Source organism: Dermacentor albipictus, chromosome 5 (assembly GCF_038994185.2).
Source record: "Dermacentor albipictus isolate Rhodes 1998 colony chromosome 5, USDA_Dalb.pri_finalv2, whole genome shotgun sequence".
Lineage (NCBI taxonomy): Eukaryota > Metazoa > Arthropoda > Arachnida > Ixodida > Ixodidae > Dermacentor > Dermacentor albipictus.
In genome coordinates, this window is record NC_091825.1 from 60448019 (window position 1) to 60520107 (window position 72089).

Sequence of the window (72089 nt, forward strand, 5' to 3'; positions counted from 1 at the left end):
GTTTTCTTTCGGAAGGATGTGCACCCTGTGTCGACCATAGGCGGAAAGTTGTTTTTCCTACGCGCGGGGAGGTCTGGGACTCGACCAGCCTTTAGAACCTGGTATATATACATATATATATATATATATATATATATATATATATATATATATATATATACATATATATATATATATATATATATATATATATATATATATATATATATATATACATGTGACCTCGAAGAGTTTTCTAAAGTGACGGCTTTATACGAGTATATGAAAGGCCTTACAGTAGGAGGCAGTTCAACTTCGCAGCCTGAGTCCTCTTTCACTACCAAGCAACTATCGTCTCTCGGCGGTGCAACCTTCCTTCGTAAATTGTTTCATACTTCGCTATCACCTATAGTGCTTGGCCTTTCTAGAGAAACTGCATCACCGTTCTCTCTCTCTCTCTGTCTTTCTCTCTTTCTCTTTTCTTTGAGTCCGATTGTAAGCGCTGCTGCGCATGACTTCTGTTGATTCTAACTTCAAGTGAACATGTTTTGGCCTCATTTTCGTCACTGAGTGAATTACACACGATATGCACGAAATATAAAAAAATACCCCATGACTGCGCTCCCACCTGCAATTTAAAGCAGCGCCCTCGAATAAGCTGACTGAAAGCAACAGCTTTGCCTGTCGCAAACCCCAAGTTCTCAGACGTCAACCGAGTCGGATATCGAGACTATTCAAGATGTTCTGGATCTCTGCCGCAAAGCGCACGTGGACATGCTGGAGGCCGATAAAGTTGGACACGTCTTGAAGGGCATCGAAGATGATGCGTTCAACGTCCTGCTTTGCAGGAACTGCTTAACGGTCTGCTCCATCATTTAGGCAGGCCGGAATTTTTATCAAGCACAGAGCAAACCCATCGTACAACGCTTCGACCAGCTTCCCAATAAGGCTGCCACTTCCTCCAGCAATGACCCTTCGGCGTCACATCACGACCCTCTGGCCTCACGTCCAGCTACGACGCCAAGCTTAACACAGGTCATCCGTCGCGAACCACAGTTCGCGACGGATGACCTGTGTTAAGCTTGACGTCAAACAGGATGCCAAATAGGATCAGATCTTCATTGCCGTCTCCGTGAAATCCTGACACCTGCACTGTCACCTACCATTCGCGTAGCTAATGGCAGTAGAACAGCCGTGATGGGAATGTGTGGCGCCCGTGTTACTATTGCCGGCCGTCCAGTGTTAGTCCAGTTCAGTGTACTGGCCGAGTGTCCCCATGATGTGATCCTTGGAATCGAATTTTGACTGCCCTTTCAGCACTTATTTACTGTGCAATCGCCACCCTTCGCCTTGAATCGCCTCATTACTTGGCCGACCTGACCGACGACCACCAGACCAGACTGCAACTTGATGCTGCGGCTTGTGTTCTGAAGTCGCCTTCACCACCCCTTCGAGATGGTCCCTACGTGGTGCTCCCACTCTGCTCCTACCTCCTGGCCCATCAAACAGCACTACGAAGCTAAATTATAATTCTTGTCAGCAGTCAAGCGTAGCTTCCTCTCCTGAACTTTTGTTTGCGTCGGCAAGTACTTCCTTATGGTGTATCTCTCGCTGTGCTGCCCCCTTTGAAATACTCTGGAGTAGCTGCTCTTACGCCCGAGCCAAGATTCGACACTCCTGGAGCTTCTGGCATTCCTGCCTTAGGCAACGACAAGTTTACACATATGATAGCTACTGATTGACGACCTCCTAAGGCCGATGCCTTTTGCCGCGTTCTGATGTCCTATATAACATCTTTGATGCTAGTAATCACCCGCTAGGATGAACCCGTGTCGTCACCCATCCAGTCCACACTGGTGACGCTCCTCTTATACCCTGGCGGGTCTACAGCGTGTCTGCGGCTGAATGCCAGGTGATCCAAATGGAGGTGGACAAAATGCTCTCCAAAGATATTATCGAGCCTTCCTGCAGTCCGTGGGCGTCACCTGTCGTTTTCGACAGCTGATCTCTGTATTCAGAAACCACTAGAGCCGTCGTGCCAACTTCGTCTTCTTTCAAAGGCAGCCTGGTTGCTGTCCGTGCCCCTCAGTTCGTTTCATTCTCTTCTTTTACTAGCCTTTAATCGTGACATTCGCCTCTGTTCTTGAAAGCACCGTCGCGATGCTTTTTCGTCACGGCAACACGACTAGCACCCACTCACAGTTCAGTGAATTCACAGGGACAAATAAGGCTTTATCCGGACCACGTGCACAATCTCAGGCAGATCCCTTCGAAACCTTGAACAATGCGGACTATCGGGAGCAACCTCATAGATGACAGCTGTGAGCTGCCGAAGAACTTGATACGGTCGCGAAATAGCCCCCTAACAGTTCCCCCGAAAGGCTGCGACAGCGAATGCCCAAACTATCTCTCCGGGATCATAGGAGACTGGTCATTAACGAAGATTATAGCGCCGCGAGTCGTAATTCTGCTGCCACTGAATGCGTATCCGAGCCAGTTATCGGGATTCTTCAGCACACCGAATGAAGTTTTCATTATCCGTTTCGGTGCCATGGCATTCGTGTGGCTGCATCGCATCTAGCATCGTTGTGATTTCAGACCGTGTAGGACCGTGCAGACCGTGCAAAGGCGTCATTCGTGTTGTCTCTTGCTTAGCCGTGCTGTATGCAAAGGTGAGGTATGGCAAGATTTCTTCCCAGTTCTTGTGCTCCACATCCACGTACGTGGAGAGCACATCCGCAAGCGTCTTATTCAGGCGTTCTGTCAGTCCGTTCGTTTGTGGTTGGTATGCCTTTTTTCGCCGGTGAACTGTTCCGCTATGTCTTAATACTGTTTCGAATAGCTCGGTTGTAAATGCACTTCTCCTGTGAGTTATTACTACCGCTGGAGCACCGTGCCTCTGTACAGCATTCTCTGTAAAAAATCGGTCTGCTTCACTTGCCGTGCTCCACTCCAGAGCCTTGCATACACCACTCAGCAGTTGTAGGTGTGGCTGCCAACTCCTTCACTCTACATGCAATTTCCCAGGGTAGTCATCGCGAGTCAAATTTTCTTTTGCGATAGTTCTATGCTTACCCGTTTATTGGACCATGGAATTTGTAGCGATGTAAATATATGCGCTAGAGTAATCGTTTGGAAGATGTGTTAGAGATTATAACGTCTTGTACATTGAATTCGTTAGAGTGATTTATTTTGCAACGAAGAAAAAGATCAGTCTCTGCAAACTCTCTACTGTTGGCCATTAAATTAAATCGAGTAGTTTTTAATAAATAAAGAAATAGGAAAAACTCGATATATTTTTGTTCATATTCGTTAGACCGGTAAAGTACAGCGTAACAAGTTCGTTGATACTTGTCATGCCGTCTACTTATAGTTCGAGTACTATTTAATTTTGTGTGAACAACTGAAGGAAGTAAAAAATACGCTGCCTCGTTATAACATCCGGTTCCTTTCTTTGAGAAAAGTGTCATCAAATGCGCTTCTTTTTAATTTCACTTGGACAGAAGATTTCTCCATTTCTATCTTACGGTCACTGCAGTCACTTACGTCGCTGAACAACCTGCTTATTTCTTTGAGTAAAGAAAGCGGAAATCTTTCAATGGTCTGTGCTTTGCGCAGATAGGTCACGTGAAGGTAGTGTTAAGAAAGGGAGATTATTCTGAGAAAACCATAAACCTTCTATGCGTATATTGCGCAACAACAGCAACAAATGTCGAAAGGGTAATCCATTTTCAAATGAAATCCGTCAATGCTAAAAAAGTAAAATAATTTTTCAGCTAACGGAACAACAAAATTTTAATGACATCAAGAGAACCTACTAGAGCTAGAAAAATTGTGTAAACTAATCTGAAATGGTATACTTCTAAGGAAAAATATTTAAAAACGCGAAACACTTTTAGATTAGCACATCTCAAACGAAAAATAAAGTAAACAAAAACAGTTTGCTTTATGACCATTTAGCTCAGAATGCAACCGATTGGTCGAAATTGTGGCCTGTGAACATAACCCTGTGGAAACCACGCCTTCCTAGCTGCACTAAAAATTTAAAAAAATATTGGTGATGTACATCCACGGAGATATTGAAATGTGTTATGAAGACGACTCGTCTGTGTAGGGTAATTTAAAGATATTTATTACAGCTATTTTTGCGTATCTTTAGTGCATATTTCAAATAGTTGCTTCCAGCATTACAAAACAATGTCTTCGGTAATATAGTCGGCTATCTTGCTCAGTGTTATTTGGTCACTTCTGTGTAACGCACATTTTGAACAAGGTTCGGGGAATGGGTCAGATGCAACGAGCCGCGTTTGTTGTTTTCATGTAAAAAGTGAAAGCAGGAATTATTATGAATAAACATACCAGGCAAGGGGGGGGGGGGGAGGGGGCGAGCAGTGATGAGCAAATTCGTTGCATTTTTTCGAGTGTTTTTTCTCATTTCGTTGCTGTCATCTGTTGTTGCTGTTCTACCAAGGACTTTCAATTAATTTCGAAAGCGGTTGAATGGCGGATGCATGTAGAGTGCAAAGCGCAATATAAATTTGAGGGACAGGAAGTACCGACGCTGTGATGGAGTCGTTGCTTCGTGGAAGCTGCTCTAACCTCAATTTCATTTGAGAAATTAAAAATACCAGGCAAGCACGTGGGCACGTATCAATCATGTGCTCTCCAGCCGTCTAACAGGGTAAACAAAAAATTACCGGAGGTTCGGAGCAATATTGCAAGTTTTCTGTTGGCAATTTCTTGTACTTTCATATTTGACTACATTTCATTTTGTACGTTATTGTACATATCATTAGTGAGCTTGTTTTTTTCAATCTCTTGTACAATTTTTATCGAGCCATCGCTTTTCTATCAGTAATATAATAAATTTGTCACAATGGCATCGCGCAAAATGCTGTTTTGTTATTTTAACCCATGTTAATCGCCACAAGTGGTAAAACGAAGAAGCCCAAGTACTTTTTGCAACATATAAGCGAGGCCTGCACCTTTGAAAGATTACCCGTCCACCTAGCGACGTTTCAGACGCTGGCTTCTACAGAGCCACCTGTGAGAACAGCCCTTTTGGCTGCTTGATTACGATCAATATTATATTGCGCGCTTTTACGACACCTAACTTGCGCCCACAGTGCATGACCTAGGTATAGTGGTTTACTGAAGAACGTACTTCTAAAAGCAGAAAAAATACCGTCATATTGTGTTTCTCAATACACAATATCAGACTTTCACAGTTGAAATATAAAGTTTACATATGACAGGCGTTCTACCTAAAAAAAATTCCATGTAAAAAACACAGGACCACCTCTATGTGCCATTTCATACATCGTCTATGCAAAAAGGGCTGCATTATCAAGAATTGAACTCGAAAGCACGTGAAGCCGTTATAGTTCTTTTTTAAAGAATAAAGACACTTAAGAGTGAAACTAATGTGCGCTATATTAGGAAACCAGATTTTTTTGGATTTGGTGGAATTTTAAAGGAATCATATGCAATGTGATACACTGTCTTATGGAAAGGCTAACGTGGTACACAGTTTTATTAATGTAAATAAAGCGCAGTGAACTGAAAGAGTCCATTCAAGAAGAATACAAAATATATTTGAACATATAAGGCAGAACTTATTAGTATGTCTGAAAATAGAAATTCAAATATAGGCGCGATTTTTCTATTATGAATGACGAAAATGGGTGAAACTCTACGCTGCATGCATGGTCGTGGAACATTATTCTTAATTTACTAATTTGGGAAGTTGGGTGTCAGAGGTAGGGGCTTGAATTCTCTATCAAAAAAATGTAAAACAACTATATACTGAGTTTCTTTGCTGCATTTTAAAGATTCAAATACGATAGCCTTCTCACCGTTTAACTACAAGCGTTCTCAAAGCAGAAATTAATGTAGTTAAACTGCTGAACTCATACGGTGGCCGAATATATATTTCTGCAGTGCAAAGCGTCATGAAACTTCTATTTGGAGTGGATCTTCTGGTGGTCGCCGCAATCGTTATTGGTAAAAACAATCTATACATTTCAATAATTTAATATTTTCCCCTTTGTGGCGGTGGAAAATCATGCACTACATTACGAAGCAGCAACATGTTCCTATCATAATATGAAGACCAAGGAAGTGTACAAATTTTTGAGACCCAGCTGCTGGTCATCAATCAAGCAGTGAAAGAAAAAAACAGTTAACCATTTTCCGTTCTGGTATCCTGGACTCGCGTCATTCGGGTACCGATCGCACAAAATGACACGGAACCTTTTATATGAATCTCGAGTACTGCAAAAATAATAAGAAGCTGCTCTCCAATCGTTCATGGAAAGAGATTCAAATGCTTCGCTCGGGTGTTTGAAGAGGCGTTTCTTAAAGTAAACGTTGTACTTTCTGACCAATTCAAACTTATGATCGAAATCAATGCCAATCAGCATTAAAGCGAACCTAGTCTGCAATGTCATAGCAGCAAATCCTTACTTTTCCTATATTTTCTTCCGGACATATACAAAACATTTTTCCAGCAATCTCGCATATTGTTCAACTAAAGTTAGCCCAACGTCATTGATCAACCTTGTTTGTAAATAGATCCCGTACGCGAAAAATATCGCCAGAAAAACTGGTAAATAAGTTGCCAAAAAATTACTTACCATCACTGAACTGACGCTTTTGCAGGCTAGACAAACAAATGTGTATGTAACATATATGGTAGAGTTTAGAATATTATTTGTCAAGTTCAGTATGATTATTGGATAGCTTATGATACTAAACAATCTATGTTCAACAAAAATACGTTGAGTACTTTGATGCTTGCTAAACAGGTAATACGACAGGAGGCTTTATTGATGTTAGCCAAGAACTCTGAATCGTGTTGCATCAACCTCCACTTTGTTATTGAATTTATTGCGCATGATTTCAGCTATGCATTATGTAAAATTACATTTAAGAAAATTCGAAACACCAGGGAGATTGGAGCTACATAGTGAATTTGCCTAGTGCTGTTGGTGCTGGCGATGTCTTTTTGCACATACCTAGTCTAATGAAACCGTTTGCGGCTAGCAGACTGCGAGTGCTATCAGAGGAGATCAAGCTCTCTCTATGGTACACACCAAACAGCCAGACCAACCGGAGCAACCGTCAATACCACCCTATGAGCAGGCCAGATTGACAATGGGCGTTCTAGCTGCCAAAAATTCATTGGGTGCTTCTCGGAGTGGGTGATACCAGAGAGCGAAAGTTAAAAATATACAGCTGCCGGGACCATGATGATATGGAAATAGAGTCGAGCATGATGCAGCGGCACTTTCTTTTTTCGTAATTTACTCCATACCTGACGGGCAGAAAGGGTTAAAAGACATTTTGGATCACAGATGAAGAAATAAAAACCCTTTCTGCGCGTCAGGTATGGAGTAAATTACGAAAAAAGAAAGTGCCGCTGCATCATGCTCAACTCTATTTCCATATCATCATGGTCCCGGCAGCTGTGTGTTTTTTAACTTTCGCTGTCTTGTATCACCCACTCCGAGAAGCACCCAATGAATTTTTGGCAGCTATGAACGCCCATTATCAATCTGGCCTGCTCGTAGGGTGCCCCGCCGCAAGGAAGGAAGGAAGGAAGGAAAAAGTGGAGAAGGAAAGGCAGGGAGGTTAACCTGTTTAGCTTAACCGGTTTGCTACCCTACACATGGGAGAGCGACGGGGGCGATGAAAGATGGGGAAGGGGGAGAGAGAGAGCGCGCACATAGCACAGCACAAACACATCGTCCGTTAGAGTCCATCAATCTGGCGTGGTACGTGAAATCCCTGTCACAGCCGCATGTCCAATCCCGTCTCTTTCAAAAACCGAAGTAGACGCTTCGTCGCCTTCACTTGCGATGTCTTCTGTCGGCGGAATGTGAAAATCGTATCGCGGGACAATGGTCTATCGTCAAGGTGCGCTAGAATGGATGCTAGGGACTGTCGCTGAACATTATAGTCAGGACAGTCGCACAGAATGTGTTCCAGCGTCTCCTCGCAAAGATAGGCATTGCAGAGAGCGTTGTTGGCCATTCCAAAGCGAAATGTGTAAGATTCCGTGAAAGCCACCCTGCATCATGCTTAAGCGATAAAGCAGAGTCGCCTCTCTTCGGCGGAGTCCAGTTGGCATATAGAGATTCATCAAAGAGGGTGGGTGGTTCCATTAGACTAGGTATGTGCAAAAAGACATCGCCAGCACCAACAGCGCTAGGCAAATTCACTATGTAGCTCCGATCTCCCCGGTGTTTCGAATTTTCCTAAATTTAATTGTACATAATGCATAGCTGACAGCATGCGCAATAAATTCAATAACAAACTGGAGGTTGATGCAACACGATTCAGAGTTCTTGGCTAACATCAGTACAGTCTGCTGTTGTATTACCTGTTTAGCAAGCATGAAAGTACTCAACGCATTTTGTTGAACATAGATTGTTTTGTATCATAAGCTATTCAATAATCATACTGAACTTGACAAATAATATTCTAAACTCTACCATATATGTTACATACACATTTGTTTGTCTAGCCTGCAAAAGCGTCAGTTCAGTGATGGTAGGTAATATTTTGGCAGCCTATTTACCAGTTTTTCTGGCGATATTTTTCGCCTATGGGATCTATTTACAAACAAGGTTGATCAATGACGTTGGGCTAACTTTAGCTGAACTATATTCGAGATTGCTGGAGAAATCTTTTGAATATGTTGGGAAGAAAATATAGAAAAACTAAGGATTTGCTGCTATGACATTGCAGACTAGCTTCGCTTTAATGCTTATTAGGATTGAGTTGGATCATAAGTTTGAAATAAGTTTGAATTAATCAGGAAGTACAGTGTTTACTTAAAAAAAAGCCTCTTCAAACGCCCGAGCGAAGCATTTGAATCTCCTTCCATGAACGATTGGAGAGTAGCTTCTTATTATTTTTGAAGTAGTCGAGATTCATATAAAAGGTTCCGTGTCATTTTGTGCGATCGCTACCCGAATGATGCGAGTCCAGGATACCAGAACGGAAAATGGTTAACTGTTTTTTTTCTTTCTCTGCTTGATTGATGACCAGCAACTGGGTCTCAAAATTTTTTACACTTCCTTGGTGTTCATATTATGATAGGAATATGTTGCTGCTTGGTAATTTAGTGCATGATTTTCCTCCGCCACAAAGGGGAAAATAATAATTATGGAATTGTATAGATTGTTTTTACGAATAACGATTGCGGCAACCACCAGAAGATGCACTCCAAATAGACGTTTCATGACGTTTTGCACTGCAGAAAAATATATTCGGCAACGGTATGAATTCAATAGTTAAACTACATTAATTTCTACTTTAAGAACCCTTGTAGCTAAACGGTGAGAAGGTTATCGTATCAGAATCTTTAAAATGCAGCAAGGAAACTAAGAATATAGTTTTTTTAAATTTTTGATAGAGAATTCAAGCCCCTACCTGTGACACCCAACTTCCCAAATTAGTAAATTAAGAATAATGTTCCACAACCATGCATGCAGCGTTGAGTTTCACCCATTTTCGTTATTTATAATAGAAAAACCGCGCCTATATTTCAATTTTTATTTTCAGGCATACTAATAAGTTCTGCCTTATATGTTCAAATATATTTTGTATTCTTCTTGAATGGACTCTCTCACTTCACTGCGCTTTACTTACATTAATAAAACTGTGTACCACGTTAGCCTTTCCATAAGACAGTGTACCACATTGCATATGATTCCTTTAAAATTCCACAAAATAAAAAATCTGGTTTCCATAATATAGCGCGCAATATTTTGACTCCTAATTGTCTTTATTCTTTGAAAAAAGAACTATAACGGCTTCACGTGCTTTCGAGTTCAATTCTTGATAATGCAGCCCTTTTTGCAAAGACGATATATGAAATGGCACATAGAGGTGGTTCGATCTTTTTTACATGAATATTTTTTTTAAGGTAGAACGCCTGTCATATGTAATCTTTATATTTGAACTGTGAAAGTCTGATATTGTGTATTGGGAAACACAATATGATGGCATTGTTTCTGCTTTTAGAAGGACGTTCTTCAGTAAACCACTATACCTAGGTCATGCATTGTGGGTGCAAGTTAGGTGTCGTAAAACTGAGCAATAAAATATTGATTGTAATCAAGCAGCCAAAAGGGCTGTTATCACAGGTGGCTCTGTAGAAGCCAGCATCTGAAACGTCGCTAGGTGGACGGATAATCTTTCAAAGGTGCAGGCCTCGCTTATATGTTGCATAAAGTACTTGGGCTTCTTCGTTTTACCACTTGTGGCGAATAACATGGGTTAAAATAACAAAACAGCATTTTTGCGCGATGCCATTGTGGCAAATTTATTATATTCCTGATAGAAAAGCAATGGTTCGATAAAAATTGTACAAGAGAAAAAAAAAACAAGCTCACTAATGATATGTACAATAGCGTAAAAAATGAAATGTAGTAAAATATAAAAGTACATTGAATGGCTAACAGAAAACTTGCAATATTGCTCCGAACCTCCGGTAATTATTCTTTTACCTTGTTAGACAGCTTGAGCGCATATGATTGACACGTGCGCACGTGCTTGCTTGGTATTTTTAGTTTTTTCAAATGAAATTGAGGTTAGATCAGCTTCCACAAAGCAACGACTCTATCACAGCATCGGTACTTCCTGTCCCTCAAATATATATTTCGCTTTGCACTCTACATGCATCGGCCATTCAACCGCATTCGAAAATAATTGAAAGTCCTTGGTAGAACAGCAACAGCAGATGACAACAACGCAATGAGAAAAAACACTCGAAAAAATGCAACGAATTTGCTTATCACTGCTCGCCCCCTCCCCCTTGCCTGCTAAAGCCGGCAATACGTGCCCTCCCCCCCTTGCCGGCAAACCTGCGACGGGTGAGGCCATGGTCCGAGAATTTCATTCACTTATAATGGTCCGCTATCTAATTGATTTAACACCCTCCGGAGAACGTCTAGTTTGATCTCATAGGGATTACAAAAACACAACACGTGCTCTATCGACGCTTCAAATTTGCACGAGTCACAAATCGGTGTGTCGCACACTCCAATAAGGAACAAATAGGCTTCCGTAAAGGTCACCTTCAACCATAGGTGGCACAATAAAGTTGCATCATGGCGGGAGAAGTTCGATGGAATCTGCAGCTTCAATGTAGGATACGTCCGGTGGACACGACAGTTGAAGAAATTCGGGATTTTCGACAAAATTTCAGTCTTGGTTTGAGCAAGTAAAAAAGACACGTTGCAGCATCTGCCCTTGATCATAGTATAGGAATTGTCTCGGTTATTTAATGGCGTGAAAGGGTGGCATTATCAGCAAGGTCATTTCCGTCGACGCCACAGTGCACCGGAAGCCATTAGAACATAATGTCACGTGCGTTCCTGAGGGCTTGCTGGAGAACCTCTCCGATTTCCAACACCAGTTGTTCATGGGTTTCTTGTCGTAAGACTGACTGCAGACTCTGAAGGGCTGCCTTGGAGTCGCATAAAAAAATCAGCGCCCTTCAACTCTGTGAAGAAGGATGACCAGCGAAGCTGTGTATGTGGGCCCCTCAATGGTGAACTGCATCTTTGCCGTGGTTCAGCCCGGTATTGCACTATCTTCGGGATCGGCCCAAGTATGTGGCGTGCTTAACGCCTGCTTCACCTCAGCCCCGGGTCGGGCTGGTATTGCACTGTGCTTCTTCAGGATCGGCCCAGGTATGGGAAGTGATTAACACCTGCCTTACCTCCACCCCGAGTCGGAACAGCATATCACTATCTTCGGGATCCGCACACGTATGGGGAGTGCTTAACGCCTGCTTCACCACCGCCGCAGGTCTGCCCGGCATAGCACTATATTCGGGATCAGCCCACGTATGGGGAGTGCTTAGCGACTGCTTCACCTCCGCCATGGGTCGGCCCGCGTTTTACTATCTTCGGGATCGGCCCACGTATGGGGAATGCTTAACGCCTGCTTCACCTCCGCCTCGGGTCGGCCCAGCATAGCCCAGTCTTCGGGACTGGCCCATGCATGGGGAGTTATTTGCTTGCCACAACGACACGCAAATATCCATGGACGGTATAGGTCTACAGCTTCGCTGTAAGAACGACCCACTTTCGAGGTTTGGTTTGTGCGATGCAATTACCAGCGGCACTTAGTGCAGCCAGTTCTATTGCCGTCGAGGTCCTTATATGGGACACTTTGAACGCAATTATAGCTAGTAAGGCCGGGATAATATCGGCGCTTATGCAGCTGGTGGATGAAACAGGTCTATCAGTGTAAATGTGCGTGATTTGTTCATACATATGAACAAAGCACGCACGTAAAGCATTACTGAACAAGGCATATGCTTTGTCAGTAATGAGAATGTCAACTGTAGTAGAGCCATTGCTGAATTATAGGTCTTCTTAGTAATTCCGGGAACTGTGAGGCATACGTGTGGCTGTCGCAGGAACCAGATAGGTTATAGTGGCCTTACTGCTGGCGAAAAGCCCGTCAGAATGTAGCCTTGATGTGTCTGAACAAGCTTGGAAAACGAGGCTTGAGGTACTTGTGCTGCCAAAGCAGCGATATAGTGGCTGGATAGGCAACACACATGTCGAATGTGTGCTTTAAGAATGTCAATCGTTATATGTGTTTGAACCAAGTAGTCTTTAGCAATCATGATCGTTGCGTGAGTTTAGGCGCATCACGGTATTCCAAGAAGTACACCTAGAGCCTGGCCTCGCTAACTGTCGAGAGCACGAATGTTATCTTGAGATATGTTCGCCAAAAACGGCAAGCTGTACCATAAGCAGTCCAGAAACAGCTCTCCTTAGAGCTGCAGCATCGACCCTGCCGACGTGCCCAGGTTTTTCCGCACTAGAACCTCAATATATATATATATATACATTCCAATACAGGTAGATGCAATAGGGCCTCTTTGAAAGGTCGCTGTCAATGCGCATACCTAAGAAGCAGTGAGACTTCTGGCATTTGATACTTTGGCCATTGAGGGAACAGCTTACTGTGCCACTGGTTTCGCGCGTAAACACGATGAACGCGCGACGAGACGTGATGCTCGCGTAACGTCGTCCAAATAGGAGGCTGTCCTAAGCAGCCTCGATCCTGAAGCACAGCTATGGGCTGTCCATCGGGCCCATGACGCAGCAGGGAGGCTCGGATTTTCTGTGTGGACGTGACAGCGGCCCGCTACGTGCTGACGCGCATTCCGCAGGAGTAGAGAAAAGTTTAGCAGAAAGTAGAGTAAACACTAAGGCCGGCCTATTGCGCAGATGCAAGCGAGTTCAGGTGGCTACCCACTGAGTTCTTGCGCGCACTTGAAGACGAGTCACCGCAGAAGACGAAAGGCAAGTATCTTCAGCTTACATGCATAGGTGAATTCTCTTGCGTAATATTTCAGTAGGGCCAACCACAGTTAATTTAAAGAGAATAGGGCTTAATGTCCCGCGCTGTGGGACGCCACCGTAGCAACAACACAATGATAAAGACACCGTTAGCCGTGACTAGGTAACAGTGCTTTTATTCAATACCGCGAAACTGATACAAAACCAATGCAAATGACACAAAACTGATAAATGGAACACGTTACACAGACTGATGACACCGAAACCATGGCGTGGCATGAGCGCACCGTACATAAACCATTCCGCTAAGATTAGTCTACAGACCACATATCGAGTTAAATTTTTTAGCCCGCACATTCGAGCAATTATTACATAGGCTGTTACTAAAGCTGCAGCTGACAAGGTTGCGGGACCACACATCTGGTACAACGGGTACATGGGCATAGGCTGTTGGTTACCGGAGCTTTCTTTACTGTTTACGCCCAATCAAGCCGGTGGAAAGATGGGGCGTCTGAAGACATATTTGACACTCTCCACCTGGTACATTGCACCCAGGGCCCACTGCCACCCGGCACCACCCGTTACTCCGCCACTGGCGGTACCAAGTTAGGCCTAAAGGTAAGTATTTGGATCCTCAGCAAATGTGGCAAACTAACCTCCCGAGACAGGGTGCTTTGGCTCTCCCCAGCCAATCTGTTCAACAACAGCAACAAGAACAAAAAGAAAGTTCTTCAAAGCATGGCGCAAGATGCCGTCTTAACACATACGGTGTTAAGATCCTAGAAGGCAAACTACTATTCATAACTAATACGTAAGCAGATGAGGCTCGCTGTAAAAATTTATGGGGTTTTAAGTGTTAAAAGCACTTTCTGATTATGAGGCAAGCCGTAGTGAAGGACTCCGGAAATTTCATCCACCTGCGGTTCTTTAACGTGCACCTAAATCTAAGTACACAAGTGTTTTCGCATTTCGGTCCCATCGAAATGCGGCCGCCGTGGCCGGAATTCGATCTAGCCACCTGGTGCTCAGCAGACTAACACCATAGCCACTGAGTAAGCATGGCGGGTGTTCGTTGTACGATACACAAGTTGACCGACTTAATACACAAAAATATGCGAATGCCACGCAGCTGGACAGAATCCAGGTAACGTTGTTTGTCGCGTGTTGTTAATATTCAAATTATTTAATGATACCGGTGAATTAGATAACCAGACTTAATTTTTAATAACCGTAATGTTAACTTCCCAATATTATATTTATATAAAAAGTGTCAGTGAGGATATTGCAGAGAGATATGAGAAACTCCCTACATAGCTTTCTGCTGCTCAATGCGAGCTGCATAAAAGTGTTTTTCGAGTGTGAAAGAAGCGCCAAAAGCCCGGCAACATTGCCGCGCGACTGGCTGTTCGAGACACTACGTGTAGTCGCGTGCTTCTTTCGCATACAATAATTTTATGCAGCACGCACTGACCAACAGAAGCTATATGGGGAATTATTCGTGTCGCTCTACAATTTTCTGTTTGACACTTTTCATGTAATGCTATTATTTGGGTGGTTGATTGATTTATCAAGAATATTTAAGTAATTAGGTGAAATAAAAAAATAATTTTAGTATCTCCATGCGACGGCAAACAGTGTTACCTTGGTTCTGTCTAGTTACATGGCATTCGTATAATTACGGACTCTAGCTACATTTATCTAGAGCACTCTGTATACTCTTCGTGCACATGATGAAGCAGCGGTTGCCTTCACATTGATAGTCTTCACAATATCATTGTGCTTCTCAGCTCAGTGATCATCCCAGACTTCACGTTGATGGCGCAAATTATAAATTTTTCTTCTTTAATAATAATTTGGGGTAGTAGGTGCCAAAACTAGTTTCTGAATATTAAGCACGCCGTAGTAGAGGACTCCGAAAATTTCGACCACCTGGGGTTCTTTAACGTGAACCTAAATCTATATAATTCCCTACAAAACCTGACATTCATCATCATCATCATAATCATCATCAGTCTGGTTACGACCACTGCAGAGCAAAGGCCTCTCCCATACTTCTCCAATCACCCCGGTCATGTACTAATTTTGGCCATGCTGTTCCTGCAAACTTCTTAATCTCATCCGCCCACCTAACTTTCTGCCGCCCTCTGCTGCGCTTCCCTTCCCTTGGAATCCTTTCCGTAGCTCTTAATGACCATCGGTTATCTCCCCTCCTCATTACGTGTCCTGCCCATGCCCATTTCTTTTTCTTGATTTCAACTAAGATATCATTAACTCGCGTTTGTTCCCTCACCCAATTTGCCCTTTTCTTAGCCCTTAACGCTATACCTATCATTCTTCTTTCCATAGCTCGTTGCGTCATCCTCAATTTAAGTAAAACCTTTTCGCAAGCCTCCAGGTTTCTGCCCCGTAGGTGAGTAGTGGTAAGACACAGCTATTATATACATTCCTCTTGAGGGACAATGGCAACCTGCTGTTCATGATCTGAGAATGCCTGCCAAAGGCACCCCAGCCCATTCTTATTGTTCTGATTATTTCAGTGTCATGATACGGATCCGCAGTCACTGCCTGTCCTAAGTAGATGTATTCCCTTACCACTTCCAGTGCCTCACTACCTATCGTAAACTGCTGTTCTCTTCCGAGACTGTTAAACATTACTTTAGTTTTCTGCAGATTAATTTTTAGACACACCCTTCGGCTTTGCCTCTCCAGGTCAATGACCTTGCATTGCAGTTGGTCCCCTGAGTTACTAAGCAAGGCAATATCATCAGCGAATCGCAAGTTACTAAGGTATTCTCCATTAACTCTCATCCGCAATTCTTCCCAATCCAGGTCTCTGAATACCTCCCGTAAACACGCTGTGAATAGCATTGGAGAGATCGTATCTGCCTGCCTGACGCCTTTCTTTATTGGGATTCTGTTGCTTTCTTTACGTAGGACTATGGTGGCTGTGGAGCCGCTATATACATCTCTCAGTATTTTTACATACGGCTCGTCTACACCGTGATTCCGCAATGCCTCCATGACTGGTGAGGTTTCTACTGAATCAAACGCTTTCTCGTAATCAATGGAAGCTATATATACATGTTTCTATCACCTGAATGATAGTGTGAATATGGTCTATTGTTGAGTAGCCTTTACGGAATCCTGCCTGGTCCATTGGTTGACGGAAGTCTAAGGTGTTCCTGATTCTATTTGCAATTGCCTTGGTAAATACGTTGTAGGCAACGGACAGTAAGCTGATCGGTCTATAATTTTTAATTCCTTGGCATCCCTTTTCTTATGGATTAGGATTATGTTAGCGTTCTTCCATGGTTCCGGTGCACTCGAGGTCATGAGGCATAGCGTATACAGGGTGGCCAGTTTTTCTAGAACAATGTGCCCACCATCCTTCAACAAATCTGCTTTTACCTGATCCTCCCCAGCTGCCTTCCCCCTTTGCATAGCTTCCAAGGCCTTCTTTACTTCTTCCTGTGTTACCTGTGGGATTTCGATTTCCTCTCGACTATTATCTCTTCCGTTATCGTCGTCGGTGCCACTGGTACTGTATAAACCTCTATGGTACTCCTGAGCCACTTGAACTATCTCATCCATATTAGTAATGACATTGCCGGCTTTGTCTCTTAACGCATACATCTGATTGTTGCCAATTCCTAGTTTCTTCTACACTGCTTTTAGGGTTCCTCCATTCCTGAGAGCATGTTCAATTTTACACCTATTGTACTTCCTTATGTCAGCTGTCTTACGCTTCTTAATTAACTTCGAAAGTTCAGCGTGTTCTATTTTAGCTGTAGGGTTAGAGGCTTTCATACATTGGCGTTTCTTGGTCAGATCTTTCGTTTCCTGCGATAGCTTACTGGTATCCCGTGTAACGGAGTTACCACAGGCTTCTATTGCACACTCCTTAATGATGCCCACAAGATTGTCGTTCATTGCTTCAACACTAAGGTCTTCCTCCTGAGTCAAAGGTGAATACCTGTTCTGTAGCTTGAGTTGGAATTCCTCTATTTGTCTCTTACCGCTAACTCATTTATTGGTTTCTTATGTACCAGTTTCTTCCTTGCAGCGGTGGCGTAGATGTAGAACACCCGCCTCACGTGCAAGAGGTCCGTGGTTCGAATCTCGGTGCCACGCAATTTTCCACCGTTAAAAAATTGCATAAAACAGGCCGGGAGACTGGCCTGGTCCCGGTGACCAGAATCGGTAACGCACTCCCTCACCAGACCAGGATTGGCCACCCTGTTGCAGTACTTGGCCACAACCTCCTATATGAACTCAACAATGAAACCCAGCAGCTGCGAAGCAACTGACCACGGCGGCGGTCAGTCGTGCGATGCAGCAGAGGGTGCTAAGAAACTTAAAATTATCCTTTACAAAACCGATTTGAATGGGTTTCAGCGTTATGGGTTTTGCGCCATTACACAGTGCATTTGATTGTTGCATGTCGTAGATAAGGCAGTTGCGCGATAGTGAAACGCTCATTTTTCAGCGTATTAGAGAACTACATAATTGTAAATAATGCCGGATCTCTTCCATGCCTTCATTTGGGCGCTGCTGTCAAGCGCACATCAGCCGGTTTGTTTGTTTGCATGTTGCTAGTAAAACCAGCTATTGTTGTAAATGAAACTACCATGGAAGTGAGCTTTCACAAGCAAATTTCATGCCTATTTCTAAATGGGCTTTCGCATTGTGTTGCTGCCATCTGCTGACGGTGGCCTAACCAGGATATTCAATTATTTAAAAAGCGGATGCATCGAGCGGGCAAAAGGCAATATATTGACACGGGTACTTGTCTTTATCGGGCGACAGGTTTCACCGCCTAACAAATGTTATCGCACAGCGCAAGACACGCCTGCATGTGTCGCAAAATTCTGGATTGTTATTGATGCTTCCATCCGCTGTTTGTATCCGAACCTTGTGTAATCTGATTGCTCGTGTGCGCGACGCGAAAAAGGTAGAACATCGTGGAAGGCACGCGGGTCCCAGAGATTAATGTGGAACGTTCGACGGCTGATGTACAGAAGCCGACACGCTTGAACCGCTGATCAGATTTTCGACGATCGCCAACTGCGTTCGCGGTTTTGTATAGCATTGAGTGTAGCCTGTTCTTCTGGTCAAAGGCTCGCCCAATAAAGTTCGTTGCGCCATTTACATTTTTCTTGCTGTGTCCTCAACCGTCACTACCCCGTGACATCTGGCGGAGGCACTTTGCGTTCATGTACCGGACACCCCCACAAAGCCGTGACCCAAGCCCGCACGCGGAAGACAACGCCAACGTCACCAAGAACCAGCGAGGTAGCCGCAGGCTGTAAGGACTGCCCCCGCAGCACGGACCTTTGCCTGAGATGACCAGGAAGATCGTCACCCAGTCAACCCCAATGGCAGCCCCAACCTCCCGCATCGTGGTGCAGCAGCCCAGGGAGCTTCCGACGTTCCGCGGTTCAACATTCGAGGACCCGGAAACCTGGCTTGAGACATAGGAGAGGGTCGCTGCTTTTAACAGCTCGAACAGAGACGACAAACTTGGCCATGCCTTATTCGCATTGGAAGACGCCACCAGGAGATGGTTCGACAACCGAAAAGCCGCGTCAACGACATGGGGCCTGTTCCGAAGCGGCGTCGTACGCCGAGAACGAGTTCAAGCACTGTTAGAAACCCGAGTGCAGCTGCCTGTTGAGGCCACCACGATATTTACAGAAGAGATGAGCCACCTATTCCGCCACGCCGACCCAGAAATGTTCCAGGAAAAGAAAGTCCGCCTACTGATGCGTGATGTAAACGAGAAACCTTTCACCAAAATGCTACGAAGACCACCGAAGACTGTCGACGAGTTTCTTCGCGAGGCCACTACCATCGAGAAGACACTGGAAGTGCGGAACTGGCAATTCAACCGACGCACTAACTCGACAAGCTGCTCCGGATTTCAGTCACTCGCCACCGACGACCTGCGCGAGGCAATCCGAGTGCTCGTGCGGGAGGAGCTACAGAAGCTGTTCCCGACATCACAAACTCAAGTGGCTTCGATTGCCGACGCCGCACGTGAGGAGCTCCAACAGCAACTCGGAGCAGCCCCTGAAACGGCGCAGCCTCAGGTGCTGGGATTTGATATTGCCTCGACGTGAAATATTTCGAATTAGGTACTTTCGCCACTTTACGAAATACCCATAGTGCACTAGTAAAAAAGTAATTAGTACATTGTTTTTGATTACTATTCAAAACCTCTTGTGCTTAACGGAAAAGTGCATCGGCCTCGAATAGAAACTCGTCTGTAAAATACCCCATTCGCTGCGCGATTAGAAATTTCGTTAAAAGACTGCACTGTCATCGAAGGTGCGCCAATATTAAACTACAAAATTAGTAAATTTATAATGAAAGATAACTTTGTAGCAGCACCTGTTTAACCCAGGCATCAATTTCAGAAGAGTATGTATGATTGCGGTTGATGCACCGTGATGCTGTAGCACATGCTATTATGGACCTATTACGACATTACGCTATTACGGAAGAGAAATGAGAAAATTTCATTTGGGTCTTCCAGTGCTCTAGACACAAAGCGCTTGTAAAAATACGCCTGCAGCTTTATACGCAATTACAACTGCATTCCGCGACTGAGATCCTCGTACAATTTGCATACTATGAGTGCATTGTACTGTGAACCTCTGGTAATTGAAAAGCACCGCTTTCCTTGTGCGCAATCATCCGCAATCCTTTATTTTGTTTTGGCATTAGTGGTACCACAGTTGGCCTTAAGGCTAAGCGCACCATTAGCAAAAAGCACAAGCTAATCTCTCGATATAGGTTGCCCCGGCTCACGTTAGTCAAACTGTTGAAAAAAAGATACTAAAAACACGGCGCAGGACGTCTGGTTATTAGATACGTTATCCGGTCATTAGACCCCTGGCCAAAGAACACCGTAACCTTAATAATTTGTCTTACGCAGTGTTCAATATATATATTTTTTTGAAGCGTTTGGTTGGACTCAAGGCAAGTTCTCTGCAAGGGTTTCCATAAACATATATTATCTCTTATGTTCCACAACCGTCGTCAACTCCTGCTTGTTTTTTTCTGAGACTAATAATAAGGGTTTCAAATTCAGTCAAAAAGTAAATTGACTATTTTGTAAGGGTCCCACAACGTGGCAGCAACTAAAAAGCAAGCATAATTTAGGGCGAAATATTCAGAGAGTACATCTAGTAACTTCTATATACTATTTTATAGATTCATCCATTCTGATATTTTTCTCTTGATAACGAGTTTAGGTGACATTGCTACATTTCCGCAGAGACAGCTTCGTGGCACGGGGAAAGTCAGGAAGCTTCGCAGCTTTTATTGAGGCAAGGGCAGCTTCAACTAAAATCGAACAAAACCATTGAATCCTCTGCGCCAGTTCAGAGAAAAGTCCAACCTAAGCCATGCGTGTGAGATTCAAGAAAATGTCATGTGAAGGGAATTGCATTAGTTAGCACTGAATTTAACAAATGGCATTGTACGGTGCTGAATTATGTAGCTCTCGTCTAACAAATGAATCATTGCCACATTTACCGGGGAGATTTACCACCCAAGTGTTTAGGTTGGCGGTAGGACAAAGTAGGGTATTTGCCTCCTCAACTCTCTCCTCGTCCCTCAAACGCCACACCTTTGAAGGCGAGTTCTGTCGGCTGGAGACTGTGAAATGCAGCAAAGCAATGCCTTAAGCCAAGGTTTCTTTTTTGCATAATGTCACATACACAAGTATCTATCTTGACAAAGCATCACTTCCGTTGGCAACATGGATTGATTTTGAGGCCTCGCCATGATGCGCTGTAGCCGATGACGCCCGGCTGGCCGTATTAAGCGGTAAAGGGTTTCGGTTGTCTATTGTACAATGAGAAGTAGCAATTTAAGGTCGAGAGAGTGTAAGCGTGAGTTGGAGAAGCGTGGTGAATTCCATCGCAGAATTCTGATGTTGCTAGGCAGATGGTATCGACTCATGATGTCTCGCCAATAGGCCACATAATATGGCCTGTGTTCTTCGCACCGGCAAATGAGCTAAATAGTGGGATGATAGCCAAGAAAGGTGTCTTATATGCGCTGTTAGCAGTTCACTGATGAAATGAGTGGTGATCGGGTACTCATGTGCAATGCGAATAGTTGCAGCTGTCGAAGAACATCTCGGGAGGCGAAGAGATGTCCGGATTGTTTGGGATTGTACGCTAGGCAGTGCAAGGAGAGCAGTGTTGCCTGTGTTGGGCAAAAGAGGAAGATTGCATCGCAAAAACTCGAGAAAAAAGTTTCTTGCATAGCTGCAACATGGAGCACATGGTCGGTCCCCATGATTTTCCCGCTACGAGTTCTAAGATATGACCACAAAAAACAAGTTTTGTTCTTCATGTATAAGACATGCGGAATCCAGCTGAGGTCGCGATTCACAATTACGCCTGCTTGTTTTTCTTCTGAGATGTTAGTAAAGGTTTTAGAATCTGTCAAAATGTCAACTGATTATTTGGTTAGCGTCCTACGACCGGAGAGTAACTGAAGACCACTCGAAATTTCAGGTGAAGTCTTGATATTTGGAATTGTCGATACATCACGACCATATGAGGCACTGTAAGCAGGATATGTAAGCTGCTTGGATAGGAAGTTGCCATCATATTGTTAGTCGTGATAATATCGTTGTTCTTCACAGCTTAGTGTGATCATCAAGAACTTCATATTGTGGTCACAAATCTCATGGTTTTCCATACTTTACAAAACTGATTTCCATAGGTATCAGCTTTGTGGATTTTGAGTCATCACTAAATGCATTTGACTACTTGACGCCGCAAATGAGACCGATGCGCCGAATAGAAAAGCCTACTTCACTGAGCGTATTAGAATACAACGTCATTGTCTGTAATGATGGCTCTACTCCATGGGTTCATTGGGTCACTGCTGTCTACTGCACATCAGCCGGGTTGGTTGTCTCCATGTTCGCAGTAAAGCTCGAAATTGTTGTTAAAGAATCTACCTGACAAGCGAGCTTTAATAAGTACATTTCCTGCCTATCTGCAGATTGTTTCTTGCATTGTGTTGCTGTCATCTGTAGTCGCTAGGCTAGAGAGGATATTATATAATTTCAAAAGCGGTTAAATGGAGGGTGCATCGGATGTGCAGAAGGAAATATATATATTTGATCGAGTGGAAGTAATGATGCTGTGATTAAATCGTTGCTCGGTTCAAGCTGCTATACACTCAGTGTCATTTGACAAAGGTAAGTATACAAGGCAAACATGTGCCAACGGTCCAGTAATGTACGATCGTGCTATCTAATTAAATAAAATGGAATACCACCGGACGTCAGGAGCAATAACCGAAATTATCCCTTCGGCATTGTTAGTTTTTTCAAGGTGCATAACAGACGCATGGAAGATTGCGTTCTTTCTTTTGTTGCTTTCTTATATTTCATGTACGACATTTTTCAAATGAGTATTGTTGCTGTAGGAATGTCAAACATAGGTCGCAGAAACATCCCGCAAAATTGCATTTTTGTATTTTCAAACAGCTTATTCGACACAGCTGCAAAAACCAAGAACCCCAAATAGATTTTGCAGTATATAAGGGAGAGCTCAACCTTTCTAAATTCACCGAGCAAAGTTTCAGACTCCGGCTTCCACAGACCCACTGGTGAGCATAACACTCTTTTTAGGTAGACTGTGTTCAATATTTTATCGCGGGCTCTTCATGATACCTAAGCTTCATTCACAGTGCAGCTCCTAGGTTTACTGGTTTAGTGAAATATGTTCTCGGAAATTGACGAAAATGTCCCATGGTGCATCTCATTACGACAAATGAAACTTTCATAGTTTGCATATAAGACCTTGTGTTTGACAGATGTTCTCCCTAAATTTAACGAAATGTAAATATATATTGCGACCAGTGACACTCAATTACAAAGCTTCTATACAAACTGGCTGCTTTCACCAGAGTCCTACTAGAAGATCTATGACATTGTTAAGATTTTTATAAAACAGTAAAAGACACTGAATGGTCAAAATTATGTGCGCTCGATTTGGAAACGATATTTTTTTTTAGATTTGTATGAATTTCGAAAGACTCATAGGGATTGTGATACAGAAGCATACTGACGGCTACACCTGGGACAGTGGTCTCATACGATAAAAAGAGTGGTTGCAATGAAATATAGCTAGTAAAGGTGAATACAAAATGTTATATTTATTACTCAAATAAAGTAGAACTTAGTAGCATGACCTGAAAATAGCAATCCTAGTGCAGGCTCTAATCGTCTAATTTAAAGATTAAAGGGGATGAAACTGCATGTTTGTATAAGAGGATGTGGAACACCGCTATTAGCTTTATAGCATGTGAATTTGTGTACCCCCGGGAAAGGGGTTGGTCTGTATGTAAAGAAATTATATATATAACCATATTTTAGGTTTTTACGGGACTCCATTATTGCAAATACGATATTGCTGTCAGTGTATAGCATAGAAATTTTATAAAATGGAAGCCAGTGCAGTTTACCTGTTCAACTCACATGCTTCACTTAACAAAACGTGTTGCACGGCTAGTTGCAGATGCATAATTTTTCTTTCATACGATGGTAGTCCAGCGCAACTCTTTAGACGAGGACACATAAAGGCTCGTCTTGATGGGTGCATCCCGTCAGCGGCCATTCGGACAAGTCTTCCTGTGTCTTCGTCTGAAAAGGTAGCGCTGGACTACTTTTGTATGAAAAAAATTAACTCCTATAGTTACACCACATATTTTTCTGCAGTGCAAAGCAACATGAACCGTTTGTTTGGAGTGGACCTCCTGGTGGTTGCCGCAATCGTAATTGGTAAAGGTTGCTTATTGTATTCATATTTTGCTTATTCTTCACCCTATGGTTGAACAAAATCGTGCACTACAATTGCGAACCCGCAACATCTTCTTGTGATTTTATAGGTGAAGGACGAATAAAAATTTTTGAACGTGTTGATGCTCATCATTGAGCAACATAAAGAAAAAAGGATTATCATTTACCGCTCAGACATTATGCACCGATGTAAATCAGAGAATATTCGAACAACCTGCACACTCCCATTTCAATGAACCTCGAGGAGTAAACGAAGAATAAGAAGATTCCTTACAATCGCCTATGCAATGAGTATCAAATACTTTGCTGGGCGCTTGCAGGGGCACTTTTTTTTCAAGTAATACTTCTAACTCGAAAATATGTACAGGTAAAAACAGTAATGTATGCTTAAGAACGTTATAGCGAAGTGGGCAATCATTTACTATGATCAAATTCTCGCTTTTCCTGTAATTTCCTAGTGACATATTCCAATAATTTTTCCAGCGGCGTTGCATCTGGTTGATTTATATTTAGTGCAGCGTTATATGGGGATGATTGATCACTGATATGTCTTTGCAAATAAATGAAGTATGCCGAAATTATGCCGTACACTTCTAATAAAATTATTACCTAAACCTCGACCACTACCGCTAAACTTACAATGTAAGCAACGGACAAATATAAACCTCGCAGTTGTAGCACAGTTTAGGCTAATATTCTTCACGTTGAGTTTGCCTCTTGGATCGGCCATCATACTTAGCAATACATGGCGAATAAGAGAATCTTGCGCTCCTGTATGCATGGAATCAAGTTATACTGGAATAGACATAACGATTATTATCTTAAAGTGCTCAAGCCTTTTGATTCCGACCACACTTCGCTGTCGAATTTACTGGACAAGCCTTAATATATGCATTCAGTAAAATAAAGTGTAAGTAAAAGCGAAATACGAGAAATGTGCGCACCGTTTTGTGAATTCGCCCACCGCTTTTGGTGGTGGGCGAAGTCTTAACAGGAAATGAGCGCCTACGGCATTCCAGGAACTTCTTGTCTCGTGGCACGCCATGAGCTAGGCAAACACCCAGTGGCCCTTCTGAACGGCAATAATTTATTTGGCGTCTCTTAGAGAGGCTGTGTCCTTGCATTGAACGTAAAAATTAGGCCTCAGCTTTGACCCTGATGATATGGATATATAGTCATGCTTAATTCTTCCTCTGACAAGCGAACCTTTGTTTTAAAATTCTTCCTTTGGAAATATCAAGGCAGCTCCTGATATTTTGCAAGAAATTACACCTGATCTTTAAGAGCGGTTATCGTTCAAAATGCCGTTATTATATTTCAAAGAGCTTTCTTCTGCGTTTCAGCTTTGATCGTCATGGTTCCCAATGAAGCATGCTGCCTCGGCGGTGCTATTGGAGGGATCAAAGCTCCCGATATGTCGGGCAAGAAGTGAATTATTGCGCATTAGGTATTAAGATATTCCACCCAACTCATGCTCTGCATGACCGCTTCGCCTGCAATAAAATGCCTCTTCAAGATTTTTTTGTGTAAGCATTCATTTCTTATATAAGATGCACGGCTAGTTAGATATGACTAAAGGAGAGACGCGAGTTCTTCTGTACAATTTACGAAGTCACTATCACCACGCTGTTGTCAATGTTCATGGAAAGGGACTTTGTGAAGAGGAGACGAAGTGTCCCTTCTTTGCGAAATAAGGAGACCGGAGGCAGATAAGTCCGTTTGGCTCGGTTGAATTTCTATTTATCTAAATATTCCGCATTTAATTCATTATGCAAGATATGTCCCCATAAACCTCATGACATGATTGATGGCTTTGATTGCAGCTATGGTTAAGGATGAGTTTACAAATTTTCTTATAGCAATTCCCTTGATCCGCCTTATTCTCCTGGCTCATGAGAGAGCGAGTTTTTCGACTTCCAGTCTTGATGTTTAGATTCGAAAATTGATGCGCAAAGTTGTAGATTCCACGTTTAAAATCTGCGTGACGCCTAAGGTTGGACATATCGTACCTGTCGGTCTGGCGAAGCAGGGAATACGCTGGCTGCCCCAAGATCGTGAACTGCATAGAAACACCAAAATACGAAACAAAGTGTAGTGTCGCACATTCGCCACCGTTAATCGGATGCAATAATGTTACGCCCATTTTGCTGATTGTGCAGCGTCGGCTTCTGGGAGGGGCGACTTGTATTTTCTTCAACGTTTATTTCCTTTCAATTTCATTTGAATACGACAAAATTACAGGTGGGCTCGACAAACTTTTCAGATATAAACTGGACGCATGGGCTAATCGAGAAGGTGGTGCAATGAAACGTAGCGGCTGAAAGATATCTCCGTGCCGATGGGCGATTGTCCGGAAGTGTCACACGATTCACGAACCAGATGTTTCGAAGAGCGGCTTTCGGATCCAAAGTGGAATGCCTGCGATCGTGGGTTTGTCGTTAGATGTTTCGGATGCAGTGCTGTCAGAAAGATATTAAATCAAACCATTGCTTGCGCGTTTCATTATAGCGTTGCAGGCAGATTTCTACGACCTTGCTAATATATGTCATTATACTCGAGGTCCTTTGAGCATGTCACACAGTCAGGGAAATCGTGTCTGTATGTGTTTTACGGGTTAATAACATGACGATACTTAATACGATTTGCCGAGGTCTCCTGTGACCTTAGCGCACACCACTTTCTATTGAGGAATCAAATATTTTTCATTGTAATATTTTTATTCCTCACTAAAATCAGCAAATCTTGTTTACAGTTCTCTTTATCCCACGCCTTCTTTGCGTATTATGTTCGTGAGGAAGGCTGCCACATTACCATTTTGTCTATTTATTTAGTTAGAATCTTTACACAGGAAAATTTCTGCAGAAATAGGAAATTAGGCACGATTAATTTTTTTCAAATTTGAGAACGTGTAAATATTTTCCAATAGTATTTCTTGCCTAGGTCGTACGACGGTGGGGTGCACAGCAGCGCAAACTATGAATTACAATATTAACGCCTAATTAATCCACCATGTGCTCAGCAAAAAAGTAACAGGCACGGGCAAAGATAGCAGTGAGCACAGTCGGTGATGGTTCGAAATATCATGAGAGGGTCAAGTGCGCCCGCTTCTGCACAAGGCACACCAAACATTTTACCGCAATCGCTGGCGACAGCATGCTTTCCAGCAATTAGTACATCATTATTGTAGCGTATAGAATCAACTTTGTGCATACATAGAACTATATATGAACTCCACGAACTTCCGATAACTGCAGGTGCGTGCTCTTCCTTTGGCGGGGGAAAGTGGTGACCGGATACATATAAATAACATACACGACTGAATGCCACCTGTTAACGATGATTGTCCTGATGTTTTAAACAAACACAAAAGCGAAGAGGAAAAAGCAGCAAACGCCCATATAATAAAGAACAAAAACATCAAAGCAACAAAGTGAGACAAATCTCCTATGTTCGTTTGCCGGGCGCAAAAATCCTTGAGAAGCACCACGTGGTAGACTTGAGGTCACAAGCGACGCCGCTGCCGATTCCGAAATGCCGTCTGCCGTGACTTCATAGTCCATTGCGGCAATACGTCGGATGATCTTCTCGCGCAGGAAATAGCGGTGCAAAAACTTCTCTCACCATTTCCTCGTCGGCGTATCGGGTGCCCAACCCAAGTACGCCCGTGCGGCTGGTACTTCACGTAGCACTATCAAAAACAGTACTGTCGGCTTTTCGCCTCTTGGGGGGCTGACACTTGATGCATAGACCTGCGAGATGGCATGCTTGGGCTCGCGGTAGCTGTGGCGAACACGAGATTCTCATCATTAGTCATGGGCTGCATCATGCCGTCTAGAGTCGTCGAAGTGTTCCTTCCGCAAACCAGGCTGAACGCTGTGATCTGCGTTGTTTGTTGCACTGCCGTGTTGTAAGTGAAGGTAAAGCACGGACGAGCGGCATCGCATGCTTTCTCTTCGACGTCCACGTACGTAGATGTCAGGTCCACAGGCGAGTTAATTAGGCAATGTTTGTAACGCCAATCGTCTGCGGTTGGTAAGTGGTCGTCCGGCAGTGACTTGTCTGGCTGTAGAAAACTCCGCCGTAAAGCATTTCGGGTTTCGTTGATGAGGGCTTATGGGGGTACCATGACGCCGTAGCATTGTTGACTAAATGTCAACAATATTTCAATGGCGAGTTCTGAAATCTCAATGCCATATCAACTGGGCCACAATGTACTTTTCAATGATGTTGCAATAAAAACTCAAAAACAGTCCAACAGAACTACCACAACGTCAATTCAATGGCGCATCAATGGTAACCCAACAAAGATAAAACAAATTGTACACAAGAAGCTTTCTAGGCACCATGTAGTTTCAATGGGAACTTTACAATTATTTAACATTGTGACATTCAGTGGTGTTTCAGGTATGTTTCAGTGGCCAATATTCAAGGGCCCTCATAAATCAACCCTTTAATTCTCCGACAAACTTCATAATTCCTCAATACAAAGCTCAACATTGACCAATGATATTTCAATGCTTTCTCAATAATTTTTGTAAGGGTAGTGCTCTGTTTTTCTCCGTTCTCGTGTCTGGCATACTTACTGGCTAGCTTCCTAGTTATTTTCCGCCATTGTGAGTCAACGCTGTTTCTGTATAGCTATTTAAATACCATAACTACCCGCATGTTTTCATCCAATTTCCTCAGGCATTTCTCGTATAGGATTCTACTCTGAGCTTCCCGTGCTTGGAATGATGCCCAGCCCATGTGCTCCTATACTGCTTCGTTTGTGGTTTTCCCGTGGGCAACAATGCTAATTTTCCAGCATCACTGTGATTTACTTCCAGTCTCCACTGAACTTCTGCCCTTAAGCACAGGACCACATTCCCGAAAGTAAGCCTCGGCACTATTACTCCCTTCCAAATAGCTCTCAGTACCTCCTACCTGCTCTACGAACAAAATGCCCTATGTTTCATTATCCCGGCATCTCTTCGCCCTTTTGCTATGACAGACTGTTCATGCTTTTGCGCGTATATCTGCCCTTTGTTTATCCAAACCCCGAGATATTTGTATTCGGCCACTCAGGGTATTTCATTGCCTTGTATTGTAAGCTCCTGATTAGTTGTATCGTTGAAAAACATCCCACCGGACTTAGCTTCGCTAAAACTGAAACCTAGACTGGGTCATTCGTCTCCACAGCAATTAACCAGAGTTTGAAAATCTACATGGCTGCCTGCTAACAGTACAATATCATCGGCATACATTAAACCCGGTGGTCGTTGCTCAACAACCTTTCCGCCCAATCTGTACGACAGATTACACCCTAGATTGCTTCGTGTAGCCTTCTTTCTATACTTATCATATAAAGCCTGAACAGCAGCAGTCATAGAGGACAACCTTGCCCTAATGCTTTGTGTTCCTCGACAGTTGTCGTACTGTTAATTCCTTCGCATATTATTTCAACATTATTTTCTAGATATATTTCCTGTAAAAAACAATTACCTCATGACCGGTACCTTTATCCCAGTTTCTGAACGCGCCTCTGCTATATATGCAATACTAGTACACTGTACCTCGACAATATATCGTTTCTTCATTCGCCGGTATTGTGGACTCGAGCACACTTGCCGGTCGCAGAGACTGCACCATTCACGCACGTGGTACGGTGGCGTCATTTCTTCGTGGGCGCGAACGCAGAAAGAGTCATCGGAATCGTGAGACCAGTTAATGTACGAGAAACGACGTCGACGAAGGGCGCATCAGCCATTGTGAGTTGCTCAGGAGTTAAAATTCCGAAAACGTTTCGGCATTAAATTCACAGTCGGCACTCGCAGCGGCGCGAAGAAAGACGAGTGGAAGCCACATGCGTGAAAATCAACACAACTGAATTGCGAATTAGCGTGGAGCAATGCATTCGTCAAACTGGAATATACACCACTTAAGCAGCACGTAACGTGAAGGGCACTTTTAACACTTGCATTCCGCACACGCCAGAAGTAGCGAAAAGAGCTTCTGTAAATCAAAATTTTTGCTGCTGCTATCACGAATTCTTGCCTAAACGGCGCCATCGAATAAAACCCTTCGTGCGCGTAGCGCGCCGACTTCCGCCAACTACGCGCGCGCGACAGCTGCTTAGTCGGCCGTTGTCGGCAGTCATGGGAAGAGTCGCTCAGGTAATACATCAACTCAATGCGAGAACCATTTGTGCGCAAGGGCGTCCAGCGGGAGTTGCGCCGGCCTCCTCAAACTCCTTCTTTTCTCTCGAGTGCGGAATCATCCGCGGAAAGGAAAATACGCCGTCGGGGTGGCGGGGCCGCAGGACCCGCAGCAGAGACAGTCAAAGGTGAGGGAGTTGCGAGGGAGTTACGAGGGAGGGCGAGGGGAGAAGAGTATAGAGGGAGGGGGGGGACGGCTTGGCCAGAGGTATCGGCACGCGTGTGCGCGACGATGGAGGAGGGCATGCATGGGAAACGGATTTTCGGGTTCGCCCTGCACATAGATAACCCCAGTTACCTCTGTCACCGAAACAGGAGAGTTTCTCCCCGCTGATATAATGACTGCAGAAACCATATTTGCATTTAGCAACCTGCACAAGAAGTGAAACATGAGCTGACAGTCACGGCGGTTGTGCTGCGTCCGTTGCTGGTGAATGAAGCCGGCATCCCTTTTAAAGGTGTAGATTGGGCGATCACATGGGCATTTGTTGACGTCACTCCGCGAGCAAGGTAGGCGTCACCCGCATCATCCACTTGCAGTCCGGCTTGTCGGTCTAATGTCGTAGATGTGTGGTTCCTGAAACTCGTGCGCAGTCTCAGTGGCCCGCTGTACACGTAGAGATGTTCATCAGGTGAAAAAGAAGCACACGTGAGCGATCCGAGGCAAATGCATCCGTAGAACGCCTGCACAAAAAGCAGAATTTTAGGTGACATAGTCTCGGTGTTGCTACCGTGGCCATACTTAAAATGACCCCTGCTGACGAAAGCAGAGGCCAGTTATTCCACTACTGAAATGATATGGCCGGCCATAATTAGCGCTACCGAAAAATTTCGCCTTTACCTATAAGGAAGGCCGCAAAAATCCGCAATGAATCATCACAGTCGGTATTGGATAGCCAATTTAGCAGTCCCTTGAGGATCTTTAGCAACATATGGCCTAGGACTGCAAGAATTCGTCGTCACCGTCTTAAACAGGTCCCGACAAAAAAACCTATCATGCCGACAATTTCTCCAGTGTTCTTGCTGACTGGCCACAAAACGACCAGAAGGGCGACTTCTCCATTAGGAGCATAGGTTGTTACGACTTGGCCTAAACAGTCAATTGACACGGAGCTTAAAAAGCATGTGAGTGTCTAGGATAGCAAGCCCGTGCTTCTCCCAAGGATATTAGAGCACGTATTGTAGTCGTTTTCGTGGGAAAACGCGGTCCTCCTATAGAAAACTTCTTGTGAGTCCACGCCAGCTTCCTTCTCGTTGTGCCCTCAGCGCGGTAGCCAGACTTTCTACACGCCCTTCAGAATAGCCCAATAACAACGCATCTCGACTTTTCCGATAACCTCGCATGGATTCAATAGTCGCATTACTTGCCACGTCTGAACACCGTCATTGCCCATTACGTCAAGACGTCCCGGGATTGCCAGCTATACAGGACACCACCTTCATGATCAGTGAGATTGCGGCAGCGGATCGGGATGCCGTGCCTACGGCTTCACCATGTTTGTACATATAAGTTACAGCCCCTCCCAAACTCAACGTCTCGGAACAAGTGATCATCCTGGCCACCGATTGCGTTTTCCTCTCCAGCGAAACGAATGCCCTACCTAAAGGAACCGCTGTGGAAATAGTGACATTCTATATCGAATTAACGCTACGGCGTCACGGTATCCCCAGAAGTCCTCATAAGTGAAACGCGAAATGCTTTACGGTGGAGTTCTCGCAAGCTATCCTGGAATACAGCCAGACAAGTCACTGCCGGACGACCACTTACCAACCGCAGACGATTGGCGTTACATACATCGCCTAATTACCTCGCCTGCGGACCTGACATCTACATACGTGGACGTCGAAGAGAAAGCATGCGATGCCGCTCGTCCGTGCTATACCTTCACTTACAACACGGCAGTGTAACAAACAACGCAGATCACAGCGTTCAACCTGGTTTGCGGAAGGAACACTTCGAAGACTCTCGACGGCATGATGCCGCCCATGACTAATGATGAGAATCTCGTGTTCGCCACAGCTACCGCGAGCCAAAGCATGCCATCTCGCTGGTCACTACCAGCGAGATGGCATGCGTGGCATCAAGTGTCAGCCCCCCAAAAGGCGAAAAGCCGACAGTACTGTTTTCAATAGTGCAACGTGAAGTACCAGCCGCACGAGCGTGCTTGGGTTGGGCACCCTATACGCCGACGAGGAAATGGTGAGGTTTTCTTGCACCGCTATTTCTTAAGCGAGAAGATCATCCGACGTATCGGCGCAATGTACTATGATGTCACAGAAGACGGCATTTCGGAAAGGCCAGCAGTGTCGCGCGCGACCCCAAGTCTTCCACGTGGTGCCTCTCAAGCATATATGCGCCCGGCAAACGAACATACGTGCTTCGTCTCGCTTTGTTGCTTAGATGCTTTTTTTTCTTTAATTCAGGGGCTTTTGTTGTTTTTTTCCTCTTCGCTTGTTAACGATCATAAGGACAATGATCGTTAACAGGCGCCATTCAGTCGTGTATGGTATTTATATGTATCCAGTCACCGCTTTTCGCCGCCCAAAGGAAGAGCACCCACCTGGAGCTGTCGTAAGTTGATGGAGTATATATATAGTTCTGTGTATGCACAAAGTTGGTCCTATCAGATACAAATATAGGCGTACTAATTGCTGGAAGGCATGCTCTCGCCAACGATTGCGGTAAAATTATTGGCGTGTCTTGTGCAGAAGCGGGCGCACTCAATCCTCTCAAGAAATTTCGAACCATCACCGACTATGCTCGCTGCCATCTTTGCGCGTGCCGGTAATTTTTTTTTCTCTGCACATGGGGGATTTTTTAGCGTTAATATTGTGATTCACAGTTTGCGCTGCTCTGCTCCCCATCGTCATACGACCTTTGCAAGAAATACAATTGGAAAATTTTTACACTTTCTCAAATTTGAAAATTTAAGTCATAGCTAATTTCATATTTCTGCAGAAATATTGCTATGTAAGGATTCCACCTAAATAAATAGTCAGAATTGTAACGTGGCAGCCTTCCTCATGACAATAATATGGTAAGAAGGCATGGGATAAAGAGAACCGTAAGCAAGATTACTTGTTTTAGTGAGGAATAAAAATATCACAATAGAACATATTTGATTCATAAATAGAAAGTGGTGTGCGTTAAGGTCACAGGAGATCTCGGCAAAGACTATTAGGTATTGTCATGTTATTAAACCTTAAAACACATACAGGCATGATTTCTCTAACTGTGTGACATGCTCAAGGAACCTCGAGATTTCTGACATATATCAGCAAAGTCGTAAAAATTCGCCTGCAACGCTATAATGAAACGCGCAAGCGATGGTTCGATTTATTCTCTTTCTGACAGCATTGCATCCGAAACATCTAACGACAAAGCAACAATCGCAGGCATTCCACTTTTGATCCGAAAGCCGCTCTTCGAAACATCTGGTTCTTGAATCACGTGCCACTTCCGGACAATCGTCCATCGGAACGGAGATATCTTTCAGCCGCTATGTTTCATTGCACCACCTTCTCAATTGGCCCATGCGTCCTGTTTGAATGAGAAAAGTTTGTCGAGCCAACTGTAGTTTTGTCGCATTCAAAGGAAATGAAAAAGGAAATAAACGTTGAAGAAAATACAAGTCGCCCCTCCCAGAAGCCGACGCTGCACAATCAGCAAAATGCGCGTAATAATATTTCATTCGATTAACGGCGGCGAATATACGACAGTACACTTTGTTTGGTATTTTTGTATTTCTACGCAATTCACAATCTTGCGACAGCCAGCGTATTCCCTGCTCTGAGAGACCGACAGGCCCGATAGGTCCAACCTTAGGCGTCACGCTGATTTTAAACGTGGAATCTCGAACTTTGCGCATAAATTTTCGAATCTAAACATCAAGACTGAAAGTAAAAAACTTGCTCTCTCATGAGCGAGGAGAATAAGGCGGATCAAAGGAAATACTATACGAAAATGTTTGAACGCATTCCAAACTATAGCTGCTATCAATGTCATCAATGATGTCATTATGTTTACGGGGACATATCTGGCACAATGAATTAAATGCGGAATATTTAAATAAAGAGAAATTCAACCAAGCCAAACGGACTTATGTACTTCCGGTCGCCCTATTTTGCAAAGAAGGGACACTTGGTCTCCTCTTCACAAAGTCCGTTTTCATGAACGTGGACGACAGCGTGGTACCATGATAGCGACATTGTTGATTGTGCAGAACAGCTCGCGTCTTTCCTTTAGTCATATCTAACTAGCCGTGCATATTATGTAAGAAAGGAATGTTTACACAAAAATATCTTGAAGAGGCATTTTATTGCAGGCGAAGCGGTCATGCAGATCATAAGAGATCTGAAATATCTTGATTCAGGACGAGCAGTAATTCACTTCTTGCCCGACATATCGGGAGCGCCGATTCCTCCAACACCGCCAAAGATGCAAAATGCTTCATCGGGAACCATGACGATCAAAGCTGAAACGCAGAAGAAAGCTATTTGAATTATAATAACGGCATTTTTAACGATAACCACTCTTAAAGATCTGGTGTAATTTCTTGCAAAAGATTAGAAGCTGCATTTATATTTCCGAAGGAGGAATTTTAACACAAAGGTTCGCTCGTCAGAGGAAGCATTAAGCACGACTCTATATCCATATCAGGGTCACAGCTGAGGCCTAATTTTTACGTTCATCCATTTTACGTTCACACAGCTTCTCTGAGAGACACCAAATAAATTTTCGCCGTACAGAAGGGCCAGTGTGTGTTTGTCTAGCTCACAGCGTGCGTAGGCGCACAGCGTAGGCGCACATTTCCTGCCACGACTTAGAAACCTCCAAAAGCGGTGGGCGAATTCACAATACGACGTATACATCTCTCCTATTTCGCGTTTACATACACTTTATTTCACAGAATACATATCTTAAGGCATGTCCAGTAATTTTGACAACGAAGTATGGTCGGATGCAAAAGGCTTGAGCGCTTCATGCTAATAATGGTTATGTGTACTCCAGTATAACTTTATTCCATGCATACAGGAACGCAAGATTCTTTTATTCGCCATGTATTGCTTAGTATGATGGCTGATCGAAGAGTGAAACTCAACGTGAAGAATATTAGCCTAAACTGTGCGCAGCTGTGAGGTGTATATTTGTACCTTGCTTACTTTGTAAGTTTAGTGGTGGTGGTTGATGTTTAGGTAATATATTAGAAATGTACGCCGTAATTTCGGCATACTTCATTTATTTGCAAAGACTTATCAGTGATCAATGATCCTTCAATAACGTTGCACTATATATAACTCAACCACATGCGACACAGATGGAAAAATTCTTGCAATAGATCCCTAGGAAATTACAGGAAAAGGCAGAATTTGATCATAGTACATGATTGCTGACTTCGCTATACCGCTCACAAGGATACATTATTCTTTATAACTTTACGTTGCTTTCTCATTAGAAGGAATACTTCAAAAAACAGCGCCCCTGCAGGCGCCCAGCAAAGCATTTCATTCTCTTTGCATAGGCGATTGTAAGCAAGCTTCTTATTGTTCGTGTTGTCCTCGAGGTTCATTGAACTGGGAGTGTGCACGTTGTTCGAATATTCTCTGAGTTACATCGGAAAATGTTAATCCTTGTTTTCTTTACGTGGCTCATTGATGAGCGTCAACACGTTCAAAAATATTTACTCGTCCTTCATCTATCTTAAATCGCAGGAAGATGTTGCGGGTTCGCAATTGTAGTGCACAATTTTGTTCAACTATAGGGTGAAGAATAAGCACAATATGAATCCAATAGGCAATTTTTACCAATTACGATTGCGGCAACCACCAGAAGGTCCACTCCAAACAGACGGTTCATGTTGCTTTGCACTGCAGAAAAATATGTAGTGTAACAATAGGAGTTATTTTTTTTTTCATACGAAAGTAGTCTGGTGCAACGTTTTCAGACGAACACACAGGAAGACTTGTCCGAATTTCTGCTGACGGGATGAACCCGACCAGTCGAGCCTTTTTGTGTCCCCGAATAATGAGTTGCGCTGGACTAGTATTGTATGAAAGAAAAATTATGCATCTGCAACTAGCCGTGCAACGCGTCTTGTTAAGTGAAGCATGTGAGTTGAGCAGGCTTAACTGCACTGGCTTCCGTTTTATAAAAGTTCTACGCTGTACGCTGACAGCAATATCGTATTTGCAATAATCGAGTCCCGTAAAAAAGGTAAAATATGGTGATATTTTACTTTTTTTACATACAGAACAACCCCTTTCCCGTGGCACCCAACTTCAAATGCTATAAAGCTGATAGCGGTGTTCTACAACCTCGCATGCCCACATGCAGTTTCAGCCTCTTTATTATTTAAATTAGACGAATAGAGCCTCCACTGGGATTGCTGTTTTCAAGTAATGCTACTAATTCCTGCTTTGTTTGAGTATGAAAGATAATATTTTGCACTCGTTTTTACTGGCTGTATTTCATCGCAACCACATTTTTTTATCGTATGAGACCACTGTGCCTGGTGTAGTCGTCCATATGCTTCTCTATCACAATCCCTATGAGCCTTTCGAAATTCATCCAAATCTAAGAAAAATATCGTTCCCAAATCACGCGCGCCAAATTTTGACCATTCAGTGTCTTTTCCTCTTTTATAACAATCTTAACAAAGTCATAGACCTTCCAATATTACTCTGGGAAAGCAGCCAGTTTTTATAGAAGCTTTGAAATTGAGTGTCAGTGGTCGCAATATAAATTTACATTTCGTTAAATTTAGGCAGAACATCCGTCAAACACAAGGTTTCATCTGCAAACTATGAAAGTTTCATTTGTTGTAATGAGATGTACCATGGGACATTTTCGTCAATTTCCGAGAACATATTTCACTAAACCAGCAAACCTAGGAGCTGCACTGTGAATGAAGCTTAGGTACCATGATGAGCCCGCGATAAAATATTGAACACAGTCTACCTAAAAAGAGTGTTATGCTCACCAGTGGGTCTGTGGAAGCCGGAGACGGAAACTTTGCTCGGTGAAGTTAAAAAGGTTGGGCTCTCCCTTATATACTGCAAAATCTATTTGGGGTTCTTGGTTTTTGCAGCTATGTCGAGTAAAATGTTTGAAAATACAAAAATGCAATTTTTCGGGATGTTTCTGCGACGTATGTATGACATTGCTACAGCAACAGCAGTCATTTGAAAAACATCGTACATGAAATATAAGAAAGCAACAAAAGAAAGAACGCAATCTTCCATGCGTCAGTACTGCATCTTGAAAAAAACTAACAATGCCGAAGGGATAATTTCGGTTATTGCTCCTGACGTCCGGTGGTATTCCATTTTATGTAATTAGACAGCACGATCGTACATTACTGGACCGTTGGCACATGTTTGCCTTGTATACTTACCTTTGTCAAATGACACTGAGTGTATAGCAGCTTGAACCGAGCAACGATTTAATCACAGCATCATTACTTCCACTCGATCAAATATATATATTTCCTTCTGCACATCCGATGCACCCTCCATTTAACCGCTTTTGAAATTATATAATATCCTCTCTAGCCTAGCGACTACAGATGACAGCAACACAATGCAAGAAACAATCTGCAGATAGGCAGGAAATGTACTTATTAAAGCTCGCTTGTCAGGTAGATTCTTTAACAACAATTTCGAGCTTTTCTGCGAACATGGAGACAACCAACCCGGCTGATGTGCAGTAGACAGCAGTGACCCAATGAACCGATGGAGTAGAGCCATCATTACAGACAATGACGTTGTATTCTAATACGCTCAGTGAAGTAGGCTTTTCTATTCAGCGCATCGGTCTCATTTGCGGCGTCAAGTAGTCAAATGCATTTAGTGATGACTCAAAATCCACAAAGCTGAAACCTATGGAAATCAGTTTTGTAAAGTATGGAAAACCATGAGATTTGTGACCACAATATGAAGTTCTTGATGATCACACTAAGCTGTGAAGAAGAACGATATTATCACGACTAACAATATGATGGCAACTTACTATCCAAGCAGCTTACATATCCTGCTTACAGTGCCTCATATGGTCGTGATGTATCGACAATTCCAAATATCAAGACTTCACCTTAAATTTCGAGTGGTCTTCAGTTACTCTCCGGTCGTAGGACGCCAACCAAATAATAAGTTGACATTTTGAGAGATTATAAAACCCTTACTAACATCTCAGAAGAAAAACAAGCAGGCGTTATTGTGAATCGCGGCCTCAGCTGGATTCCGCATGTCTTACACATGACGAACAAAACTCGTTTTTTGTGGTCATATCTTAGAACTCGCAGCGGGAAAATCATGGGGACCGACCGTGTGCTCTATGTTGCAGCTATGCACGAAACTTTTTTCTCGGGTTCTTGCGATGCAATCTTCCTCTTTTGTCCAACACAGGCAACACTACACTCCTTGCACTGCCTAGCGTACAAGCCCAAACAATCCGGACATCTCTTCGCCTTCCGAAATGTTCTTCGACAGCTGCAACTATTCGCATTGCACTTGAGTACCCGATCACCACTCATATCATCAGTGAACTGCTAATAGCGCACATTAGACACCTTTCGTGGCTATCATCTCAGTATTTAGCTCATTTGCCCGTGCGAAGACCACAGGCCATATTATGTGGCATATTGGCGAGACATCATGACTCGATACCATCTGCCTAGCAACATCACAATTCTGCGATGGAATTCACCGGGTTTCACCAACTCACGCTTACACTCTCTCGACCTTAAATTGCTACTTCTCATTGTACAATAGATAACCGAAACCATTTACTGCCTAATACGGCCAGCTGGGCGTCATCGGCTACAGCGCATCACGGCGAGGCCTGAAAACCACTCCATGTTGCCAACGGAAGTGATGCCTTGTAAAGAACGATACTTGTGTGTGGGACATTCTGCAAAAAAAATTAAACCTTGGCCCGAGGCATTGCTTTGGTTAATTTCACATTCGCCAGCCGACAGAACCCGCCTTCAAAGGTGTGGCGTTTGACGGACGAGGAGAGAGATGAGGAGGCAAATGCCCCACTCTGTCCTACCGCCAAGCTAAAGACTGGGTTGGTAACTCCCCAGTAGATGTGGCAATGATTCATTTGTGAGACAAGAGAAACGGCATTCAGCACCGTACAATGACATTTGTTAACTCCAGTGCTAACTAATGCGATTCCCTTCACATGACATTTTCTTGAATCTCACACGCAAGGCCTAGATTGCACTTTTCGCTCATTGGCGCAGAGGAATAAATAATTTTGTTCGATTTTAGCTGAAGGTGCTCTTGCATTATTAAAAGGTTGACACTCTGAGAATTACGGTCGCGCTTCTCGAGTTAGGTAGTTGTAATTACCCATTCAAATCATAGGCGCGAAATCATTACTCGTGCCTACTCCAGTGCACTAGAAACAGTATGCACTAAGCGTTATTTTCGATTTAGGGAATCACCACGTTTTTAGCCTTGGTGCATGATAGTTGGGACACCCTGCGTAATTCACTCAGTAACCAAAATAAGGCCAAGCCGTATTCAGTCTAAATCGGAATCAACAGGACTCATACAAAGCAGCGCTTATGCTCGGATTTGACACCACTTTGAGATGCCACATGCTTGGTGGAGCAAGGAGGCTGAGGCTGTGAAATTGAACTGTCTCCTAATACGAGGACTTGCATATACTCATAGAAGGCCGTCACTTAGCACAACTTTTGGAAGCCGCACGAAGTTTCTTGAATTGAAACTGTCAGTAATGGTTATATATATATTACAGAAAGATTGCAACGGTATACTTAGTAGTCCTCTGCACCGCTTTGGTAGTCAATTGCCACTCGTGCGCGGAGTCCCATGCCCCGCATAGATTGTCGCCGATTCACTAGCCCCTTGAAAACACTCACACACACGCACGCACGCACGCACACACACACACACACACACGCACACAGACACACACACGCACACACATATATGTATGCACTTCTGAACAAAGCCAAAGTAAAATGACGGTGTTATTTTTCATTAGATTGCTTACGTGCTGCAAGCACAGCTTCCTGGCAAATTTAAAAGCGAAATGAATAGAACGGGAAGCAACTCCATTGTAAAGAAAGGCATAAATGGTGTGTTCAAGTATGTAAATTTATCACTGCTAAATGAGTCGAATGGGCATTCTGGACGTCTGCACAAAAAAGAAAAAAAGCACAAGAGAGAGAGAGAAAATCCATGCAAAATCTACTCTGGGATTCATCAGAATGATGAGTTAGTATTTCGTAGAACTGCCGTGGTGTTTCGTAGAATTATGCTGGTGTGTTTCGCATAAGTGCGAGAACGTCCGAGAAAGTACCTTGAAACGGTCAAGCGTGGTTGCAGCAGCGAACTGGTAAGTGAGATCTGCACGAGGCGACGTAGAAGAGGCGAATATAAAGCTGTTGTTATTGACAACAATAAAATACAAATAACGCTAGACGACAGGACCAGAAACAGGAGAAGACAAACACGGCGCTAATTTTTCCTTTTTTTTATCTTACAACTGATTTATTTGATGTAAGAAGTCAACATTTATGCGTACGAAACTAGGCACGCATGCGTCCGGTCATACATCGATGATCAGATACGAACTCCGGACATGCAACATACGCACGTGTTGTACCCGCCTTGTAATCTATCCTTTATGCAGCAATGCCATTTCTTTCCCTGACAAGATTAAAAATGTTTTGCTAACAGAACAATTAGATTTTCTGATGATATGGAATGCTTCAGCGACTTCTCTGGTATTCCTGTCACTATGAAAAAATAACAGTTGTGTATCGTCGAAGAAAGGTACGCATTTACAAATACTGCAATGCTTTGCCGGGTCAGTGTCTTTTTTGTCTAATGAACTGGCATGCTCCATTTGTATAATATTGATGCAACGGCCTGTCTGGCCTATGTACGTTTGACCACAAGATAACGGAATTTGGTAGACAGCGCCCTTCTTGCAACTGATGTACTTATTGACATGATTTACCTTGCTGGCCCTAATTTACCCAGCTGCATCGGAGGAGAAAAAACGACCCTCACACCATACTTGGCCCCTACCCTCTTAAAACGATGTGACAACGCGTGCTCATAAGGCATGACAACAACTTTTTTCCCCGCAACATTTTCTTTGGGCTGTTCCGAACATTTCAGCGTTTTTATAACCTTATTAGCACCAGCCACAATTACAGCATCTGGAAAACCGGCCTCTCTGCATCTCTGGACTTGGACCATCAGGCTACTGGACATTTCATGAGTACACAATTTTTTGACAGCCATACCAATAAATCCTGTTACAATTCCGAATTTAACAAGCTTAGAGTGACAAGCGGCGTAGTTTACAAGAGGTTTTTCACTCCTTGGAGCGTATCGCCAGAATACATGGTTATATAAAAAGGTCAAATTCAGGTCTAAGAACTGCAGAACGTTGCTCTGTGGGATCTCATGTGCGAAGCTCAGTCCAGACCCATGCTTCGAAAAAACATCGAGTAAGTCAGGCACACATTTAGCACTCTTAGACCTAACTATAATTAGGAAGTCGACCACGCCAATTCAGCGCCGTGTTTGTCTCCTCTTTCAGATCCCGTCGTCTAGCGCTGTTTGAATTTTATTGTTACCATGCGACACCAACTCGCCCAATCTGCTGCCCTTCTGCTGTTATTGACAGCTGTGTTATAGATAGCCGCAGCGTATGTGAACGTGGGGTGAAAGGTCTAGGGAGATGTAGCAAATTATGGGAATATATGAAACATTTATCAGACACATTGAAGCATTATGAAGTGCTATGAGCCATGTTCCGGCGGCGGCGACGTCTGGCGCGGCGACGCGACTTGTATCTTGAAAGCGATCCGCGAAAAAGGAAGGGTTGCGGCATGTGCTGAGAGCTCCGTGAGCGCTGTGTTCTCAAAGTTTTATTGGCGTTCGAGCGAGAGGCAGCACGCTCGGGAATTGATTCGCTGATGCGGCCGCTGTTTTGAAAGCGATCGCCGTACGGGACGGATGGAGGAAGTTTTTTTCCTTTTGGTATATGCTCACGCATTTAGAACCATAAGATTTCAGTGTGACGTTCTTATCTAGTCGTAAGCGCCGTTGAATGCAAGCTGAAGCCTGGACCACGTGTTTCAATAGGTATCCTTCTGCAGATACGCAGTACGGAGTCCGCTTTATCAGACCTTCTGTAGCTTTCTTGATGACCGACGCTGGAAGTCTGCGAAATACGTCCATTATCCTTGTACTGAGCTCATCTGACGTCTGTTTCGATCATGTATGACAATCTTTCACATTACCCGAAAGAAAGAAATCAAGTGGAGAGAGGTCAGGTGATCTTCCTGGCAAATTCGCAGGCCCGTGCCTTCCAACCTATTACGCATGAAAAGTCGCATGCAGCCAGTTTCGTGCTAGGCACCTGCTGTGCGCTGGCGCCCCATCTTGCTGGTGCACCACAGAAGTGGAAGACGTGACAGTGAGACGCCGCTCAGAAACTCATCTACCACTCTTTCCTCCAACGATAACAAGCCCATGTGTTGTCGAAGAAGATGGGAGACATTATAGCACCGGCATAAATTCTGCACCACAGAATTAATGACCAGTGGAACTGTTGAGGAGTTAGGATTACCCACTGTTGATAGGAGTCAGTACAGTAATGTGCACTGTGCAACTCCAACCGGCCGTTTCTGCGAAGAAAATTGACTTCCATCCGCCTTAGGAAATTGCCTTGAAATACTCAAATGCCATCATTGGAGACATAAAATGCTTATTGTTCTGCCAAGTGCTAGCACGATACCATTGTTCAGCATAGCGATTTTACGCTGTTCGCGGCTCATCGTATTCACGGTGTTCTTAGGGAATCCTTGCGTGGTCAACACATAGCGGACTTGCAAGGAACTGAATGAGTTGCAAGGAAGGTATTTCTTTTAAACATCAAGTTTGGTGACGTCACTCGCTGACTAGTTTGCTACTGTTGGCCCTTTGCCACCAGAGCAGCTTATGCAGACGTAATCTTTAACGGGGAACACACGCGGAAAGAAGTGCCTCGCATTGTTCAGAGGCGCCTTATCATCCAGCATGCGGTTTTGCGAAATATATTATGCTTTTCTTTATTCTAATGAATGCTAAGCTGTGTGTTGTATGGCTGATCGCAAAGGAGATATGCACTTTTTCTTTTCAATATTTTTTTTTGCTAACGGTGCTGAAAAATCGCGACAAACTAGAGAATCCAAGTTTGGCAGCAAATTCGCCTTCTTCTCTGCATTGATGTAGCTCAAGATCTCCGTTGACTCATCTGCTTTGTGAGGGTCGAATTCGAGAAATCAAAACGATTCTGCAGGTCCGCATTGAAGTACTGTTGAAGGTTAAGGAGGTATCAGTGAAAGGCCGAATCATTTAGAATTCTCAAAATTATTACTGGGAAATTGGTACCTAGGCGGCCACGTCACGCATGCTAGCATAAGTGTTTGAGGACATAAATAGTAGGACATCCGTGCGTAGACTTTCATTGAAAGATGCAGCCCTCCACCGCTGTTCCGGGAGGCTGCCGGTTTCTCTCAGGTTTTCATAATTTCGCATGATAGTCGATGCCTTCGTTGTACCACCACATTTACATAACTGATATTTATTTGCGGCCTTCCCCTCCTTGACATTTGCTGCTCTCAACGCAAGGTTCAGGTCGTCCTTCTGGTCATTAGAGAAAGACACGACGACTGGAACGAAACAAAATTCACCTTTATACGTCTCCACTGACCTCGTCAATTCGCACTTTGGCGATAGGCTTCTCTTTCGCAAAAAATGCGAGAAAAAGCTACCTCTGTAGTTTATATACCTTAAGGTGACCGCTATCACAGTTTGTTTACAACTAACACCCAACACGACGCATTAATTCAGTCGGGGCGTGGCAGAATAGAAACTAGATTTCCCGTAATGTTTTTATTTAATTCCCTCATTTTGTGCCGGCTAACTCAGCCTCAGACGCAGCATGTTCGAGGGCGCAGCTTTATGAGGCGGATGGGAGCGCAGTCATGTGATATTTTTTTTTTTTATTGTTCGCAGGGTTTATATACAGGTCAGGAAAAAATAGTGCACAATTTGTATGTCGCTGAAAATACCGCGTCTAGATATCTCTCGGCTGAGCCTACAAATGCCATATTGACACTTTCATAATAAGGATGGTAGTTTCGAGTTAAAAAATAATGCAATTGCCTAGTGAAATCTCAACAGTGAATAAATCACAGTCAGCCACTCTACTGTACCGGAAACAATGTGCACTAGGTTTTCTTTGAGTAACGCAATTGTTCTGTTTTTAAAATCTGGGTGCATGATAGTTAATTTGGATACCTTGTATATATTCATAACCTCGCGTGCAAGTGACGCTGTTTCTATCCTTAATAAACGTTGTAAATTGTTGGACCTTTTTTCTTTTCTTCATTTTTTTGTGACTCGTTAACATTGCGCACCGGAAAAGGAAGCAGTACTGAAACGCATATAATTCACGTGCATTTCCCAGGCCTTTGACAGAAATTTGCCAAATGAATTATTGAAGTTTGCAGGTTTTTCATGGTGAAATAAGCACGCAAAGCAATTTGAAGCAAGGTGAGAATACAGCTACATATTCTTTCTCTTGACATATTCTATCCACACCTTTTGAAATAATTTTTGTTTTGTCACCTCTTTCTCTTTCAAAAGTATGACACATTTTGTCATGTATGCATATTTAAATATATTGTGTATGTGCATTGTGTTTACAGTGGAAATTTAAAACAACATTGAAGTGAAAAATTACGAAAGAGACAGCCGCCGCTAGTAATTCTAATGCGCTTGTCCGCCTATTGTAGCATTTGCAGAAAGAAATGAAAGTATTAGTTAAACGTCGTGCACGTCTGCACCGACAATGATGCAGTAAGCTATTAGCCATCAAAAAAATTAAATGAAACTACTCAGGACACCGAAAAGAAACTTCTAATAATGGGGGTAATGAAACTCTGATAATGACTTCGTCTAAACATTCCCGGTGCTGGGTGAAGCTTGACGAGCAGATGATGATGTCTTCAGTTAAGAAAGGAAGGTTTTCAATTTGAGGACATGCAATACGTTATGGGCGTTCCATACTAATGCGGCTAACGCATTTCGTAGTGTCAAAGCCATCACACTGAATTTGAAAAAGCCATCGGTCATCGCAACTGGTGATCTTCTCTTTGTCGGGCTCGTGCATCGGGATGGGCCAATAGTCAGACAGCAAGTTGAGGCTCGAAAAATATTCCACACGTTGTAAGGTGTTGAAAGCATCGTCAATAGGAGACATGGGACAGGCATCCTTAAGGGTAATTTTTGTTTAGCGCTCTAGAATCGAAGCTAAAACTCACCGAGCCGTCCTTTCTCAAACTAGGACGACTGAAGACAACCAACGGCTTGATGAAGACTGTATAAAGCTCTGCGGGAGCAAGTTGTTCCCTTCGTCTTCGATAACCTCGCGTTTAGAGGCCGATACATGGAAAGGGCTGTGCAGAAGGACGCTGGATCCGTGTGTCTAGACGACATGAGATTCCGCGGTTGTGTAACCCAAGCCATACGAACAAACGTCAAGGTAATTTTCGTGCTTTCTTTATTATGGTCAGCAAGGCATCAGTCTGCGTTGACCGGAGATCTGAACTCAAAGTGGCGCAGAAAGTACTTGTGAACCTTCCGCGGGCGTACACTGAGCGGGATACGAAACAGAGGAATCAGTGACGACACGCATTGGTTTGCCGTCGATAAGGATGGCCACAGCTGACCCCTCCAGTAGGAGAAATGGCTCTGGTGTCGTGTTGGCCGCGGTGAGAATGACGCCATGGCGTTAAAATTGCACTAGAGAAGGCGGGATGGCCATTCCCCAGAAAATTCAGGCTTTATAAGGGCAATCGAATGCGTCGCCGTTTGTATTGTCTCTCATCGAACGGTGAGAATATGTGCATTGCTGGATGTTAGCAGAAAATCTGCTGTTGTGACAATGTGGGGCGACGAAGAATCAGCATCATTAGCGCTCGGTGTCCGTTATATTTATAAGTAGTGGTCCGCACAATATGGCAGCAGAAGAAAGGGACAAGAAATCCCTGCCTAAGACGATCGGATAAGCGCACGACGAAAACACCGTAAGCTGCATGTGATGGCGAATGCTGTCGGTGAGGACGCTAGCGCTACACTGCCCGTTCGTATGTATAGGACTGTCATTGGTGGCGCGTAATACAGGGCCAACCTACTGACTTTGTAATTTGTGGAGATGGAAGCATAGGTCACGATGGCAGCAGTGTCCACTTGTTGCCAGACGTGGATAGAGGGAAAGGGCCAAGTACGTCCAAGCGAACGCGAAAGAACGGTGCCGAAATAATGTCGAGGATACAAGCTATTGGTTTATCGTGAAGTTCTGGACAACAGCTGACCGGAGGTGCTTGGGAATGACGAAGACCCGGCAGGACTGTCGGGGCGTAAGTTTTGGCTGTATAATACACCATCCCGGAGAACAAATTGGTGGAGGTACGAATCAGAAGGCAAAGTTTCGAAGCGATAAATGATGGGACGCAAGGTGGCATCACGGCGTGTCTCGTCGGCAAGGCGTAGCAGCTGAGAAACGGAGAAAATGCAAGTGTCGACATTGGGGTCAGGGTGGGCGGGTTGGTCCACTGGATAGCGTGATAAACAGCCTGCGTCTTCATGTAGTTGGCCCCACTTGTGCAATACTGCATAGGAATATTCTTGCAGCCGGAGAGCCCAGCGACCAAGCCGGCAGGTAGGCTCCTTGAGTGAGGATAGTCAGCAGAGCGCATTGTGGTCCGTGATAACATAGAAGTGCGTGCCATACCAGTACAGTGGAATTCGGAAACCCCCCAGAGGACAGCCAGGCATTCTCGGTCTGTAATCGAACAGTTGCGCTCCGCTGCTGTGAGGAGGCGGCTAGAATAGGCGATAACACGATCTGAAGCCTGCTGGCGATGGGCTAAGACGGCTCCGATACCGTGACCACTGGCATCCGTAGGCACCTCTGTAGGAGAGGCCAAAGTGGGCCAGTATAGGTGGCGTGGTGATAATGTTGGTGAGATGGGGAACACAGCAGTTTGAGCGGGGCCCCACGTAAACGGCACGTACTTCAGAAGAGCAGTAATTCGTCGGGCAAAGGCTGCAATGTCTTTAACGAAGCGTCGGAAGTAGGACCAGAGTCCTAGACTTAGCACGTCAGTGACAGATTGGCATGCAGGAAAAGGCGTGACAGCACGAATTTTCTCGGGGTCTAGTTGATTACCGGAAGGGTCGCCGAGGTGTCCCACCACTGTAACCTGCCGACGACCGAAGTGACAGTTCGATGAATTTAGCTGGAGACCAGCCTCGCGGAAAACTTCTACAACAGCTGATAAGCGCACAAGTGATGTCTCAGATGTAGGCGAAAATACGAAAGCGTCGTCTAGGTAGCAGAGGCATGTTGACCATTTGAGCCCTTGAAGCAGAGTCCATCATACGTTGGAACGTTGCTGGGGCGTGGCATAGGCCGAATAGCATAACTTTGAATTGATATGGACCATCAGGGGTGGCGAACATGGTCTTCTCTTGGTCCTTTTCATCCACAAAAATTGGTCAGTAAGCAGATCGAAGGTTTATTAGTGAAAAGGAGTTGGCACCGTGTAGACAATCGAGGGCGTCGTCAATGCGAAGCAAGGGGTAGACGCCTTTCTTGGTAATGTGGTTTAGACGACGACAATCTACGCAGAAATGCCATGTGCCATCTCTCCTTTTAACAAGCACCACGGGTGACGCCCAACGGCTCGAATAAGGTTCAACAATGCCTTTGCCAAGCATCTTGTTCGCTTCATCTTGAATAACCTTACGCTCTGGAGCCAAAACTTGATATGGCAGGCGATGAATAAGATTAGCATCACCAGTATTTATGAGCTGCTTAACAATTGATGTCCTGCCCAATTGGCAATTGTTGAGGTCGAAGTTGTCGTGGTAGGAAACCAAAAGGCGATACACAGATGCTGCTTGTTCAGGAAATAGGTCCGCAGCAATCATGGGACCATATCTTGGGTCAGGGCAAATAGCACCCTGTGGATACGGTGAATAATCTGAGCAGACGTCTACTGCGAACGTCGTGACGTGATCATCTCGTATAGCACGCAGCATTGCAACCGACATGCCTAGGGGTAGATATTTGTTTGACAGGCCGAAATTAACTACGGGTAGGCATGTCCGGTTATTGTTGACGGTGACGACGGAGTAGGACACAGTGATTTTGCGCATCAAAAGGGCGTAAGGAACAGGTGTCGTGACGTAATCACCATCGGGCCTAGGAAAAGATGATAGCAAATCGACGAAAGTCAAGGCTTTAGGCGGCAGGCGTACGAAGGTGGTCGTACGAAAGTTTTTCGGCAGTTCGGCACGAAAATATGTGAGTCGATGAAGTTCTAGGCAAAGGTACCGGCAGAAATGTCGATCAAAACTGAACGCACAATAAAAAGCACAGTCCGAGGAATAGGTCATGGTGACACTTGGTAAGCGCTGTAAAAAGAACACGAACGTGGCGGTCGCCTATGCTTATAAGGGAAGTACATATTCCACCGATGTCAGCAGTGCTTCTATCCGCTATGGGTACGGCTCGTGTACGGCTCGTGTACGAAAATAATGCAGCACCATCCATAGAAGCTGCATAGTCTCGTTTTCCGTCCGAGGGGGTCCATAATTGGTTGGCCACGAATAGCGGCAGGGCTGGGGCGATGGGGATCGACGGCGCTAAGGAGACGGCAAGCTAGCCGGACTACTGTCTTTGACGGATACGTCAGGGGTAGGAGGCCTACGGCGAGGCGAGTAACGGCACGGGTTGGCATATGGGGGAGCAGATGGGGAAAAGGAGCTTGGATACGGCATCGTCCAGGAAGTGCGGCAGTGGCGAGTGATGTGGGCAATGCGGAGGCAACGGAAGCAAATGGGCCTGTCGTCAGGAATTCTCCGCCTTGAAGGGTTGCGGTATATAGGAGGGGCATACAGATCGCTGTGAGGCGCAGCTGTCGGCACCGGTCGGGCGTCGAGTCGGGAGACGGAGCAGGCGACAGGAAAACCTAGAACGACAGAAAGCTGAGCTAGTTGGTAAGGATTCATTATGCAAAATAGAAGTGAGGCGTGCAGACAGGACACAAGAGTAGAGAAGTGGACAACACGAACGCCGACTATCAACTGAAGGGAGCACTGAGGCGAAAAATGAAAGAAGACACAAAACTCATCTGCGCATGCTCAGGATTGGTAACACCACGTGTCAATCGGGTACACGTGCTGGTCTACGTGAGAGATAACTTTTAATGCACTTAATCTCTTCCTTCTTTAAAACTGATGGTAGCGCTAAAAAGGAACGGACACACGACGACACGTCGTCGTGTCGTCTTTTCTTCGTGTGTCCGTTCCTTTTTAGCGCTACCATCAGTTTTAAAGAATGCATCACCAATTAGCCCAGCACCAAGTTTTATTGAATCTCTTCCTTATGTAACGTAATCGAAGGCTGACTCACGCACGCACTTCCACCATTATAGATATGCCATGCCTCTACCATAAGACGCGTATCTTCATTCTTATGCCTGTACAGTATCGCGCATTCATCTAACTTTGGCTTGCAGTTACAATCTCGGCAATGTAGCGAAAGATTAGAAGGCGATCCACCGGTTAACGACCTTTTATGCTCCATTAGCCTCTGATTGATACACCGTCCCGTTTGCCCTACGTAGAACTGGCCACAGCTAAGGGGAATTTGATATACCACACCCATACGACATTCTGTAAAACTGTTGCTCTTATTGTGCTTCACTGGACAAATATCTGTTCGTTTTTTGCCTTTAACCCGCTCCTTTTTATTCTGTACGGCAGCGCATATCTTACCTAGCTTATTGGGAGCAGTGAAAGCAACATTAACATCATATCTACTAGCAACTTTTTTAAGCCTGTGCGACACTGAATGAATATACGGAATAGCCACTACTCTTTTTTTGCGATTACTGCTTTCGGTAATTACGTCCGTCCCCCTCGAAACCGACTTCTTTAGGCGCTCAGCTACAGTGGCCACCGCTACATTAGGATAACCTGCTTCTAATAGGCGCCGGACCTGTGCATTAAAACTGGCGCTCATTTTGTGCACGCAAGATCTTGTGAGGGAAGACTTAGGGCACGACATGGCAATTCCGTTTTTTACTAATTTAGAATGCTTTGATTGAAAGTTTAGCAACGGCTTCGAAGATCTTGGGGAGTACTGCCAACAAACATGATTTTGTTCGAAGATCAAGGAAATGTCACGAAACTGAATTACGCGTCGCTGAGGTAATTCCTTGGTAAACTTTAATCCTCCCCCACAAAGTTTAAATTGCTCACTTACTGAGGTAGCAGCCGAGTCTAATTCTTCCCTATTGCAGAAAATCAGGTAATCATCAACGTAACGAAATATCTTGATAACGCTATCACCTAAGGCTTTCTCTAAGCAGTTGTCAACCTTACTCAGGTAAATGTTGCTAAGAATAGGGGCAACCTTTGAGCCAATGCAAATGCCTGATTTCTGCAGAAAAACGCCATCTCTCCACCCAATCAGCGTCGACTTCAAGTACATTGAAAAAATTTCTAGAAAAGCTCCCGTGGAAACACCGCATCTGTCAATAAACAAGAAATTCCTTTTCGTGCTATAGTGTCAGAGAAAGGGACGTGGCAGGTCTGACATGGCAGGTCATAAACAAGAAATGCCTTTTCGTGCGATAGTGTCAGAGAAAGGGACGTGGCAGGTCTGTGTCGCTAGTTACCTACAGAACTGCCTGGCTTCACTAATTTTTTCAGATCCCTTTTGCCTACGTAATTCTCAGGCGCTAGTTCACTATTTAGGAGAGGAGAATCCGGGTGATTGTACAGCTTTTAGTGTGGATATCGAAGACCTGTATTATTCCTTGCCGCATGACGGGTTGCTAAATTCCGTAAATGAGTGCATTAAAGAACAAGTGCAAGAGTCGGCTTTTATTGACAGATGCGGTGTTTCCACGGGAGCTTTTCTAGAAATTCTTTCAATGTACTTGAAGTCGACGCTGATTGGGTGGAGAGATGGCGTTTTTCTGCAGAAATCAGGCATTTGCATTGGCTCAAAGGTTGCCCCTATTCTTAGCAACATTTACCTGAGTAAGGTTGACAACTGCTTAGAGAAAGCCTTAGGTGATAGCGTTATCAAGATATTTCGTTACGTTGATGATTACCTGATTTTCTGCAATAGGGAAGAATTAGACTCGGCTGCTACCTCAGTAAGTGAGCAATTTAAACTTTATGGGGTAGGATTAAAGTTTACCAAGGAATTACCTCAGCGACGCGTAATTCAGTTTCTTGACATTTCCTTGATCTTCGAACAAAATCATGTTTGTTGGCAGTACTCCCCAAGATCTTCGAAGCCGTTGCTAAACTTTCAATCCAAGCATTCTAAATTAGTAAAAAACGGAATTGCCATGTCGTGCCTTAAGTCTTCCCTCACAAGATCTTGCATGCACAAAATGAGCGCCAGTTTTAATGCACAGGTCCGGCGCCTATTAGAAGCAGGTTATCCTTATGTAGCGGTGGCCACTGTAGCTGAGCGCCTAAAGAAGTCGGTTTCGAGGGGGACGGACGTAATTACCGAAAGCAGTAATCGCAAAAAAAGAGTAGTGGCTATTCCGTATATTCATTCAGTGTCGCACAGGCTTAAAAAAGTTGCTAGTAGATATGATGTTAATGTTGCTTTCACTGCTCCCAATAAGCTAGGTAAGATATGCGCTGTCGTACAGAATAAAAAGGAGCGGGTTAAAGGCAAAAAACGAACAGATATTTGTCCAGTGAAGCACAATAAGAGCAACAGTTTTACAGAATGTCGTATGGGTGTGGTATATCAAATTCCCCGTAGCTGTGGCCAGTTCTACGTAGGGCAAACGTGACGGTGTATCAATCAGAGGCTAATGGAGCATAAAACGTCGTTAACCGGTGGATCGCCTTCTAATCTTTCGCTACATTGCGGAGATTGTAACTGCAAGCCAAAGTTAGATGAATGCGCGATACTGTACAGGCATAAGAATGAAGATACGCGTCTTATGGTAGAGGCATGGCATATCTATAATGGTGGAAGTGCGTGCGTGAGTCAGCCTTCGATTACGTTACATAAGGAAGAGATTAAGTGCCTTAACAGTTATCTCTCACGTAGATCAGCACGTGTACCCGATGGACACGTGGTGTTACCATTCCTGAGCATGCGCAGATGAGTTTAGTGTCTTCTTTCATTTTTCGCCTCAGTGCTCCCTTCAGTTGATAGTCGGCGTTCGTGTTGTCCACTTCTCTACTCTTATGTCCTGTCTGCACGCCTCACTTCTATTTTGCATAAGGAAAACCTAGGTTAGCAAATTTTTGCCGCACAACTGGCTGTATGAGAGAGATCGCTGGGAGGAGTTGGTCAATGGCGGGGTCAAAGGTGCATGGATTGAACGGCGCAGGGCAGGTAGCCTCGAGCTCGCGGCGAATTATACGTGTGGCGTGCTCATTTAAGGCTGCTGAAGCGGTAACGCGTACGCAGAACGACGTCGTAGCTGTGTTAGGGAGCCGGGTGAACTATAGCATGACGCGGCGTATTTTGGCGAGCACAACTTGGCGGAATTCCCTAGAATGACGTCGATGGGGATGCATTGTTGAAGATCAGCAAGGTGAACGCGTCGTCCGCGATCCCTTTGAATACGTGGTCGACTTTCTCAACCTCGGCCATTTTCATGTCGACTTTCTGACAAAGAGCGAGCACGTCTTGTATGTACGAGACATACCAGTCAGTAGAAGACTGGGTTTGTGTAGCAAGCTCTCTTCAAGCAGCGAGCTGCCAACCGGTGGGATTTCCACAGAGCTCGCTGAGCTTCTTCTTGAACGCACCCCACCTACAGATCTCGTCCTGATGTGTCCGAAACCAGAAACGAGGAGTTCCGGCCAAGTACAATGGGACATTCGCTAGCATAATAGTAGGGTCTCAGCTGTTGTTTCGGCTAGCACGCTCACACAGGCTGAGCCAGTTCTCAACGTCGACATTGTCTTGGCCGGAGAATATGCCAGGATCGCGGGGATTGGTAAGTGTAACGTACGTTGTTGTCGGGGTCGCAGGAGCAGAAGCACTTGAGGTGTCATCACCGGGAGCCATGGCGGAAAGCAGGGCAGTGCGACTGTTGCAGAGCTCCGTGGCGAGGACGGGGAATGGCACCCTCCACCAAAATGTTACGCGAACGAACGATTCAGAACAAGACACTATTTACTAAGTATATTTGCTACGGATGATTCAACACCAGCCATTTCAGCCGACAGCTCGAGAGTCACGGGGCGTTCGGCGTCTTCATAGGGGTGCCCACCTGCATAGTCTACAAGAAACATGCAACATGAATGTATCAATATGTTGCAGCTCTTCCCAATTTCAATATCTGGGAACAACGTGGTCATCGTGGCCGCCATCTGCGTTATTATCTGCATCAAATCGAAAGCACAACCTAAATGTAGCGCTGTGGAAGTAGTAAAATTATTCGTAGATGCAATGGTGGTTTGACATGGTGGCCCAGAAGTCATCAACGATAGACGAACTGCTTTTACGGAGGAGTTCACTGAAGCTATCCTGGAATACACCCAACAAGTCACCGGCGGATGACCGCTTTCACCCGCAGACGAGTGGCCTTACATAGATAACCTAACCCTCCCATCGACCTGTTATCAACGAACGTCGACATCGAACAGAAAGCATGCGATGTCATCCTTTCGTGCTTTACCTTCGCTTACAACATGAATGTGCAAGAAACAACGTTGTTCACACCACTCAACCTGGGTTACGGAGTGAACCCGACTACGACTCTCGACGACATGGTGCCGCCCTTCACCGACGATAGGAATCTCGTTGCCGCAAGTGCCTACAGGGAGACGAAGCATGCCATCTGGCCCGTCTATGCATCAAGTGCCAGCCCCCAAAAAGGCTAAAAGCCGATAGTACAATGTCTGACATTGCTATGGGAAGTACCAGCTGCGCGACCGTGTTTGGGTTGGGCACTCGATACGACGACGAGGACATGGTGTCGAAGACATGTCCATTCAGCTAGGTAAGGCGGTAGATGAGGAAGATTGTATTTGAGTGACGTGAAGAAAAAAAGGTTGTGTTACCTCTTTTCAGCTTCTCACTTTTATTTTTTATTCTTTTCACTTTTTTCTTTTGGTTTAGACGCCTCTTATGATTATCGCCGGTACCAAAGAAGCACTGTTTGCCCGTTCCGGTGCACTAATAGAGCCCACCCCCTCCCTCCCACCCACCCCCACCTACCCCTCTGTACACAAAGCCCTTTTTTCCGTGAATAAAATTCTGTTGAAAACTGGCGTTCGTGTTGTCCTATTCTCGTCCGTGTTCAATTGTACGCTGGAACGATGTTTCACAAGGACATGGTGAGAAGCTTTTACACCGCTATTTGCCACTAGAAAGGATCATCCGAGGTATTGGCGCACTTGACTATGTGGGCGTGGTAGACTGCATTTCAGAATCGCCGCGGCGTCGCGCATGACCTTAAGCCTTCGACGTGGTGCGTATTAAGTATTTCTGCGCCCGCTCACGAACATTGTCACTTTGCATCACTTTCTTTATTTGATGTCTAATATAAATACAGCACAAGAGAGCAGAAGGCAGCGTGTCTCAACCAGAGCAGCTCATACAATCTCGAGCTCGCGCCTCCCGGGCGACTGGCGATGTGGCTGCGGCACCGGGCTTTCCTCTTGCCTACAATCCCTCCCCACAGGAAAAGCAGCCATCCTGGCGATTCATGGTGCACATATAATTATGGGGTCGTAATACGGCTTCAGGTGTTGTACGTGGACGGTTGCACGACCACGACAGCTTTGGTCAGTAGGTGGCGTGACAGACTCGACAATATAGTTCACAGGCGATGTCTGCGCTACAACAGGCTAGGGTTCTTGCTGTTTGGAGACAAGCTTGCATGAGAGTCCTGGAGGAAAGGCGGGATGCCAGAGCCACACGAGGGGGTTCGGAAGTAAGTTACAATGTGGGTGATCATCGTCAAGTCTAGATTTTTGTTTCCATTGGTCGACGGCTGTAAAGGAACGGGTGAGCTGACGGCATTCCTCTGCGCGGCGGGCAGCGTCAGAGAGGGGCGTACATTCGGATGAGTCGGGTCTGTACGGAAGAATGGTGTCGAGGGTAGCCGAAGGTTTGCGGCCATACACGAGGAAGAATGGGGAGAAGTTTGTGGTCGCTTGTGGTGCAGTGTTGTAGGCGAACGTGATGAATGTCAAAATGAGGTCCCAATCAATGTGATCAGTGGCGACGTATTTGGAGATCATGTCGCCAATGGTGCGCTTAAATCTTTCCGTCAGACCATTAGATTGAGGATGGTGGGCAGTGGTGGTGCGATGAATAATGCGACATTCAGCAAGGAGCGCGTTAACGATTTCGGAGAGGCGGACACGTCCTCTATCATTTAAAAGTTCGCGAGGTGCACCGTGACGGATAATAAAGCCTTTAAGGAGGAGGGATGTTATATCGCGAGCGGTGGCAGCAGGCAGAGCGGCTGTTTCTGCATATCGCGTCAAATGGTCGATGACTACGACTATCCAGCGGTTCCCGGAAGCCGTGCTCGGATGGGGTCAATACAGGTCAATGCCAATGCGATCAAAGGGCCTGGCAGGACACGGGATTGGTTGGAGTGGACCAAAGACATGCTCAGCAGGAACCTTGCGACGTTGGCACTGAGGACACGACCGAATGTACTTGCACACAAAGGTGTACATGCCACGCCAATAAAACCTCGCTCGAACTCGGGTGTACGTCTTGAAGACACCCGCATGTGCACACTGTGGGTCAGTGTGGAAGGCAGAACATATTTCACCACGAAGATGTCGAGGTATGACCAGCAACCACTTGCGGACGTCAGAGACGTAATTGCGGCGATGAAGAAGTCCATCCCGAATTTCTAAGTAAGATGCTTGAAGGCGCAAAGCTCGAGAAGGTGAAGGAACAGTCGACGGGCTTGAAAGGAAGCAGATAAGACTATTAATCCAGGCATCCTTGCATTGCTGCGAAGCCATATCGCAGCCTGCTGGGAACGAAAGTACTTGGTCAACTGCAGAGAGGCAGGCATCGCTTTCGGTTGACACGGGTGAACGAGAAAGCGCGTCGGCATCGGTGTAGCGGCGGCCAGACCTGTAGGCAACGCGCACGTTGAAATCTTGCAACTGGAAAGCCCAGTGAGCTAATCGACCTGAGGGGTCCTTCAACGTGGACAGCGAACAAAGTGCATGGTGGTCTATAATCACGTCGAAGGAACGGCCATATAGGTGGGGTCGAAATTTGCCAAGTGCCCAGATTATGACCAAACATTCCTTCTCCTTAACGGAATAATTCTTCTCGGCTTTGGTGAGGGCGCGGTTTGCGTAGGCACTGACGTACTCGTCGAATCCAGATTTGCGCTGCGCGAGCACAGCGCCGAGTCCAACACCGCTGGCGTCGGTGTGTACTTGGGTCGAAGCTGTCGGATCGAAGTGACGCAGTATAGGCGGCGAGGTGAGTAGACGATGCCACTCTTGGAAGGCATCGTGAGAAGCGGACGACCAGGCGTAGGCATTCATGTCGCTCCTTAGAAGCTGATTCAATGGAGCGATGATGGACGCAAAATTCCAAATGAAGCGGCGAAAGTAAGAACAGAGGCCAAGGAAGCTGCGAAGTTCTCTTACGGAGGAAGGTTTGGGAAAATCAGCAACTGCATGGAGCATGGCGGCGTCAGGAAGAACACCGTGTTTAAATACTACATGGCCAAGGATGGTGAGCTGACTTCCGCCAAATTAGAATTTCTTCAGGTTGCGTTGGAAGGCCGGCGGCAGTTAGGTACTGCAACACTTCCTCCAGCCTACAGAGATGGGTGCGAAAATCGGACGAAAAAATAACCACATCATCTAAGTAGCACAGGCACGTTTTCCACTTGAGACTACGCAAAAGATTGTCCATCACACGCTCAAATGTTGCGGGGGCGTTGCAAAGCCCGAAAGGCATGACACGAAATGCCTACAGGCCATGTGGTTTTACAAAGGCTGTTTTAGGTTTGGGTTCGGGTGCCATGGGGACTTGCTAATAGCCGCTGCGTAAGTCGACAGAAAAGAAGAACTCCGTGCCTTGGAGGCAGTCAAGGGCGTTGTAATTCTCGGAAGAGGGTAAACATCCTTACGAGGTATTTTGTTATGACGACGGTAATCGACACAAAATCGAATCGATCCATCCTTCTTCTTCACAAGAACAACGGCAGATGCCCAGCCGCTGTCCGAAGGCTGAATGACGCCGCGCTTGAGCATGTCAACTACTTGGATGTCGATAACACGGCGCTCTGTCGCCGATACGCGATATGGTCTGTGTCGCCGTGGCGCACTGGTACCCATGTCGATGCGATGACAAACAGCTGACGTGCGGCCCAAGGGAACATGTTGGCAGTCGAAGGACGAACTGAACTTGTCTAGCAGGCGTAGAAGCGGGGCGCGTTGAGATACAGTCCACGTTTCGGCAATGGAGCTATCTAAAACATTGGGCGAAGTTGTCTCCTGCGCGGGGTTACAGGTCACTCCGGCGACCTCATGAGTGGCGATGGGACCAGTTGGCATGTCAATGATGGCAGCAGGGTCAACACACTGTGCAAGGCCAACGCACTTCCCACGAAGCAACGTGAGAGGACAGGATAATCGGTAGGCGAAGAACAGTCTCCTTGCGCCGGCATGAGCGTCGAAAAGAGCGAAAGGCAGCGGGGAACATGTGCGACGAGCGAAAATTGCGGAAGGCGTAAAAAGTGCGCTAGCACCAGCAACAATCTTGTATGACACTGTGACAAGGAGAGATGAGTGAGGTGGAATTGTAACGTCTTCGGCAACAAATACTTTATCTTCAGGCTAACAAGCGTCAAGGAGTGTGGCGTTACACAGTGTTTGAAATTCCACTTCAGCACGATAACAGTCAATGACGGCCTTATTAGCGGAAAGGAAGTCCCATCCCAAAATAAGATCGTGGGAACAAGAACACAGGGCCGAAAATTCGACGATGTAGAGGAGGCCGTTGATCACAATGTGAGCAGTACACGCAGGTGCAGGCGTGATGCGGTCTATGCTGGCAGTACGAAGTGACACGTTAGACAGTGGCGTCCTGACTTTTCTGCGCGAACGGCAAAGTTTGGCATTATTAACTGAAACTGCATCACCAGTGTCAATGAGGGCTAGTGCAGCGGCGCCATCCACATATACGTCAATACCATTAGCCGGAGAAGGAAGAGGCCTCGGTCTTTTCGTGGGTGACGCAGTTCTTGCCTCTGGAACTGCGACGATTAGTTTTCCCGTTCCGGCGAAGAAGCACGATGGCGCATCGGCGAAAGTGAGCGGCGTCGAGGCGATGGCGAACGACGCTTAACAAGAGGGTGGTGGTACGAGTAGGAAGACATCTGGCGTGAGTTCTTAGACGAGGAGGATGACGCGTATGGGGAAACGTATGGTGCGGCGTCTAAGCTACGGCGGTAGGACGTTGCGTGGCGACGACAAAATCGTGCAACGTGGCCAGGTACACCACACGCGAAACATATTGGCCGGTTGTCAGGAGTGCACCATTGTACACTGCCGTACCGCGGCTTAACGAAGTGAGGAGCTGAATGCAGTGGTAAGACCGATGGGGATGGCGCGAAGGTCGGAGGTGGTGGCCGCGCGAAAACCTCGGCATAGCTGAGAGGTGCAGTCAACTCGGGAAAATCAACGGGAGTCTGCACAGGCGGTGTCTCGCCGACAGAAGGGGGAGCTGCGAACACTTGCTCGTGGATGACCTGGCGAAGCTTGGCCGGCAAAGGCGAAGGTGGTGGCGTGGCTGAGGGCGAACTCTTTTATCTGGCAAAGGAGGGAGTCCTTCTCAGAAGTCGCGGTCATGCTCGCGAGGGTTTCGTCGGAAGCAGGGGGGCACCGCGTGAGAAGGCGCTGTCTGCAGAGCTCGTTGAAACTCTGGCAAAGCTCAACGACCTGAGATACAGTACCTGGGTTTTTGTCGAGGAGCATATGAAAGGCATCGTTGGAAATGCCCTTCGTGATGTGACGTTTCTTATCCGCATGCGCCATCGTGAAGTTGATACACCGGTAGAGGTCGACGATATCTTCTCTGTAGCTTATGAACGTTTCACCAGTTTGCTGGAAGCGGCTTCGTAGGCGTTGTTCAGCGCGAAGTTTGCGCACGCCAGGGTGGCCGAAAGCTTCTGCGATGCCGATTTTGAAGATAGCCCACGTGCGGAAATCGGCTTCGTGGTTTTTGAATCACAGCTTCGCGACGTCCGATAAACAGAAGATCGCGTTGCCGAGCTTTAGGGGATCGTCCCATTTGTTAGTGTTACTGGCACGTTCATACAATTCCAGCCAATCTTCAACGTCTTCCTCATCGGTGGCGCTGAAAATATGAGGATCCCGCTAACCCTGGGCACCGGCGCATACGATGGCATAGTAATCGGTGGGGATGTCGGGTTGGGGTCCTCAATGACGGATGGCAGAATTCCGGTGCGTAAATGCAGGTTGGGCAAAACTGTAGCGCCTCCACCAGAATTTAATATGAATACAGCACAAGAGAGCACCAGCCAGCCTGTCTCAACCAGAGCAGCTCAGACTATCTCGAGCAAGCGCTTCCCGGGTGACTGGCGATGTGGCTGCGGCACCGGACATTCCTCTTCACTACAGATGCTTTTTTTCTTTAATACAGTGGCTTTTGTTGTTTTTCTTTTTGCTTTGTGTTTGGTTCCAAAATGTCTGGGCGATCATCTTTAACAGGAGGCATTGACTAGCGTACATTATTTATGTATGACGGGTGACCGCTTTTAACCGACCAAAGGAAGAGCACGCACCTGCAGGTGTCGGAAGTTAATGGAATGTTATGTAGATTTTTATGCATGCAAAAACATGATCGAATGAGCTACAAAAATTGTGTACTAGCTGCTAGAAGACATGCTGTCGCCAGCGATTACGATAAAATATTTGACGAGTGTTGTGCAAATACACGACGCGCTTGACCCTCTGATCAAGTTTTCGATGATCGCCGACTCTGCTAGTCGCTATCTTTGTGTTTGAATGTTACTCATTTTTCCTGGGCACATGTTCGAATACTTAAGTGTTAGCTTTGTGATTCACAGTTTTCGCTACTGTGTTCACTGCCGTCACAACAACTTGACAATATAAAAATTTGAAAGCTTTCTACACTTCTGAAAATCAAAAAAATTATGTCAGAGCTCGTTTCCTATTTCTCGAAAAATTATGCTGTGTAAGAAGAAGTATTTTAATGATTGAAAAATGTAGAGAGGTCGGCCGGATAATGGAGCATCTGGCCTGCTACTCTACGTAAGGGAAGGGGAAGAGGGGAAGAAAAAGGGTCACAATGGGGGATGATAATGGAAGGAACGAGGTGAATGACATATTACACAACTGGTATCACAGGCGTGAGTCCAGGCCCGTGTCACCTAGGAAACGTGAATGTGCACGCATTGTCTCTCTCGTCTGCGAACTCTGTGGCCACGCGCCTAGCAAGAGGTATGCTTTGTAAATATTTCACCGAAATTAATAGTCGGAATTCTAATTTGTCAGAATTTCTCAGAATGACAGCCATCGATGAAATATTGGAATAAAGAGAAGCGAAAGCAAGGTTTCCAGCTTTTAGCGAGAATTAAGAATATCACAAGGAAAATATCGGTTTCCTAATTCAAAAGCTGTGTGCGCTTACGTCACAGGAGACCGTGGTGCATCTTATTAAAGTTTGAGAGATTATTACACTCTAAAATACATAAAGATGCAATTTCTCTCACATTGTGACATGCCAAAGGGACCTCAGTTTTCTGGCAGGTATTAGCAAATCATACAAGTCCGCCTGTAATGCTTTAAAGAAACGCACGAGCAATGGTTTGCATGAATCTCTCTCTCACAGCATTGAATTCCCAAACATCTAACCACGAAACCACGATTGAAGACATTCCACTTCGGTTCCGAAAGCTACTGTTCAAAACATCTGATGCGTGCGTCACGTTTCACTTTCGGACAATCTTCCACCCGCAAAGAGAGTTGTTTCAGCCGCTGTGTTTCACTGCGCCGCCTTCTGGATCGGTCCACGCTACCTGTCTATATCAGAAAATTTAGTCAGTCCCACCTTTAGTGCTGTCGTATTCCAATGAATATGAAAAGGGAAAGAAACGTTGCAGAAAATACAATTTGCTGCTTCTAGAAGCCGACGCTGCTCATTCAGCAGAATTACGCGTAATTCTGTTTCGTTCGATCAACGGTGCCGTATATGCCAAAGTGCTCTTTCTTTTGTATGTTCGCGTTTATACTAAATTCACAATCTCGCGGTAGCCGGGCCAGTCGCTGCTTTGGCTGACAGGGACGACATGTCAGACCGTAGGCGTCACGCATTTTCTAAATGTGGAACCTGCAACGTTGCGCATAACTTTTCGAATCAGAACATCAAGACTGAGAGTCCAAAAACTCGCTCTGTCGCGAGCGAGAAGAATAAGGCTAAAGGGAATCATTATAACAAAATTTGTAAGCGCATGCCGAACCACCGACGCAATCAATGCAAGCAGTGATGTCACTATTTTTAAGACGGCATATCCTGTGTAATAAATTAAATGTGGAATGCCTAAATGAAGAGGAATGAAAAAGAGTCAACAGACTTAAAATCTCCACCGTGTGAACCGTGGTGGCCTTAATTTCGCAAAGAAAGGACAGTGCTTCTCCTCTTCACAACGTCTGTTTCCATGAATATGCACGACAGCGTAGTGATAGCGACTTCACCAATTGTAAAGAACTCGCGCCTTTCCACCAGACATAGCTAACGAGCTGTACTTCTTATAAGAGAAAAGAATGTTTACGCAACAATGTCATCAAGAGGCATTTTATTGAAGGCGAGGTGGTCATCAACAGCATGTCACCGATGGAATATCTTGACTCGAAGGACGCGCAGTAAGTCACTTCTTGCCCATGCCACCGATACCTTTGACTCCTTTAACTGTGTCGCCGAGGCATGAAGCTTCATTCGGAATCATGACGATCAAAGCTGAAATGCAGAAGAAAGAAACCTGAAGTCTAATAACGCCATTTGTAACTATAACAACTTATCAAAATAACGTGTAATTTCTGGCAATGGTTCAGAAGCTGCAGTTATACATCAGTAGGAGTAATTTTCAAACGAGCGTTCACTTCTCAGATGAAGCATCAAGCTCGACTCTATTTCCATATCTGCGCCACAGCTGCCGCATAATTTTTATATTCATTGCCTGGGCATAGCATCTCTGCCAGACACCAAAAAATGTGGTTGTTTGTCTTCCTCACAGTGTGCCAGGACACAAAATGTTCCCAGAATGCAGTAGGCGCTCATTTCCTGTTAAGTCTTCGACGCCACTACGAGCGCTATGCCAATTCACAATACGGCACAGATATTTCTCGTATTTCGCGTTCGCTTACATTTTATTTTACTGCATTCGTATTTTAAGGCATATCCAAAGTATTCGACAGCAAAGGATGGTAAGAGGCAAAAGGCTTGATTGTTCAAAACTAATAACCATTATGTCTGTTCCAGTACTACCTGTTTACCCAGCGTGCAAATACTGAACATTCTTGACCATACATTGCTTAGTATCGTAGTCGATCGAAGTGTCAAACTCATCGTGACGATGAATATCCCGAATCATGCCACACCTGTGGGGTATATATTTCTACATTGGTACATTATAAGTTGAGTGGTAGTGTTTAAGATTTAGGTAATAGGTTTATTAGAAATGTACGCGCTATTTTTGGCCTTTTATTGGGTATTTTATTTGCAGAGCTTATCAGTAAACATTGATCAATTACGCTGCACAATTTGAGGTTAACCAGATGCGACGCTGGTGGAAAAATTGTTGGAATATGCCACTAGGAAAACAGGAAAAGCAAGAATTTGATCACAGAACATGATGGCTAGCTTCCCGATAAAGTTCATAGTGATACATTGCTCTTTTTTGATCCTCCATCGTTTTAAGGTTAGGAGCATGACTTCAAAAAACAGCGCCTCTGCAATTGCCCAGCAAAGCATTTGATTCTCCTAGCATAGGCGATTGTGAGCTAGCTTCTCATTGTTCGTGTAGAGCTCGAGGTTCACTAAAAATCTAGCGTCCGCTTTGCGCGGATATTGTCTAAATTACATAATCCATGATGTCAAAAGGAAAAATGTTCAAGTATTTTGTTTTCTCTCAGTGGCTCAACAAAAAAGATCAACAGGTTGTTCAAAAATTTTTACGCGCCCTTCAACTACCTACAATCACACGAAGATGTTGCTGCTTGTAATTGTAGTGCATGATTTTTTTCACCATAATGTGAAGCATAAGCATGTCAATAAATAGGCTGTATTTGACAATTCCTATTGCGGCAACCATCAGAAGCTCCAATCCAAAAATTGGTTCATGTTGTTTTGCACTGCAGAGCAGTATGTTTTTCCCAAGGTGAGTCATTTTTCTTTCGTGTAAAAGTAGTCCAGCGCGACCTTTTTAGAGGAGAACACATAAAGACGACGGGACCTGCGTTGACGGGATGTGCCCATCCAGCCAAATCTTTCTATGTCCTCGTCTTAAAAGCTGCGCAGGACTACTATCGCGCGAAAGGAATTGTATGCATTGCCGCACCTGCTATCCCTGCAACGTATTATGGTAAGTAAATCCGTGTGACTTGGGCAGGTAAACTGCACTGGCTTCTATTTTTAAACCTCTTACGCTAAACGCTAAAAGCAAAGTCGTATTTGCATTAATGAAGACCAGTGAAAAACCTAAGATATGGTTCCTTTTATATTTTTTACAGACAGACTAAGCCCTTTCCCTTGACAACCAACTTCGCAAACTATCAATCAGAAAATGATGTTCCGCAAGCACGCATGCAACATGTAATTTCACACGCTTTATTCTTTAAATCTCGGAAAAGAGCCTACACAAGTATCTGTACTTTCCCCTCATGCTACTCGTTTCTGCTTTAACTTAAGTAATGAACACGCTATGTTGTTTTCTTGCTCAATAGCTCTATTTCGTCATACCAATTTTTTTATCATAGGCGACAAGGGGCCGTATAACGTAAAATTATTCTAATGCGTTTTTATTCCAATCTCCTGACGTCAAATTTGCATAACCGTCGACGCAAGCATCAGGCGGTTCACCGCAGGGTTGTCTGAAAAGACCAATCAAATGCTTCCCGCTTTCATAGGAGGCCACATTTGTTTGCTTGAAAAGCGAATAACATTTCCTGCAATGAGCGGCTTGTCTTATCTAATTGACTCACAAGAGGCGTCGAGCCCGCTCAAGTGGTGAGGGTTTCGCTGGGGCCACTGCACTGAATGTCGATAACCGGATGAAGAGGGTGGTGCCGGCGTCTGCGATTGGTCCGCTTTCTTTTACTTAGCGGTGGCTCGGCGACAATCGCGGCGGCATTCAACGGAAGCTTAAGAATGAAGCGAAAACGGATTCTCAGCAATGAAGAGTTGGCCTAATGAGGTCGTAAACGTGCCGAAAGTTCTCGAAAACGTTACACGGCCACGCAAAAAAGTTTTATTACACGAAAATAAACCCATGCTCTCTGGCAGGACCGAGCAGCCAGTGCCGGAGCGACCGACGGCAGCCATATTTTATTCCTTTCGGAACGGGGCAGCCTGCAACTATTTAGAGGAAAATTCAGTTTTGTTCGGCATATTAATGCATCTTTACCGCGTACGCGTCACTTTGACCTGGTAAGTTTTTACGTTTTTGTGACGTCACGTGAGAGGCGGGTGAAGTGGATGCAGCCCGAAACCTTTTGACCAATAGCCGAGCGCTAATGGCAAAAATGCTTCGAATCGTAAATATCCATTTTTCTTTTTTCGGTCAGAGCATGCATAATCAGTGTGTGCAAGTCATATCAGATAAGGAGCTATCGCGGACTTCGTGACCTCGCGTGATAGGTTAGCTGGGGGTGGTCAAAAAAAGTTTTTGACCAATCGCAGTGGGCTGTTTGCAGAATTGGAATAGAAAAGTTTGTAATAGTTTTACGTTATAGCGCGCCAGTGTCCCAGGTTAGTGTGCCCCCAAGCCTTTCTCTTAGGATCCACATGGGTCTTTCGAAATTCATCCAAATCTAGAAGTTATCGTTACCGAACCGAGCACACAAACGTCTGAGCCTTCAGTTCCTTTTCGATTTTATAAAAATAATAACAGTCATTTGCCTTCGAGCAATATTCTCGTCAACACAGCAAGTTTGTATGGAAGCTTCGAAATTGGGCCTCGCAGGCCCCAATATAAATTTACATTATCTTGAATTTAAGCATAACGCCTGTTAATCATGATGTATTATATGGAAACTATGAAAGTTTTATATGTGACAGCGAGATATACCATGGAACATTTTCTTCTCTTCCTGAAAGCGTTTTTAACTAAACTGGTATACCTAGGAGCTGCACTGTCAGCGAAACTTAGGTGCCAGTAAGAGCGCGCGATCAAATACTGAACACAACTGCAAAAATTGTTATGCTCACCAGTGGATCTTTCGAAACCAGCATTGGAAATGTCGGTAGTTAAAATTCAAAGGTGGATCTCTCCCTTATATACTGCAAATATACCTCGGTTTCTTCAAAATACTGAAACAGCATTCTTGCGGAATGTTTCTGTGACGTATATTTGGCATTCCCATGGCATCCAAAATCGTTCGAACGACATTGTACTTCAAATACAACAAAATAAAGGAAATAAAGAGATGTTCCGCTCACCAGTACTAAATCTTGAGAACGTTTACAATGCAGAACGGATAATACCGGTTATAGCTCCTGACGTCAAGTAATTTTCGATTTTACTCAATTACAGAATGCGAGCGCGCATCAATGAGCCGTTGGCAGATGTTAGCCATGTATCTTTATCTTGCATCTTAGCTTGAACCAAGCAACGATCATATCAGAGCATCGTTACTTCATCTCTATGAAATATATTGTCACGTGGTAGGGAGGGTTGAGGACACAGCAAGAAACTGTGAATGGCGAAACCAAATTTATTGGGCGAACCTGTGCCCAGAAGAACAGGCTGCACTCAATGCTCAACAATAACGTGAACACAGTCGGTGATGCTCGAAAATCTGATCAGCGAGTCAAGCGCGTCGGCTTTTGTACAACAGTCGTCGAACGTTCCAGAGTAATCGCTGGGACCCGCATGCCTTCCACTAAGCTCTACCTTATTCGCGTGGCGCCCACAAGCAATCAGATTACACAAGGTTCGGTCGCAGACAGCGGATGGGACCCCATCTACAACATTCCAGAAATTTCCGATATATGCAGGCGTGTCGTGCGCTGTGCGATAACATTTGTTAGGCGGTGAAACGCGACGCCTGAAAAGGCAAGTACACGTGTCCATATAGTGGCTTTGCTCGCTCGATGCATCCGTCATTCAATCGCTTTTGAAGTAATTGACTATCGCCAGCCGAAGACCAGCCTTTAGAACCTAAGTTATATATATATATATATATATATATATATATATATATATATATATATATATATATATATATATATATATATATATATATATATATATATATATATATATGGCTGGTCGAGTCTCAGACCTCCTCGGAAAAAGCAACCTTCCGCCTATGGCCGACACAAGGTGCACATCCTTGCGAGGGAAAACGTGACGTATAAATGCCGCGAATGGTCGAACCGTTCCCTTTCCTGCTCCCTCTCGCTTTGATATCGTGTACATTTACCTATGAACTTGGATGATAAATATCTTAATTTAGCTACGCTTTCCAAGATATTGAAAAAAAAGGGTGCATTAAAATATGGCTGCCCTAAATTTCGTCATTCTTTCAGATGCCCATAATGTACTTAAAAGAGTTTATTAATACATAATTTTTCATTACAACTCTAAAGGTCAAGTTATTAGCGCCAAAGTACGTCCACGTGGAATAGGAACACGTCTCTAAAAACAACACATTCGCTCCGCCATTACAATTTTTATTGACTCTATTGTCAAAAACGTCCCCTGTATACTGGAAATGAGAGTTGTGTATCCGAGCTTCGCCATTGATAAGGTACAAAGACAGTAAATGAATAATGGAAAATAACATTGCGGAAGCACGTAATTAAACCAGCCATCAATTTCAGGAGAACAGGATGTATGATGGATTAGATGAACTGCCATGCTGTTTATGACACAGGTGATTACGAACTTCAAGGGATATTTGAAAATTTCATTTGGCAATTACAGCGTTGTAGGCACATAGCACTGAAATAATACGCCGACAGCTCCGTACTCAATCCATAATTTGCATTCCTCTAGAGAGAACCTCTTACATCTTTCAGGCTAGAACAAGTACATCGCGCTTCCAACATCTGGTGATGGAAAAACAGAACATTTTTTTCTATTGGCCACTGGAAGGCAATCCTTCAATTTATTTTGGCATTAGCGGTACCCAGCGCTGCACCTAGTTCGTCTGGCACCCGAGGCCCATAGGTCTTGTGCAGGCTCCGCAGTGCTGCAATGTACAGCAGGCTCTAGCACCCAATACTACTTTGTATAGAGAAGTTTTTGTTGTTGACTTAACACCGCTTTGGGCCCCCCGTTCCCGTGATGCAGTGTTACATCTATATTTGCCAATTAAGGAGTTGTTTAAGATATCCTTAATTATTATCTGCCATATTTTGCCCGATTCCGAGTGCCTAGCATTCACAAAGACGCATAACCTGATAGAATATCGGGAATTATCCTCATAAAATTCACCTTTTCGTAAAATTCCGGGTAGCTGAAATAGGACACTGTATTTGTTACTTGAAGTCGCGCAACAAGAGGAAGAGGAGGAGGAAAAGGAGGAAGGGCAGGTAGGAAGGTCAGTCAGACGAATTCGTGGTTTGCTACCCTACACAGGGGAAGTAGTTTAAGGAAAGAAAAGAAAGAACAGGGAGGGGAATAAGGTACTATCAGTGTGACAACGTGGGGTTGTCCATAACTGTACCCTCTAATCAGTCATTAAGGACAGTCGATTTTATAGAAAAGAAAACAGTGCCCGTGTCGCTTCGCAAGCCTGTGACGGGTGAGGCCACGGTCCGAGAATTTCATTCACTGAAAAGGTCTACTTTCTAATCGGTTTAACACCCTCCGGAGAACGTTGAGTTCGATCTCATAGTGATTACAAAAACACAAGACGTGCTCGATCGTCACTTCACATTTGCACGAGTCACAAATCGGCGTGTCGGACATTCCAATAAGTAACAAATAGGCTTTCGTAACATTCACCTTTAACCAGAGGCGGCAAAGTAAAGTTGCATATTGGCGGGAGAAGTTCGATGGAACCTGCAGCTTCAATGTAAGATACCGTCGGCGAAGACAACAATTGGAGAAATTCGGTATGTTCCACAAAATTTCAGTCTTAGTTTGAGAAAGTAAACGAAGACACGTTGCAGCGTCTGCCCTCGCTGATGGTATAGGAATTGTCTTGGTTATATTATCGCCTGAAAGGGGGGCATTATCCGCAAGGTGATTTCGGACGATGCCACAGTGCCCCTGAAGCCATTGGAAGGTAACGTCATGTGCGTTTCTAAGGGCTTGATGGAGAACCTCTCTGATTTCCAAAACCGGTTGTTCGTGGGTTTTGCGTCGTAAGATTGACTGCAGACTCTGAAGGGCTGCCTTGGAGTCGCATAAAAAATCATCGCCCTTCAACTCCGTGAAGAAGGATGAAGAGCGAAGCTGTGTATGTGGGCCCCTGATGGTCAACTGCATCTCCGCCGCGGTTCAGCCCGGTATTGCACCATCTTCAGGATCGGCCGACGTATGGGGAGTACTGAACGCCTGCTTCACCTCCGCCGCGGCACGGGCAGGTATTGCATTATCTTCGGGATCCGCCCACGTACGGGGAGTACTGAACGCCTGCTTCACCTCCGCCGCGGCACGGGCCGGTATTGCATGATCTTCGGGATCGGCCCACATACGGGGAGTGCTTAACGCCTGCTTAACCTCCGGCGCGGGTCAGCCCGGCATTGTACCGTCTTCAGGATCGGAACACGTATGGGGAGTGCTTAACGCCTGCTTCACCACCGCCGCAGGTCTGACCGGCATTGCACATCTTCGGGATCGGCCCACGTATGGGGAGTGCTTAATGCCTGCTTCACCACCGCCTCGGGTCGGCCCGGCATAGCACTACCTTCGGTATTGGCCCATGCATGGAGAGTTTTTTGCTTACCACAACGACAAGCAAATTTCCTTGGACGGTACAGGTCTACAGCTTCGCTGTAAAAATGACCCAATTTCGAGGTTTGGATTCCGCGATGCAATTACCAGCGGCACGTAGAGCGGCAAGTTCTGTTGCCATCGAGGTCTTCATATGGGACACTTTGAACGCAATTCTAACTTCTAAGGCCGGGATAATAACAGCGCTTATGGAGATGGTGGCTCAGACAGTTCCTTCAGTGTAAATGTGGGTGCTTTGTTCATATGTCTTGTTCAGTAATGACGATGTCAACTCTAGTATAGCCACTGTTGAATGACACGTATTCTTAGTAATTCCCGGAATCGCGAGGCGTACTTGTGGCTGTCGTAGGCACCAGATGGGTTATAGTGGCCTTACTGTTGGTGAAAAGGCCGTCGGAAGGTAGCCTTTATGTGTCGGAAGAAGCTTGGAAAATGAGGCTTGAGGTACTTGTGCTGCCAAAGCAGCGATATAGTGGCCCGGTAGGCAACACACATGTTGAATGTGTGCTCTAAGACTGTAATCGTTATATATGTTGGAACCAAGTAGTCTCTAGCAATCAAGATCGTTGCGTAAGTCTAGGCGCATCATGGTATTCCAGGAAGTATACGTAAAGCCTGGCCTTGCAAACTGTCGAGGCTACGAATGTTACTTTGAGATATGTTCGCCAAAACCGACGAACTGTGCCGTAAGCAGTCGAGAAACAGCTCTCCCTACAGCTGCAGCATGGACGTGCCCAGGTGCCCCAGGTTTTTCCGCACTAGAACCTTATTATATATACAATCCACTTCAGGTAGATGCAGCGGGGCCTCCTGGAAAGGCCGCTGTCGATGAGCACACCTAAGAAGCAGTGAGACTTCTGGCATTTGATACCCTAGCCATTGAAGGAACAGGTTACTGTGCCACTGGTTTTCTACATAAACGCGATGATCGCGTAACGTCGTCCAAATCGGAGGCTGCCCTAAGCAGCCTCGATCCTGATGCACAGCTATGGGCTCTCAATCGGGCCCACGGCGCAGCAGGAAAGCTAGGATTTTCTGTGCGGACGTGAGAACAGCCCGCTATGTGCTGACGTGCATTCCGCAGGAGTAGAGAAAAGTTTAGTAGAACGTAGAATAAACACTAAGGCCGGCCTATTGCGCAGATGCAAGCGAGGTCAGGTGGCTACCCTCGGAGTTCTTGCGCGCACTTGAAGTGCGAGTCACCGCAGAAGACGAAAGACAAATATCATCAGCTTACATGGATAGGGGAATTGCCTTGCGTAATATTTCAGTAGGGCCAACCACAGTCAATTTAAAGAGAATAGGGCTGAATACCCCGCGCTGTAGGACGCCACCGTGGCAACAACAGAAGGTTAGCCGTGACTAGGTAACAGTGCTTTTATTCAATTCCGCGAATTAATACAAAACCAATCCAAACGATACAAGACTGATAAATGGAACACATTATACATACTGATGACACAAAAACCAGGGTGGGGCATGAGGGCACCGCAGAGAAACGACCTCTTACGGCGCTGTTTTTAGCGGTGTACTCATTGCGCACAATTTTCGGCGATTTGCAAAGAAACCCCACGAAATATAAAAAAATACGACGTGACGCCGCCCCCCCCCCCTACCGCCATCACAAAGCAGCGTCCTAAAACAAGGTGACTGCAAGCAAGTGCTTTGCCTGTCGCAAACCCGAAGAGACAGCGCTTCAGCTGGTTATTGGTACGCAAGGAGCAGTAACAGGAGGTTTCGCGGCTACGCAGCTATGCCTCCCTGCTCTCTTTATGACACCCTTACTATCAGTCAGCTGTGTCTTACCAGTACTCATCTACGGGGCAGAAGCCTGGAAGCTTTCGAAAAGAGTTCTGCTGAAATTGAGGATGACGCAGCGAGCTGTAGAAAGAAGAATGATGGGTGTAACGTTAAGGGATAAGAAAAGAGCAGATTGGGTGAGGGAAGAAACGCGAGTTAATGACATCTTAGTTGAAATCAACAAAAACAAATGGGCATGGGCAGGACATGTAATGAGGAGGGAAGATAACCGATGGCCATTAAGTGTTGCGGACTGGATTCCAGGGGAAGGGAAGCCTAGCAGGGGGCGGCAGAAAGTTAGGTGGGCGGATGCGATTAAGAAGTTTGCAGGGATGGCATGGCCACAATTAGTACATGACCGGGGTTTTGAACGTGTTGGTGCTCATGATTGAGCCATTTAAAGAAAACAAGGCTTAAGATTTTCCGCTCAAACATCATGCACAGATGTCTCTCAGAGAATATTTGAACAACGTGTACACTACCATTTCAATGAACCTCGAGGACTATACGAACAATAAGAAGCTTGCTTACTATCTCGTATGCAATGAAAATCAAATGGTTTGCTGGGGGCTTGCAGGGCCACTGTTTTTTCAAGTAATACTTTTAATGCGAAAACAATGTACAGTTAAAAACAGTATTGTATCCTTATGGACCTTATAGCGAAGTGAGCAATCAT

The 72089-nt window shown here is 44.9% G+C and overlaps 2 long non-coding RNA genes across 2 annotated transcripts; one reads left to right on the forward strand and one right to left on the reverse strand.

Moving 5' to 3' along the window:
- Positions 1–22921: 22921 nt before the first annotated feature.
- On the forward strand, positions 22922–25648 carry LOC139060445 (uncharacterized). Its single transcript, XR_011514823.1, has 3 exons — positions 22922–22952; positions 24064–24126; positions 25488–25648. It is a non-coding gene; the product is annotated as an uncharacterized lncRNA (long non-coding RNA).
- A 9030-nt stretch (positions 25649–34678) lies between these two features.
- Positions 34679–37349, reverse strand: LOC139060448 (uncharacterized). Its single transcript, XR_011514826.1, has 3 exons — positions 37319–37349; positions 36144–36206; positions 34679–34813 (listed from the first exon to the last, which is right to left on the reverse strand). It is a non-coding gene; the product is annotated as an uncharacterized lncRNA (long non-coding RNA).
- Between the last annotated feature and the right edge of the window lie 34740 nt (positions 37350–72089).